Genomic DNA, 64,573 nt, shown 5'->3' on the forward strand with positions numbered 1-64,573 from the left:
GAAATATGAGGGTAGGTCCTTGGGTCTCGGGTCATGATTTTAGACCCGAGTTATATGTATTTTGGCATTCCAATCTAGGGTATCCTATCCTGGGGATGACTTGGCCCATTGTAGGTGCGCCTGGTATTCCAGCCTGAGGCTGATTGGGCCAGGCATGAGTGTTTGTGCTTGTGAGTTGGTTTTTGTGTGTGTTGCTTTGGGAGTTAAAGGAAGCGATATGTGGTTGGCACTAGATGGGACATACCCCAGCTTGTCTTTCATTGTTCATTATGTCCTTGGAAAATTTGTCATCAAAATGAGCTTTCTCTCGAAGGAATACCTAATCCCTTGTGTCAAGTGAAGAGTTGTCGGAAGCTGTGTATAATCTATGATTCTGTTTTCTAGGGGGGAGAGTTGTCGGCTGTCACACCCCCAAACCAAGGATGGTGGAAACGTCCGGGGGTGGAGGACTTGATGTATAGTATCACAACAACGAGTATAATAGTGCTCAAAGTACAAACAACTAACATAAATATAATTGAAAAAGTTACACCGTAGTATAAGTTTACATGTTTCTAAATCAATTACATTATGTTGACAAAATTTGAAATGTTTGACGCCTTAGCGTTCCATCCTCAAAAGCCGTTGGTTACCTGTTTTACGGATTCCCTGAGAATACAAGTAGTTTTGAAAAAGTGTCAACAATTAAGTTGGTGAGTTCATCAGCTTTTGAATGGAATGTTGAAATCCTTTCTTTGTAAAAATATGTTTGTTCCAGAAAATCCAATATTTTCCTTTTAAGAATGTATTGTAGCCTTAAATGCTAAGATTAATAACGTTCTAGTATTTTCCATATAAGTTATAATTTATGCAAGTTTAAATCGACTTAACTCGTTTAATTTAAGGAAAACCCCATAAATCTTATGTTTGTTAATGCCCCATGTGAGTTATTATAACCATGCTATGACTCAGTCGGCCTTGTATACGACGTTCTTCAGGCGTCGGAATGTTAATGACATTTGTCACCCCAGACCTGCCGGTCTAGCTGTTGCATGCAACTAAGGTGTGGGTTTGTCAGACCCAATATAGATTTATATACAACTATCATGCTCTCCCTACAAGAGATTTTGGTTACAATTACAGGACTTTTGATTTCGTTACTTTGGAAGTAACGTGAAGCGAATGTCTCAAAAATTTATTCATTAACAGATTTACGTAGTGTGAAACTGAAACCCCTTTCGTGTAGAAAGGTACACTTTCATAATGTGTAGGAAACATAATCTATAGCTATTATAGTTCATCAAAATGTTTGTAATGTATAGTAACCTTTTCCATGTAAGTAGAATATGCTGCAAAACATATTTATGTTTACTATGCATTAACATGCATTAGTTGTAATAATAACGTACTCTTACAATTTAGTGAACACATTTCTGTTATATATTTATATCTCAACAGGAAACAGATGCATAACATGAAGTCATCAATGATTAACACTTTGCTCAACATGTTACAAAGTGTTATGAAAGTTGCAAGCTGTGAGTTAGTTTTTACTATTTTTGCACTGATTTAGAAAATTCATATGACATCTAAAACTAGATCTGAAAACTCTGAGAGTTTAGAAAATGTGTCTAGTTTGTTCATAAATTTTATTATGATTTTAGAGGTCTCTAACTTGTGTAAAAATGTACATATTCACAGACTGGTCCGAATTCGTAGCTACATCGATAGGCAGTTTTGTAAAAATCACCATAAATTGTAGAAAACTCGAGTGAGTATGTGCAAGTAGTTATTTTAAATTTATAAACCTGAACTATTTGCATCTAATACAGTTTTGAAAACTAAAAAGTTTTAGGTGTTCAAAACATTCCGTGAATGAACATTTACTTTTCTGTTGAAAGCTGATGTTTGAGTTTAGTTGTGTTCATGGTGTTTTAACTTGTATTCCCCCCTTAAAACTTAAGAAAAACATGAAAAGATAGGGGTATGAACTCACCTTGTGTGGTTTCAGTGAGTAGATGGTGAAGAAAGGAAGTGTTCAACTCAAGAACACTTTAGATGATGGTTGAAGATTCGAAGATCTAACACAAATATGATAATGCTTGTGTAAGATATCTATGATTGAAGTAGAAAGAAAGGGAAATAATCATATTGGGAGTTATATTACTTACTAGGAGTAGATGAAGAACTTGTGATCAACCTTGAATTTTCGAGATTAGAGAGGGATAGTGAGAGAGAATGAGTTTTTGCTTCTTGGTGGAGGGTGAGTGGAATGGGAGGAGAGATAAGGATTTCCAACTTTTGTTCAAGAGTATGGTTGGAAAAATGGTGGGAAAAAGGACGATGGACATGACCAGGTAAAGTGGAGTGACTAAAGCTGGTCATGGAGTGGGTATGGGAGGTTGCTTGTGTGCTTGCTCAAAGGATAAGTCAACACTCCACCTAAATATCTTACCCACTAGATTTTATTCTTAAATAAAGATTTCCCTAAAATGTGTTCAAATTATGAATATATAGTGTTTTATATGTCAAAATATGAGTTTGGGTGAAAATCCCACGTTAAAATTATGAAAACGGGCTTAAAACGGAGTCGGGGTCGAAAACCGGGAAAAAGATGCGAAATTTCGAGAATTCGGATTCAGGGCCGAAGGTTCGGTCCCTGAGAAGCCTAGAAATGAAGGTAGTCTCGGTGGTAAGGTGAGAACCGAGAGAAGGGTTTGGTCGGACATATTCGCAGGTGAAGCATCAGAAGGAACCAAACGCGAAAGTAAGGAGGCGAAGGTGAGGGTTCAGTCCGAAGGGAGTCTCGGTTCGCTTGGTCCGGTTTTGGCTTTCTACAAGGTTCTGCTCTAGCAAGTTCAGTTCTGACAATTTCGGTTCTGCAGTCTTCGATCCTTGCAAGAGGGTTTCAGTCTAGGAGCTTCTTAGGGGTTTCGCTTCTTAGGGTTTCGGCCCTAAGAAGGTTCGGCCCCATAAGGCTGATTTTCGCATTAACTCCCCGTTTTGCATAGTTTTTGGCTAAGTCAAGGGTCGGGATGCCTCGAATGATTATAAAAGGTTGAGGGAGGTTATGAGGGAGATTTGGGAGAGATTTGAGAGAGATTTAAGATAGAGAGAGATAGAGCGAGAGATATCAAGAGAGACTTAGTTTGTGACCTTTGTGAATGCTTAACTTCGAAATGCAAGATTTGTAAACCCTGTTTAGCCTTGTTATGAGTGTTATATGTCCCCGTAGGGTATGAAATAGTGTTTTATCGAATAGTTTCATCACTTACCCCTATTAGGGTTTAGAATTTCTGAACGTACGAACTTTCTAAGTGATAACTTCTTATTAAAATAGCGAGTTGTACAATAGTAACATAATGTAAACCCTAATATACAAGGGTTGGATGAGTTGACAGATTTGACTTGTTGACTATATTTGACTTTGTCTTGATCAGAAGTTGACGGTTGTCACATCGGCAGCGGTGTATAATCTGTGATTTTGTGATTCGGGTGATCAGAAGTTGGGTAGTCAGTTTGGGGGATAAGTTGAATGGAATTAGCAATGGTTCATTATGGGTAGTCTGTCAGGGTGTCAGACAAAATTTGAGACTCCTGATTTTCAGGTTTCGGTAAGGTAAAAGTGGTTTTGTGCAACAGATTAAAGATTTGTTCATTTTCGGGTTTGGAGAATTTTGCTAAGGTTGGGTTTGATTAATGGAAAGCTGGATAGATTGTTCAATTTGGGTTGTGAAGTTGAATCCTTGTGGGAGCAGTAGTGAATGGTTATGTCTATTTGGGAGTCCGACATTGTTCCGGGTTTTCAATTGCAGGTATAGTAGTTGGATACTTGTGGCCTAAGGAGAAGTTGAGGTTTATTCTTGTTAGGGCTTGTGATATCTTCTATTTTAGGTTCGACATCAATAAGGGTGGGTGGTCATCCGAGCGAAGTGACTTCCCCAGTCATTTCGGGATTCGGGGAATCCTGCCAGGATCCTTAGTTCAGTAAAGGAGATAGCAAGGAATGATTTTGAGGACGAAATCTAAATCAAGTGGGGGAGAGTTGTAACATCTCGATTCCCAGGTATGATATTTAATTCTTTAAGCATGTTTTTCCATTAAAATACGACAAGATGGAAGCCTCAACACAGCATGTTCAAGGTCTTTTGGGCCGCGTATTTTCATGAACCAACACGGCGAGTTGGTGAAGGGGAACTCGACGTGTTGGTGGCTGGATGAGAAACCCTAAATTTTAGGGTTTTGTACCCTGTATAATCCTCTTAGGTCCCTAGGGAGGATCTTTTATCAGCCTCCAAGCCCTCATATCAGCCCTTGTGAACCCTAACCATACTTCCCTCTCATTTGTGAGCTATATTTTGGAGCAAAAGAAGAAGAAAGTTGGAAGAAGGAAGCAAGGATCTAGCAAGAAAAGCTCTCATCTTCAGTTTGACACTCTTTTGGACCTTTATAAGTGTCCAAGATCTGAGTTTTATTCCTCTATGTTGTTAGATCTTGATTTTTGTCCCTTTTTCTCCTTATTCTTGGATGTTACAATGGATGGATCTCATAAAGTTTGCAACTTTATGAATCTCTAGCTCAAGGTGGCCTTGTAGTGGTTTGGATCTGGTCTTTTGCAAAGTTTTGATGACATGCATGGGTTTTAGGTCATATTTTCCCCTTTTTGACCCATTTTGGGTTAAAGACATGCATTAACCTTTGGGTTGATTTTGGTGCTAGAATCTCTTCCGGAAAGGGTAGGTTTCAGATCTCAAGGATTTTGTGTTTAATAGTTAAGCTCTTGAATCTTTAAACCTTTTGGTTGAGTTTTTGAGCACTTGGGGTAGCCCCAAAGGATAAAATTGGAAAATTTATCCGTTTGATAACATTTGAGGTTAGATCTGAGTCTTGGAGTTCCTGAAATCGTAGGATCAGCTGAATGTATTAAGCTTGGGCAAACTCAGTGAGTTTGCAAGCCAACTCGGTGTGTTAGCTGGGATTTTCCTGGTCTTCTGATTACGGTAGAAACTCGATGAGTTTATTAGTGCACTCGACAAGTTGGGTCAATATGGATTATTGACCTTGACCGTTAGCTTTGACTTTGACTATGGTTGACCAAGTTTGGCCTTGAGGGGTCTTTTGGGTATTTGTTATTTTGGGATTTTGATGGTTATTGGTCACTTGGATGGGTAGGTATTGGTTGGAGGTGAAATATGGAGTCCGGACCTCATCAACATTGGATCAAATCAAGAGGTGAGTGCTCCTCACTATACTTGTGGGTCGAAGGCACCAATGACGGCCTATCGGATTGATATTCCGTTATGCATGTTGTTATGTTGTTATGATATGTTAGATCAATATCTTGGTAAATAGGATGTTGATATGTTGTTATGATATATTAGATCGGTATCCTGGTAGATAGGATGTTGCTATGCTTAGTGCTCTGTAAGATCTGCCTATTTGTCTGTTGCCTGGTTATATATTTATGTGTAATGTATATGTCGACGTGTTATGTGTGGTTGGGTTAAGTCGGTCCTGCTCTGTGCTGAAGGCCAAGAGACCCAGGGCGTCCCAGATAGATTGAAGGCCAGTGGGGCGTACCAATTAGGCCGAAGGCCCATAGAACATTCCAGATAGGCTGAAGGCACGGTGAGGTGTACCAGTCATGCTGAAGGTTCTGTGAGCATACTAGATAGAGTGTAGGCCGGTAGGGCGTTCTAGTCAAACTGAAAGCTCTATGGGCGTACCAGATAAGCTGTAGGCCGGTGGGGCGTTCCAGTCATGCTGAAGGCTCTATATGCATGTTGTTTGTCGTATATATTATATGTTGTGTGTTGGCACTCCGGGGGGACTCACTAAGCTTCGTGCTTACAATTTTGGTTTATGGTTACCGGTACTTCAGTGGACCGTCGCAAGGTGAAGGTGTGACCATACACATCCTTGTGTTTTTGGGACTTATGATTCTGGGAAACTCTGATAATGAAATTGTTTTGAAAACTATGTTGTAAATGATTCCAATTTTTAAACAATGTTTTAGAAGCAATAGCTTTTGTAACTACCTCTTTAGTGAATGAGTTGTTTTGAAAAGTTAAAAATTTATTGAAATTTTTGGGAGGTTACAAAAACAGATCATCACATAAACGTAAGCCTCGCGGCTACAAATACTATAACATAATCAGATAAATTATGTATCATGTAAATCTTATAAATCATGTATCAAAGATCGAATAAAATCAAATACTCAGGAACGATCTATCTTTTAGTTATAATCTATCTCTTGGTGATGATCTCTCTCTCTCTCTCTCATTATCTCCATCTTTCTCTCTTAATTAATCAAGATCAATATGTCAATCATAATCTATCTCATCAATAATCACTTTGTCGATTATAACCAATCTATCTATCAATCAATATCTATTTATCAATTAAGTCTCAATCTATAAAGATAATCAGTCTCTCGGTAATAATCTATTTATCAATACTCATCAATCTCTCACTCAATAATCAATCACATAGATCACAATATATATTTCACATAATGGATAACACAAATATACAAACAATATATGTTAGAGTAGTGTTACTCACCTAGTCAAGTTTGCAGACTAATTCCAATTCTTACTTCAACCCTTCGTTGCCAATCAACTCATCATATGGTAGCACCTGATCATCAAATAACAAGTTCCTTAAAACTTGTATTACTTATTACTGGCTACCCTTTATGAAATCTTGTCATGACAATAATCAAATCTCATAATATTATCATAATAGGCTTAACGTGTAAGCCATTAGCTAAATCTCTTATAACAGGTATTTCTCAATATTAGTGTTTATAACCCTCATAGTCTCGACTAAGTCTATAATCGTAAGATTTACTCACAATCTTACCAACGGGTTCGTAACAACAGCATATCACGAACACCTGTAACAGATACTCAGGTCTATCAAGGCTCAATATCTATCATATATCATAATCACAAATTAATGAGGTAAAAGATACATTAAAAAATCTCATACTCGACCTTGTATCTCCTACATAGCATTATATCGTCTCTGTCATATTCTCCTGGGAATGATTTCGAGCAGCATTTCCCATCCTATGTGCTAAAAACTCTCTAAATTACATGAAACACTCGTTTTTATACCTAGGATATGACACGTCGTGGCCATATGTGTGCGACGTCGTGGTGATCAATCTAGACCTGGTTTCGCCATGTGTCACACTTTCCTGCTATGTGTCTCGATGACTCGCCTCATGCCATGTCGTGATAAATCGTCTATCACGTCGTGGGGCCCAAATTGCCACATGTTGCTCTCTAGTTGACACGTGTCTCGATGAATCACTCATTTCCGTGTTGTGCCAAATATACCTCTGGTGGTCAAGAGTTAACCGTTGACTTGACTTTGCATTGACTTTCTCAAAATACCAACATACTTTCTTCTAAACTTCAAACGATCATACATTTCTCATACGAACTCCCTTTTCGATGATCTTTATATGCACGAAATCCTCTCAACAAGATCAACAATTGCCTTCAACTATTTTTTTTTCTAAATAACTTTCTCAATTTAAAGCAACTTAAGGCTTTATCTCGCTTACTCATCTCATAATGATCTATATTTGTTAAGTTAATACCTATTGCGTGTTACGAGTATTACAGACTGGTTTCAACTTAGGCATTCAATATTTAAGAGAAATAAAAAGCCACATTTTCATTATTAATTTAATCAGGGCCGGTCCTAGACAATTTGGGGCCCTCATATTGTTTTTTTTTTTAAAAGAGGGCGACACCTCCAAAAATTTTATTAATTAAAAAAATAATACAATTGAAGGCTGAAGACTCCCCACCTATGGAAAGAAAAAACTTTGGGACAGGCCCAGTAAGCCAAACAACCTAGCAAATATTAATACAAAACAATAAAATAAAAAAGCCAAAACATGCTCTTAACCCTAATACATAAACATATCAAAGAAAAACTAAAGAAATTTACATTTACGAGCATTTTTAGATGCAAAGTCATCAATTATAGAATCAAGTTCAATATTATCCAACAAATCTTTTTCAATGCATAACATAGCCAAACCATTTAATTTTTCTTGTGACATTGATGATCTCAATTAATTTTTTAATAATTTTAGTTTTGAAAAATTTCTTTCTGCTAATGCTACAGTAACAGGTATGGTTAATAAGATTCTATATGCAATACAAACATTTGGATAACAATTTTTACATTTGACAAACTCTAAAATTTCAACCAATGACATAATAACATTTGGCAAAGTTTTTTGTAATGCTTTAAGTTCCGTCAAAAATTCATTTAAATCCATATCACATAAGCTATTATGAGTAAACTTATTTACAAAAATAGCACAACATTTTTTAAATTCAATATCATCAAATGACTTTAACCTTTTTGAATCATATAAAAATCCAAAAATGTTTTCAAAGTTTGTTAATTGCTCAAATCTACTCTCTAATGACGCAATTGTCACATCAACAATATATATATATATATATATATATATATATATATATATATATATATATATATATATATTTAATACTCGATTCTAAATGATTCTTCAGGTGATAGTAATTCATATTCACAATTAATTTCATCAAATTGTTTTTTTCTAGTAATTTGGCGTTTTTTTGGGAATATAGGTTCAACTTCCATATCCGATGTAATGACCTTAGCATTATCGATACTAATGGCATAACCTTCATTTCTATAATTTTTAAAAAATGTCCTCATATTTTTTAATAGATCAATTGTGGCATCAATACACATAGTTTTGGTTTGCATTTTTTTACTAACTTTATTTATAGCAAATAAAATATCATACCAAATCACCATATTAAGTAAAAAATCATAACTTTCAATAGCATGAACTAAACTTTTAGCTTCATTTTTTAGATTTTGCATCATCACATGATGAACTTAATTCTATCAAGGCATCCCTTATATGAGGAGCTTGAAACCTAATGGCTTTGACACTTTTTATTCTACTCTCCCAACGTGTATTAGATAAAGATTTTACCGCTAAGTTAGAAACTTTATCAAGTAATATTGACCATCTTTTGGTTGAACTTGAAAATAATACAAAATGCGTTGCAAAACTCCAAAAAAAGAAATGGCTTTAGCACAAGAATGAGCCATATCACTAACGGAGAGGTTAAGACTATGAAAAGCACATGGCATAAACAATGCTTTTGGATTAATTTTAAGTAATCGTTTTTGAACACCTTGATGTTTTCCTTTAATGTTAGAACCATTATCATAACCTTGTCCTCTTACATCATCAATATTAATACCATAAGATTTAATTGCATTCAATAACTCATTAAAAAGTCCTAAATCCGATGTATTTTCTACCTTTAAAAATTCTTAAAAAAATTCTTCAACTTTTATTTTATTATTAGACATGTTCACACATCGAATAACAAGAGTCATTTGTTCTTGATGACTAACATCGGGGGTCCAATCAATGATAGCAGAAATATATTTTGATTCTTTTATAATATTAATTATAGAATTTCTGACATTACTAGCTAAAATAGAAATGATTTCATTTTGAGTTTTGTGTCCTAAGTAATGAAGATGAGTTTGATGATTTTCTATCTGTCTAACATGCTTTTGCATTATAACATCAAATTCTGCCATCATTTGAATTACTCCCAAAAAATTATCATTAGATTCTTGAAAAAGTTTTTCGTTACAACCTCGAAAAGCCAAATTATATTTTGTCAAATATTTAATGACGACAATTATTCTTTTTAAAACTTGCCTCTAACATTCTTTTTAAGCTAAAACTTTATTTTGTAAATCTTTGTCAATTGTTTTATTCTTATCCAATCTTATTATTAGTTCATCCCAAGAATCCATACAAAAAAAAAAAAAATGTTAGGGAACTATTTTCATGTTCTTTAAGTCTATCAAATAGATGTTTCCAATTATTAAATCCATCATTCACTAAAGAAATTTTATTAACATAATTATTAGGTTTAAACTATTTACAACAAAAACAAAACATTTTATCAACTTTTTTTAAGTAAATTAACCATTTTCGATCACTCGTCTCACCATTACTTAATTTTCTAGTATAAGAAGCATAAGAAAAATGTCTAGATAGATTATCTTTAAGATACACAAAATTTGATTCTCTTATTTGCCATTTTTCAATCAAAATATCTCTTAAGTTATTATAAAAATTATCCCAATTACTAGTATATATATATATATATATATATATATATATATATATATATATATTGAGAGAGAGAGAATAAATTGTTCATTGTTATACATGGCTTTTTCTTTTTTATTTATTAATTATTTAATAAATAAAAGGAAAAAACCATGTATAATCAAACCGGATAAATCCAATGATATTTTAGGAAGGTATTGCGCCAAAGAAAAAAAAAATAGCATTAATGACCTTTATAGTGCTACGGTATCATTTTCCTTTCTTTCTATATCCGATTTCCATTTGTGGAGGAAGGGTTTTTGTCGTTTTTATTCTCCCTTTTTTTCATGAGTTTATGAAATGGCAAGACGCTACCTTGAAGAAACTACATAAATAGTCCCTCAACTATTTTTTATTTGCAAATAATACACTCAACTATTTTTCAATATTCATATGTTGTTATTTACGAAGAAGGGTAAATATAAACTTACATACTCTTACCAATTTATATGATGAGGTAAACCTTTGATCACCCGGTCACACATCTTTTTTAAATTTCTTATCAGAAATTTACTTATTTATGCATGTAAAAATTTAAAAACCCCATTGAGTTATATAAACTGATAACACATAAACATCCATGCACAATTTGGTAAAAGATTGAATCCTGTAAATAAATTGGTGTCGTTTAAAAATCCTACTGAGTTACATAAATTGATAACACATATAAGTCATTGGCCCATGGAAATACTCCTTTCATCCCAAATTAAATGAAAAAAATAATAATCTCAAGTCCTCAACTTGACTGTACTCATAATAGTTTGTGTATCAGTCTTACATATATATAACTATTGGGTATAAGATAAAAACAAACCAAAATCATCTCAATTTCTAATTTTACTTACATAGAAAGACAACTCTGCTGTGATACTTCGTACATCTTAGAATCATTAGTAGAAGATCACTTATACTTTTAGGTGTATATGGATTGATCTTCAGATTTAAATCCAAAGATTTTCAGAGCTTTCAATAAAGAAATACTTTGTGGAAGATGACTTATACTTGTACCTTGTACGTCTAACACTTGTAAACATTTCAAGCTTCCTACTTTCTCAGGCAATTTCTTAAGTTGATCACAGCAGCGAAGATCAAACTCCCTGAGATGTTTCAACTTACATATGCTACTTGGAACATCTCTTATCTTGCAATATGTTACACTAAGTTCCTCCAAAGATTCTAATAGCCCAAGATCCTCGGGTAACTTCTCAAAAACATAACACCTTGAAAGAAGTAGAGTTTTCAGGCGTTTCAACATACAAATGCTATTTGGGAGATGTTTGACAAGTGTCAACCGTAAATTTAGCCATTCTAAACTTTCTAAATAGCCAATATCTTCGGGTAATTCCTCTATCGCACAACTTTCAAGGTCAAGGTCTTTTAGATGTTGTAAACTACATATGCTTTGTGGTAGACTCTTGAGGTTTTTGCACCAATTGAGATCTAGAGAAACAAGCTTTCGAAGATTCCAGTTGCTGAGGGTAGTTCTTTGATATCGTTGCTTGAAAAGTTAAGCTTCAACAAACTATGGTTGGAGTGCGTTGGAAGTATATCTGGAAACTCCATCATATATAAATAACTTAGATCAAGAACTTGAAGTGATTCCAGTTGTTTGATAAATGAAAGAGATTTTAATAGTATGCATTCACTTAAGTCCAAACAGACTAGCCTTGTTAGAGATCCAATGGGCGCATGAAATTCAACCAAATGACAACAGTTTGCAAGATTTAACTTCTCGAGATTAGGAAGTAAGCCACAATCAAGGGTCCTCAAATGTGAATAACTGAAGTCAAGGAATTTGAGATTTTTAAGAACCTATCACAAGCAAGAAAGAAGAAAAAGATTAATATTCCTGTAATAACTAAGATGTATGGCATTAAATGAATCAATCAACTATTCTACCTTTCTTTCTCCATCTTCCCATAGTTGTATAATTATGCTTGAAGAAATTTGAAGTGAAACTAGATTATTTGCTTGAAATGTTTTTGGTAAAGAACAATGAGGGAAACGTCGCCAACTCAGAAATCGTAACGCATTTGGTAAGTTTTGGCCAACTCCAATATTCACCGGCCAATCCCGAGTGTCCGAATCCACATGAAGAAATCTAAGATTCTTCATGTTTCCGAAACCATTTGTAAGAATTTCATAACAGGGACGCTCATTGTCACCGCTTGAATTGATTTGAATTGCTATAGCTCTTGTCGCTTCTGTAACCTGTAATCCAAGGAAACTGATTATTAGAGTTGATTCATAAGTAATTAAAGTGAGTTAGGTGTTGTTTGTTTTTTCGAAACAAAAATTCGTGAAGTCTGCGGACCACCTCTGCAATCCTCTATAGCAGAAGAGGTGGAACAAACGACTACAGTCCATAATAAGAAGCATGTTTGTTTTTTAACGTCTGCAGACTGCTGCAGTAAACTGAAATTTAAATAAACTAATTTTATAAACTGAAAATAGTTTTCAACACCGAAATTTAAATAGTTATAGTCGTAAAACATTGAAAGAGTACTAAAAAGAACATGTAAAAAAACAAAAGTATAAAACTTTGAAAAAAAACTTACAAAAATATAAAAGAAGCTAACAACTTTATTCTAGAAAAAAACTAATTTTATAAAACATAAAAAAGAAAATAATAAAAAAAATTAAGAAAGAATTGCAAATGATGTCTACAAAGTTCGTAAAAAATTACACATGTTAAAAAAAATGAAATTGAAACTGAAAATATTATTAACAAAAACGCTAAAAAAATTTTAAAAAAATTAAAGTTTTTTAAAAAAAAATCAAGTTCAAAAAAAATTGTGGAAACTAAAATAAGAAATTGTATCAAATCCATAAATAAAATTTTAAAAAAATCTAAGTTTTAAAAAAAAAAAAAAAGTTATACCAAAATTCTAAAAAAACAAATAAAAAAATGAAAGCTGAAGAGGTTTGAAGAGGTAAGTCAAGTGTTGTGCCATGCAGCACACACGCAGAGGTTTTGCAGTCTAAAGTCTTCTAAAAAAACAAACTGCTACGAGAGGGTAAGTGTTGTGCGTGTGTTGCGTCGTGCAGCAAAAAGTGGTTTGAAGAGGTTTTTTTTTTTAAAAAAAACAAATAACACCTTAGTTTTCTCCACATTGTAAGTAAAATTGATCCTTACCAGGTCCTTAGCGAATACATCTTCAATCTCCCCTCGAATCCACAATCGGCTATGTCTTATGGGCTCATTTGGGTCCGAACGACGAGCAATATTCCGGCCCATTTCCTCTATATGGTCATGCATGCCTAACTCCATATTCGGTGAGATAGTTATGAGAGATTTTTGCTCAAGAACTCTTAAGCCATTCCTAGCGCGAAATCCACAACTTTCAAGTGCTCTAATTGCTTTGTCTTTCTTCCAACCTTTTAGTAAGCATGCAACATCTAAGAATATTTCCTTGTAATCATCCTCTAGGCCGGTATAGCTTAATTCTAATTTTTCGAGCGTTTCTTTCAATGGAATTGTTTTTAGTCTTTCTATTGCATCTTCCCATTCGAGCTCATTTTGCCCGCAGAGAAACGAACCCAAAACTCTAATCGTTAAAGGAAGACCAGCAGCATAATGTACAACTTTGAGTGATAGCTCTTTGTACGATTGAATCGGAATATCTCTACCAAATGCATACCTACTCAATAGGCACATTGCTTCATCTTGTGATAACATATTGACATCACGAATACATGTCACTCCATGTGCTACAAGAACTTGCTCATCTCTTGTTGTGATGATAATTCTACTTCCTGGTTTAAACCAATCAAGCCCACCAGCTAATGCTTCCAGCTGGTCTAAATGATCCACATCGTCTAGAATAAGAAGAACCTTTTTACTACACAGCATCTTTTGTATTAAGCTTTTCCCCTTATGAACACTCCCTATGGTGTAACTTCTATTATTTAACACATTGAAAAGTACTTGTTCTTGCAACGATCGCAACCCAAACATTGATGATTTTGAAACTTCCCTAACATTCTCAACAAAGCTTTTACCTTCAAATGAAAAGCATATTTTGTCAAAAACTGCTCTCACCAAAGTTGTCTTCCCACCACCTCCAATCCCCTTGATACCTATCAAGCGAACATCTTCAATGCCCATTTCCATTAATGAAACAATATCCTTTACCCGGCTCTCCATGCCTATTAGCTTTCTGTCGACTTCCAAATTATTGAATCGTAACTCGAGTGAAATCTTTTTAACAATTTTATTGATGACTTTAGCTTCATGCCTGCACAATAAAGTAGAGTCAGTTAGCTTGCTAACTATTCACATGAGATGCTCCATGCTCAATATTGCATTCTTCATCATTGAAATAGTCGATTTTGGTTAGAATTTATAAAACATGAGATCCCTTGGATGACCCTTTTGCACATAGATTAAACAGAAACAAAGCAAAAAAAAATTGTTGAGACATGATTAAAGAATTACCCATCAGCAGTGTTCCTCAAATCCCATCCAGCCAGATTGGATGCTTCTCTCAAAGCTTCTCTCCACTTCTCTACCTTCCCCTCGTTGTTATGTATGGAAAAAGCTTCTCCAACTCGTCCCAGTTGTTTGCGGACTTCAGAGGGATCCACATCGTAGAACACAGGGTAAGCAATTTGTTCAATCACCTTCTGGCACTCCATAATCTTCACAAGCTCATCCAAGCACCAAGTGGAAGATGCATAGTTCTTTGAGAACACAACAATGTAAAATTTTGATTCTTCAATGGATTTCAAAAGCTCATCGTTCATCTTTTTCCCTTTCTCAAGTCTCTCATCATCCTTGAAAGTGTGAATACCTTGAATTTCTAGAGCAGCATAAAGATGATCAACAAAATTCTTACGGGTGTCTTCCCCTCTAAAACTCAAGAACACGTCATACTTATAGCTCTTCTGAATAGATACCTTTGAAGAAGAAGCCATTGAAGGTATCCTTGACAGATCCTGTTAATTAATCAAATCAAATCTTTGTTAAAGCAAAGTTTTTAAATAATGAAAAGAAACTAAAAGTTAAAAGTTAACAACCAACAAATCTCAGTTAATACCAAGAATTAATTATTAAAAACTAACAAATCCCAATTGCAAACCTTAGCCAAAACTTACTACCCACAATTAAGAATTAACATCCTAAAAAGGTTTAACTATGAATAGTTTGCAATAAAAGGCCTATTAAAAATTAACATATAATTTCAAACTAGAAGAAATTGAATGTGTACCTAATTAAAGAGAGCCCCGAGAACAGCAGAGAAAGATAGACCAAGAACAGTAAGAAATGGAGAGAGAACAATATACATTTAAGCAATGTAGTAGGCGGCAGCAGCAACCCAAGATTGTGGATCCACATGTAAGGTCAACATGATGCGTTTGCTTGAAAAATAGCTGTGAAACGAATTACAAGAAAATCTATATGTTTATTATGTACTCAAAGTCAAACCATCTTCTATTCATACGTAAAATAAATAAAAGTCCATTATACACCAACCAACGTTTTATTTTTATTATATTATTGGACGAATAAATTACAAGAATTCTATATGTTTATCACGATTTTTAGGTTTAGTCTAATTATGTTATATACTTATATTAATTAAACCACTTTAGCAAATATTTTACATGCCATTTTAGTATATAGCTATCACCTTTTGTACAACGCCACTTCCTAAAACATAAGGTATGTAAATCAACATCACCGATAGAGAAGTAGGGTATTATTTCTTCTACCATTTGGAGCTGGGTGTTCATGTTTGCATGTGATATTACATCATGTGAAGTAAATTTGTAGGTGTTGATGTAAGATAACTGACCTTGTAAATTGTAAGGTTCAAGATTTCAAAATGGCATTCAAATAAGGATGCACTTCTCTCCATTTGTTTTGTTACTTAACCGAGGTTGGTAATGGCTTCATCCTCATGCCAAAAAACCAATGAAGACATTGATCTTACGCATATGTACGAGAACATAAATGACAACATGCTTGATAGATTCTGAATGTATTTCGAAGCAAATGAGTTTAAAACGACTCAATAAATATAAGGAACCTTTGTTGAGCATACAGCTATGTGAAAAGCGCACATTGTGGAATTCATTCCACATGCAATCGAGCAATACGTGTGTATGGGGGATTTAATCGTGCATTCTTGTGAATTCTTAGAGACATTGGAGTTCATTGAAAAGATGCCTTATAACCCAATGCTGCTATATGAGGTTCTTTATTGGGTGCATCTGGAATCCATTTAAATCATGAAATGGTAGAACATGCTGCAAGATCCTTTCTTGAAATGGAACCCCGAGAGTTCAAGAAATTATATATTATTATCAAATATTTATTCAATGTTAGGAAAATGGGAAGATGCATTGAGATGAAAGGGAGGGGTTACAAAGCTCCCAGATGTAGTTGGATTGTAGTTGATAGGAAAGTGTATAGCTTTTATGTTTTTGAAGATAATTCGTATCCTTTTATGGATTTAGTTTTTAGAAGGATTGAGGATGTGTATACAAAACATTTCTAACCGATTGTCAACAAGATATTTGTGCATAAGGTGCACACTCCACACAAACGTGAGATTTATCATCATTAATGTCAAAAACATTCATCTGACACAACTACTGACACAACTACCGGTGTATCTATTATAAAGCTGGCCCAAAACCCTAGTCAGAGAAGTTCTTTTTCCAAAATAATAAACAATGTATCTATGCATTTATGCATTTAAACTTCTATAATATCAAATTCAACAAATATGCAAATATATATCATGCCCAATTGACAGTTGTTTTTCATTGTCAATAACTAGTTAACTACCACAAATCCAACCTACCAAGCAAAAGTAGTGTTTCCGTGTACGAATTCCAAGTGGAGAAACTCCTTATTCCACCAATCTCAAGAGTAGTGAAGCTTTGTGAGTTAGGCTCATATACCACAATTTCACTTTCTCCAAGACAAACATCTTTCACTTCCATTATAGGTGTGCCTGTGCAGTAATGGTGAATAGCTTTGTAAATGATTTTTGAACACCATTCTCCATCATCCATAAAGATACAGAACACATTTCAAATATGACAAGAGATTCCCTTAACTTAGAAATGGACATCCTAGTGGGAAGGAGGAGTGCTAAACTATCTGGGAGGTCTATCACTTCAAAAGTGTCATTAGTCATATCAAATGACAAAATCAGATTAGATGTCAATCTACTCCAACTACTACCATCTTCATCCATCAGGTGAACACCAGACCAATATATAAACCTATCAATAACTTGGACCCAATCCTCGAATGTTATAGTAGGCTTTAATTTTTGTTCTCTTGTAATGTCGTTTATTTGTTCTCGTTTGTACTCTTTCTTCTAGCCCCTGGCTAGTTCCTTTTCAATGCATGCCTGCTGTTCCAAAAAAAATAATAATAATGAAATGTATTAATTGAATATGAAAGAAAGATGTTTAAAGAGATGTTTAGGTCAATAATGAAATGACATTTTAGTAGGCTTTGTTAATACTTCAAAAAAGAAGGACGATGTGGCTTTGCTAAAACTATTTGCAAAGTGGCTATGCAAATGCATGTGGTTCCTCTAGTTGTAAGGTGTTAGAGAAAACATTCGTGATCGTAGTTGCGAAAATGGTTAAGTTTAATCAAAAGGATTTTGAGTGGCTCAACGCTAACGTAGATGTTGAATAAACTTACATGAATTATAAGGAAAATAGTTTACCAACGAATATAAAGCAAAGTAAGTAAAATGCTTGAATCTTAACAGCTTGCATATAGTGTATTTTCTTCTTCCAAAAAAAAAAAGTTTTATTTAAAAATGTTTAGATATGTTTTGAGGTTATTATGATTTTAAAATTTGATAATGAATTTTGGGTTAATAACTAATATATGTAATGGGTTATTGATTTTAGAAACTTATCCTCATAGGTACTCTTTTGCATATTAAAATAAAATAAAGAAATCGACATAACTATGGACCTTGCTAAAGCCAAAGTTGCATTGGTTGTCGGTATTTGGTATAACTTTTTAAAATAGCTCATTAGAGCATCTCCAATGGTTAACCTATACTATGATTTAATATCATTGACACCTCATCATTCCATTACAATTAACCTCTAATTAAATGGCATCTCCAATGGTAAGCTCTCCCAATAATTTTTTTTCTTTAAATTTAACTATTCTATCCTTATTTATGCTTTATTATCAGTATTTGATACAATTAATCTATCATTTGTTTAAAAAGTTTGCCAAATTAGTGTGTAGGAACTATTGAGAGGCATGAACGGAACAAAACTCAAGATTTTGAAGGCTTATATAAAGAGGGAGAGAGAATAATGTGAAGAACAATCACAATTCATAGCCAAGTAAGTTTTGTTTGTTTCTGTACCGATTTCACCCTATCAATTGATGTTTCCTATTCTGAATTTTCTTTTAATAGATTGAGAGTTATTAGCCGAAATTATGAGGTTGCTTGATTTGGGGTCAATTGTTTATGTCAAGGATCCAAGCATGTATGTTTTTTTATTGTTTGAACTATTTATATAAATTAGTTCCTATTGATCATCTGTCTATCATTGTTAATTGCAGTCTGATTGGTTTCTTTTAACTTTTAGATATATAGCCTTTGCAAGTGATTTTGAAACTAGTTTAACAAGATTAAGTACTTTTTTATAAACTTAATGCTAAGCAGTTTCTTTTATCTTTTGAAATGGACCTCTACAACTTTTTGGTCCCAGTTTAACCAAGGCCACGTTGGACCACACATTTGAATTCTCTTAGAAGACATGGAACTTTGATTATGATATTTGGATTCATAATTGCCTGACTGATGTTTTTTGATGTATTGTAATTATGTTAGTTGTTTCTATATTATAAATTATTATCTTTCTCCTTTTACAATGTGTATAGGTTGTATTCTCTGATCAATGCTGCTATAATAAACAAATCAGTTAAAGTAAGTTTCTGTTTTGCATCTAAGAATCTGATTATGGAAGTTTAATTTGGCAGGATGATGGTAATCAGAGTTAAGACATGTTTTTTTTGCACAGTGTAACAATGGAAAGTAAAGCTAGACATGTTTTTGTGTAGAGTGAAGGAAAGTCATTAGTGGTTCATATTGAATATGTGTTCCCTATTTGATTTGTGCATATGCATGTTTTAAACTGAAATAAATGTATACTTCAAATGAAAAATATATATTTTTCTTAATTTCCAGGAATTGTATTAATTAATGGGAAGCCCGATGATAGTATGAAGAAGGAAGAGGTTTTTGCTTTGAACATCTACATTAGCAACTCCATTCAAGGCAAAGTATTTAGCAATTTCCAGTAAGCAGATGTGGTATGGGTTAACAAAGACTAATTGAGTACCTATATCATCAGAGACATAAACTAACTGTGACTTGATTATCACAAAATTATGTTTCTCTAATTTTTTTTCTTTAAATTTACACGTTTATCTTTTATTTGACATCATTTGGTCGAATACACGCAAGAACATGTACGCTAAGCATATAAACAAACTCAATGGAGTACAGAGCAATGTTTGTCTCATTGTCTGGCTCAAGAAATTCTGTTCCATTAAATGTATAATCCCTGAACCAATTCCTTTCTATTTAGCAACATTAATCCGCTATGTAAGTCTCCGTCTGTTTTTGTTGGATGATTCTCTTCACTTGTGACCTCGTCAACTTTAGGATTTCGTATAATTTTAGAAAATCTTATTTTTTTATGATTTTTTGGTTCTTTTTTGTTGGCGTTATAATTTTAGCATTGTTTAAATAGAAATCTAAACATTTTTTTATGTAATACCATCTAGGTTGATCAATATCAAAGTGATCCTTTCTCTTTCTAAATAAATATTAAGACTTTTAAATTGGTAAAGAAAAGAACTAATAAAAATTGGTTTTTTAGTAGTAAGCATATTTTACTTTCACAAAAAATAAGAAATTTATCTTAATTTTTTAAGTGATTGTATTTGTAACAAAAGTTGAAGTTGTTAATTAGACAATTCGCAAATCATGTAGTTAGTTGAAGTTCAGGTTAATCACTTAACTTATGTTGTTGTCAACAATTAAGTACTTTAACATTTTAACTATTTAACTTATGTTGCTTTCCTTAAATATCACACGACAGTTAAAATTTAAATTTATCTATTAAGAAGCATGAAAAGAAAATAACTTATAAAAACAATATTGGTGTTATAATAACAAGAATATTACTTATCAAGACATTTGATTTGTATTATATGGATAATAATATTAGAATGTCATAATTATAAGTTGGTCCAATAAAAATAACTTAACAGTAAGGTTTATAACTCTATTTTATAACACATTTATCCTTATCTTCTTCTCATTTGAATAATACTAAAAAATAGCATTAAGATAAGCCAATTACTAATAATGATTCTGCTTTGTTTTAAATTCTTTGTATAATTTGTAAATTGTTTTCTTTCCTACTGCTGTATTTTGTATTTCGCTAATAAAAACATAATTTGCTTAGGTTTAACCTTATTTGGGCTATTTTGCCTCTGATATCTGTTGGGTTGTTTTCTCATACCCATGTAGCATTATAATGGTTTTCATTGCCCAAAAGTATGATGCTATTTTATTTTAGAATTTTTATAAAATAATTTCATTTTACATATGTCAATGTGACTACCTGTATTCAGTATTCAGGTAACTCATTTACAACAAACTTAATTTTCTGAGTTTGTTTTAGGATCGTTATGAAATAACTTGAGTTTGTTTTAGGACTATTTTGTAGCATTTGGACCATTTTGCCCCTGATATTTGCTCATCAATTTTTACTTCTGTTTTGATATGGGTGATCAGTTATCTACTTGATAGGAAAATGAGTGAAGATCATGCGTAAGTATAGGAGAGTTTGTAGTTGAAATATGGCAGTCAATCTTAGGAAGCCACTTATGGATGATTTCCACTTCTATTAGTAACAAAACATGAAGAATGAGGTTCAATCCATTGTTTTAGTAAATTTAATGAATGCTTATATGTAAATGTTGTACTTTTATACCATCAAAGTAAACAAGGTGGGGGTTCAATTTGACTATTTTTGTTAAAAATTTTAAACAAATACCATTTTTTTGTTTTTTTTACAAGGACCATTTCGTTGATTTTTTTAAAACATTGATCATTTATGTTAAGAGATTTTTTTTTGTTTTTTTGTCACTTGTATGGTGTGTATTGCATGAAAGGTAACATACTTTGATTTTATTGTTTACTATAAATTTACATAATTATTAGTTTATTAAATTTATATGTATAAGTTGGCATCCTACTTCCTAATTATGCCGTATTGTATGTAAGTTTGTTGTAAATCGAAAGTAGGTTACTATAAGTTTACTAATTTTCAAAGTCACTGTGGCATACTATATAATTTTACATAATTACCCTTTTATTAACAATAAACTAGATTATAACAACCTATTTTCATTTAGTGGCAGTCTACTTTACTTTAATTTAACGTATTAACATCATTCCATTTAAGCATTTATTTTGATTATCTTACTATCAAAGTTGCATGTTAGAAGTATGACTAGGAAATGAATAAAGCTAAAAGAGTAATCTTGGTTGAAGTAATTAACTTTTGAATTATAAGTTCATATAACTTTTTATTAGTTTGATTTAGGTTAAGAAGGACTATATGATCATTTTATATTCATTATGCTTTATGTTTTACTATAAATTGAGAATAGATTTATAGCCTAAATAGTATATCTTTTTTTAAAAGAAAAAAACATTATTATTAATAAACAAAATAAGAACAAAGAACCATAATTAAAGTACCGATCCAAGGTAAATGACTTACTAAATATATCCTTATTATATCTAAATTTACATGAATGGTCCCTGCAATTTCAAGTTTAATCTAATCGCTTTTTTTTCATCCTAATAAGACTTAATGATAGCTACTTCTCATTGAATATGGCTTACCCTCTTATATGTGTAAATGGATTAAGTCTTTCAAATACTTACAAATTATAAAGTTCTTAAAGAAATACAATATTACAATTCATAAGTTTTCTAAATTAATGTTATATTATTTTATTACATAATTAAATTTTTAATTCTATTTAAAATTAACACCCGTGGGTTCCACGGGTTTTAACCTAGAATATATATATATATATATATATATATATATATATATATATATATATATATATATATATATATATATATATATATATCATGCCAAATTGGCAGTTGTTTTTCATTGTTAATGACTAGTTAACTACCACAAATCCGACCTACCAAGCAAAAGTAGTGTTTCCTTGTACGAATTCACAATGGAGAAACTCCTTATTCCAGCAATGTTCCTGAGTCCTAGCACTGTAATTGACCCATATTGTTGTGAAATAATGGCGAATAGCTTTGTAAATGATTTTTGAACACCATTCTCCATCATCCATACAGATACAGAACACATTTCTTCCAGGCTTTCAAATATGACAAGAGATTCCCTTAGTTTAGAAATGAACACCCGAGTGGGAAAGCAGAATGCTAAATTGTGTGACAACCCAAGAGTTTCCATTCTATAAAACCATCCACAGCAGGTGAAGTCAAATCCATTCTGCTAACTTTCAAACTTTTGAGATAAGTTTGAGCATTTCAGGATTTACACTTAAGGAGATATCAGGAGAGAGGTTGCACTAGGGTATTGTGCAACTCTGTTTTTCCAAAGATCATTGATATTAGAATTCAATCCTTGAATAAAATATTTTCTGCCAAAAACCCTAGGGGTATATATATGGTTCTTGACCATATTTATTCATTAGTTGCATTTCCAGCTAGAGAAAAGCCGATTTCTCTCAAATGGATCTTCGCCCGATCACCCTGGATTGTAAGTATTTCAATCTAGAGTGTATATAAGTGTGTTATACGCCTTAATAACATGAAAATCAAGCCAAAACACCAAGGAAATGGTGTTCACGGCCCAAGATCTTCTTGGACCTTAAACACTAATTTGAGGGCCAAAGTGTGCCTAATGTCCCTCCAAACCTTGGAACTAAACCTAGAAACTACCATGACATGTTTAGACCACAAAATCATTAAGAAACAAAGGCTAGAAGTGAGTTCACGGCCAAGGATGTTCTTGGGCCGTGAACTCCATTTTAGGGTGCCAAAATGCCCTAAATGCCTTCCATAAGCCAAGAGACAAGCATAGCACTTTACCTTGATGTGTCTAGGACCCAAAACAACCAAAATACCACACCCATAGGTGTTTATGGCCGCAAGCACATGACCAACTGGTCCATGGGCCGTAAACTCAAGATAAGGGTGTTTTGATGCCACAAACACTTCCTAAGGCTTAGGCTTGAATTTAGAATGCTTCCTTATGACCTTTAGGACCCTCATAAGCATAAATCGCCATGATTTTATGGTAATAAACTCATTTGGGTCGTGAACTCCTCAAAAACTCCAACGAAGGTGGTCTTTCTCATCCTAGGTTAGAGCTAATGTCCCTAAATCATTCCCTAGCCTTCAAATTTGCATTCCCACATGAGTAGCCATGAGTTTACGGCCGTAAACTCCCTTAGGCCGTGAACTCATGGTAGTAAAATGATGTGAGTGCCTTTATACCTTCCTATGTTGAATCACATGTGATTCCAACACTTAGTCAAGGTGTTTCCTAGTCCCGGAAGGTGTTATCTTTCATATAGTTGTTTATAATCACTATATTCATGTCAATATGTGTCCTTATATGTAATTTAGGACTTATTGTGTCTCGGGACTTCATTCGTGAAACTTCTCATCCGTACGCGCATACCCGTTTGAATCACCCACATCAGGTGAGTTCATACCCCGTAATGAATCTTTTAAACTATTTTAACTGTTTTAAGGGGGGATACAAGTTAAACACAATGATAATTGTGTAAATGCTTGTTATAAACATCTTTCAAAATGTTACTTATGTCATTTATAAGTCGTCGTTACATTTCAAAACTCTTTTAAAGGTTGTGTTACTTTATAGTTGTACAGAACTCCGTTTTTAAAGTATAAGCATAACTTGGTAGACAAATGAGTCTTGTCATTTTCAGCACAGTTAGAACATTAGTAAACTATTATAGGAATAGTTTAGGAGAATGCTATTCATTACTTCTAGTACAATGAAGCACACAAAGAAACAATACCAGAACAGAACAAATAGCTAAGAGAATCAAACAACACCAGAACAGAACATAACAAACAAGTTAAGTTGCTATAGCACGATAACACGCAGACATGATCTAATTATACCAATGAATCGCTAACGCATTAGTGATAGTTAAATTGGGTATACATGATCATATAACTTTAATGTGAATTACACGGCTTGCATGGATTTGCTGGGGTCGTTTTGGGTTCCCTCAATCTCTTTACATGAGAGCGTTTAGCAGGGGTTCTAGCTTTCACATTATGACCGTAATAAAACAAATATGTTTTTAGGTTAATAGGACCTCCGCATGTCATTATAAACGACATCAGAGTACTCACTTCTCCCATTACTTTCATAAAGTGTCGGTAACACTTGAAGGTTAATGTATTTTCTATTCGAGATAGTTATAAACTAGGGAGAATATACTTTACATTTGACAAAGGAACAGTCGAGTCTTGGTAGAAGACTACTTTCAAAACAGTAGAGTCTTGGTAGAAGACTACTTTCAAAACAGTCGAGTATTGGTAGAAGGCTACTTTTAAAAGTTAGGACCATGATGCTAACTTTATGATTCCTTAATGTATACACTATGGGATACATATATGCTAAGTAGATTCTGACAGCTAATAGGATGTGTGCTCTTCGTTGTACGTCCTGTTCCCGTTGGATGTGGGCTTGCACCGAGGTCACCCAATCTATTATCTACCCGAATCTATATATATTTATGCTTAGTATACATTAAGTCGTCATAAGGGTACCAGGTATGGATCAGGTCATAGGACACAAAGTCAATGCACAGTTTTTCTAGTACAAAACTTATGTTTCAAAGTCAGTACTTTTGGTATACAAAACTAGCGATTTCCCAGTTAAGGGCTTAATCCATTTTATTAAGCCAGTACAATTTTAAAGACTTTAAGTGAGTTAACTATATAACACCTTAGTTTATACACCATGTTTATATATAAAACTAATATCCGATAGATAGCTAAATGTGTGTTTTCCCCCGACGTCCTGTTCCCGTTGGATGTGGGCTTAGGGCAGATTCCCCCAATTAACTATCTACCCGATATCAGATTATATATAGTAGTATAAACAAAGCTATTATAAAAGTAATCACCATAGTCAATATTTTATTATAAGAAAAATAGGTTTCTTACAAGAACTCCCCATTAGATATAAAGGAACCATTACAAATAACTCCATGAGTAACAAGTGAATGCACCGAGGTTATATGTGCCGACGATCTAACAACCAATGGAATGTGTGCTATCCGCCTTACTTGCTGTTCCCGTTGGGTTGTGAGTTTAGGGCAGATGCGCACAATCGATTGTTTATTTACTCCAAGTATATATAACTTGTACCCACTTAGTACGCATAGAAAGGCTTGTAGTGTCATTTTACTTAACTTCCATTAAAGTAGGAAATATAAGATTTTCTAGAGGAACAGGCGATCATTTCAAAACAGAACTTACAGCTTACATCACTTGTGCTTATACATTATCAACCACATTTTTACAGCTTACTCACATCACTAAAATCTTATGAACTCGCGGGCTTAATTGCTGATCAACTCTTTCAAATAACTTGTATTCTCAGGAGACTATTAGACAGGTGCTCGTGTTGGGACTTCATAAGATGGAGCATTATAGCTTCAAGTTTTGTTTTGTTATTTGTTTATGACTTCTATGTTTTGTGAACACATACATTGTAAACACTTTCTTTCTAAATGAAATGGTTGTTCATTACTTGCTTACCATATACATATCTCGTGATACTTGACATGACGTCCTCCACCCTCGAACGTTTTCGCCGTTCTGGTTTTGGGGTGTGACAGATTGGTATCAAAGCATTGTTTATAGTAAACTAAATATATCAACCGATAAAAGATATACGTCTATAAATACAATGCGGCTTAAGTGCTCTGAATAATGATAAATTTTAGAGTATAACTACAAGCTATAAAAATATTCCTACTTGCTCATACATGTACATATTAGAACTTGGATCACGAGGAGAACAGAACTAAAAGTATTTAAAGGTTGGGCACTGTCGTCAACCCGAACAGTTATGTAATCATAGCTAGGATCAATATAGACTGATCAACTATATTCATTTGAGATGTGACTGACATGTGTTTGGGATTGATGTGGTGTTGCAACGGAGTTAAAACTTACCGAAACACCAGCCAAGAGAACGCCAGAACAAGTACAGTTAGAGTTAGAATACTATAGGAGTATTTTGTTCCAGATAAATAACTTATGTGATAACATAAAAGACCCTTGCGAATAGGTCTATAATCTTACAGGGTATATTCATGAAGTTTTATATATAATCAAGATCTTATAGACATAGAATCTGTGACCGACGCTTCGCTATCCATTCCTTTTAAGGAAGTAGTGTTGAGGTGGGATCAATTATTCGAAGGTCTATTTGATCTTCAATTATATACAATACAAACTGGTGTACCTTGTACAATTATAGGAAGATTTCGTAAGGATCACCCCATAAAGTTACCTTAAAGCTCATAGATTCTTTAGTCACTTTCATTCTCGCACGACAAGCCCAGATAAACGTAACCACTTCCTCATAGTAGACAACAGAAGAGTTCAGGAGGAACAAGGAAAAATTCATGAGAAGATTTCAAGGAAAGATAAGCAAAAGTAACCAAAACGTCTTACGCGTCACACTAATAAATATTAACTAGGTTAATTTATCGAGCGAGTGGAAACACTGCTCACATTACATGTGTTAGAATTATTTTCTTACATGCAGCTGGTAACAGCTATTCAGGAAACAGATATTCATTCGAGGATAGTTATTTCAAATTCATAGAGTTTATTAGGTATAGACTCATTTATGAATTGTTCCTAGAACCCTGTGGAAGTCAGGACCCGATACATCCAAAACTAGGATAACCTTGTCTTCAGTTTTCGGCTTGTGTCCGTTGCTATAGACTTATTCTGTCTCATCTTTGTTTTATTTTAGCAAATATGCCTCCTCGCAGATCACCCAGACACGCTATTCTGATAACTCCAATACCTTCTCCACAAATCGATGCAACAACTCTGAACGCTGCAGTGGTCGTGGCTGTGGCAACAACCATGGCACAATATCACCCCATCAGTACAGGTGGACGTGAAACGCCTACTGATTCTACTCAAGGTGAGGTCCCGGTGCGCCAGGGAGAGTTCTCCTACAAGGACTTCACCATATGCCAACCATTGTCCTTTAAAGGGGCTGAAGGAGTCATTGCCCTCCTGCAATGGTTCGAGAAAACAGAGTCGGTCTTCGAAATCTGTTTATGCCCAGAGGGAAGCAAAGTGAAGTTTGCTGCCTGCACCTTCGATGGCAAGGCCCTAACATGGTGGAACAACCATGTTAAGTCACTTACCCTATCAGTAGAAAACTCAATAGGTTGGGAAAGCCTAAAAGAGTTAATGCCGGAAGAATATTGCCTGTTAGGCGAGATTCAAAAGCTGGAACAAGAGCTGTGGGATCTCACTATGGTCGGCTCAGACATAGTGACCTACACCGACCGGTTCAGCGAACTAGCAGCTCTATGCCCCGAGATGATTACCTCGGAGAGCAAGAAGATAGAAAGATACATTTGGGGTCTGACTGCTCCGACCCAAGGAAATGTGCTGTCTTCTAACCCAGCCACGTTCGCTAGTGCTAAACGTCTGGCTCAGCGACTCATCAATCATGGAGTCCGCCACAGCGTAAAAGTCCATATTCCCGAGTCATCAAGGGAAGAGGACTATAATCAGGAGTCGGAGAACAAGAGAAAGAAGAAACGAACAACACAAGACACCCCACAAGAGCAACAAGCGAGTACTACGTACGCCGCAACAACGCCTACTGCTTCAGCATCTGCCAGTCGTTATGCTGGAAACCTTCCAAAGTGTGGAAAATGCAATTTTCACCACACTGGAGTGTGCCAAGAAATGCAGTGTCTAAACTGCCACAGAAAGGGACACATAGTCCGTTACTGCAGGGCACCGACTCAGCCGATCTCCCAAGTCCTCGGAGCTGAAGTAGACCAAGCCTGCTACGGCTGTGGTGAGACTGGATACAATCAGAGGGACTGCCTGATAATCAAGAACTCAGGCGCAGATGGACGTATTCTGATGATCACCGCGGGAGAATCTACCCCCGGAGTCGTTGACGAGTAGTGGTACGTTTTCAAAATAGTATTTACTTTTAAAATTAATTTATATTCATATAAAATTAAAATTTGGGGAAGACACTTAAAAGTAACTATAACAACTCACATGATGAAATAGGTCGTAATATTCAAAAGAACTAAAAGATCCCTTAGAGAAGCTATTATGACTCACCATATACATCAGGGTTGTGCGCAACTGAGATGTTGCGGACTAAGAGTGAGTGACTCCGCTTAGACCCCTTTCCTTAATTGGTTGAGGATTTAAGGCAGAGATACTCAGTCGACTGCCTGGCTCATCTTAAGTATTCACAACTTGTATATGACGGGCAATGGTAGTGGTACCATGAGGGATCATGGTATAAAAGTATCCCTTCAGTAAGTAAAGCACTTTTATTTGTATGTATGCGCACGTAGCGGTACGATACATAGGAGTTTTAATTTCAAAATAGAAAACAGGAAACTCGAGAATAGTTACAAGGGGTACATTGTTGAACATACTAGGAGTACAGTACCAAGCATAACAGGGATGCATCGTCGTTTATCAGACATTTCTTTCATTTGACCAAAACTTCGTTCGGTATAGAGTCCGTTGTTTTCTTTCGTCATGAGTTGGCGTGGTCCTCACCATACTGAGTTCGTATGTTTCTATCGCCTCGATCGACAAGTTCTCGAAACTTTCATCATTCGTATCAAAAGTCCGACCTGAATCAAAAATTTTATCTTTCGCATTCTAAACCCCCGAAGTACTCGTGCGAAGAGTACTTTGTCCTCCGAAGCCTTATCATCGGATGTCCGCAGACCGTCACAAAATACCACTCGTCCAACAGACCAAGTTCGAGCACAGAGGCTATAGACGAATACAGCCCGCCTATTATTATTTAGTGTATACGCGAGGGTGGTATATGAGTATGATTACGCAGATCTAGTATGTGTGTTTCCGCCCTATCTCCTGTTCTCTGTTGAGTTATGGACCTGGGGCAGAGTCGCACATCCGACAGTCCTACTAATCCTAACTATACACGACTTGTATACACGAATTAATGATAGATGGACCAAGTATGAATCCTATCAAGAACACCAGGGCAAAGTTGCCAGGTCTACGAGTGGGTATTCTGCCAAAGCAGAAGAGCTCAACCCCAGTAGTAACGTTAAGAGAGCTAATTTTGGGACGAAATTCATTCTAACGGGGGGGATGATGTGACAACCCAAGAGTTTCCATTCTATAAAACCATCTACAGCAGGTGAAGTCAAATCCATTCTGCTAACTTTCAAACTTTTGAGATAAGTTTGAGCATTTCAGGATTTACACTTAAGGAGATATCAGGAGAGAGGTTGCACTAGCGTATTGTGCAACTCTGTTTTTCCAAAGCTCATTGATATTAGAATTCAATCATTGAATAAAATATTTTCTGCCAAAAACCCTAGGGGTATATATATGGTTCTTGACCATATTTATTCATTAGTTACATTTCCAGCTAGAGAAAAGCCGATTTCTCTCTCAAGGATCTTCTCCCGATCACCCCAGATTGTACGTATTTCAATCTAGAGTGTATATAAGTGTGTTATATGCCTTAATAACATGAAAATCAAGCCAAAACACCAAGGAAATGGTGTTCACGGCCCAAGATCTTCTTGGACCGTGAACACTAATTTTGAGGGCCAAAGTGTGCCCAATGTCCCTCCAAGCCTTGGAACTAAACCTAGAAACTACCATGACATGTTTAGACCACAAAATCATTAAGAAATAAAGGCTAGAAGTGAGTTCACGGCCAAGGATGTTCTTGGGCCGTGAACTCCATTTTAGGGTGCCAAAATGCGCTAAATGCCTTCCATAAGCCAAGAGACTAGCATAGCACTTTACCTTGATGTGTCTAGCACCCAAAGCAACCAAAATATTATCACCCATAGGTGTTTACGGCCGCAAGCACATGACCAAATGGTCCATGGGCCGTAAACTCAAGATAAGGGTTTTTTGATGCCACAAACACTTCCTAAGGCTTAGGCTTGAATTTAGAATGCTTCCTTATGACCTTTAGGACCCTCATAAGCATAAGTGGCCATAAGTTTATGCTAGTAAACTCATTTGGGTCGTGAACTCCTCAAAAACTCCAACGAAGGTGGTCTTTCTCATCCTAGGTTAGAGCTAATGTCCCTAAATCATTCCCTAGCCTTCAAATTTGCATTCCCACATGAGTAGCCATGAGTTTACGGCCGTAAACTCCCTTAGGCCGTGAACTCATGGTAGTAAACTGATGTGAGTGCCTTTATACCTTCCTATGTTGAATCACATGTGATTCCAACACTTGGTCAAGGTGTTTCCTAGTCCCGGAAGGTGTTATCTTTCATATATTTGTTTATAAACACTATATTCATGTCAATATGTGTCCTTAAATGTCATTTAGGACTTATTGTGTCTCGGGACTTCATTCGTGAAACTTCTCATCCATACGCGCATACCCGTTTGAATCACCCACATCAGGTGAGTTCATACCCCGTAATGAATCTTTTAAACTATTTTAACTGTTTTAAGGGGGGGATACAAGTTAAACACAATGATAATTGTGTAAATGCTTGTTATAAACATCTTTCAAAATGTTACTTATGTCATTTATAAGTCGTCGTTACATTTCAAAACTCTTTTAAAGGTTGTGTTACTTTATAGTTGTACAGAACTCCGTTTTTAAAGTATAAGCATAACTTGGTAGACAAATGAGTCTTGTCATTTTCAGTACAGTTAGAACATTAGTAAACTATTATAGGTATAGTTTAGGAGAATGTTATTCATTACTTCTAGTACAATGAAGCACACAAAGAAACAATACCAGAACAGAACAAACAGCTAAGAGAATCAAACAAAACCAGAACAGAACATAACAAACAAGTTAAGTTGCTATAGCACGATAACACGCAGACAAGATCTAATTATACCAATGAATCGCTAACGCATTAGTGATAGTTATATTGGGTATACATGATCATATAACTTTAATGTGAATTACACGGCTTGCATGGATTTGCTGGGGTCGCGTTGGGTTCCCTCAATCTCTTTACATGAGAGCGTTTAGTAGGGGTTCTAGCTTTCACATTATGACCGTAATAAAACAAATATGTTTTTAGGTTAATAGGACCTCCGCATGTCATTATAAACGACATCAGAGTACTCACTTCTCCCATTACTTTCATAAAGTGTCGGTAACACTTGAAGGTTAATCTATTTTCTATTCAAGATAGTTATATACTAGGGAGAATATACTTTACATTTGACAAAGGAACAGTCGAGTCTTGGTAGAAGACTACTTTCAAAACAGTAGAGTCTTGGTAGCAGACTACTTTCAAAACAGTCGAGTCTTGGTAGAAGGCTACTTTTAAAAGTTAGGACCATGATGCTAACTTTATGATTCCTTAATGTATACACTATGGGATACATATATGCTAAGTAGATTCCGACAGCTAATAGGATGTGTGCTCTTCGCTGTACGTCCTGTTCCCGTTGGATGTGGGCTTGCACCGAGGTCACCCAATCTATTATCTACCCGAATCTATATATATTTATGCTTAGTATACATTAAGTCGTCATAAGGGTACCAGGTATGGATCAGGTCATAGGACACAAAGTCAATGCACAGTTTTTCTAGTACAAAACTTACGTTTCAAAGTCAGTACTTTTGGTATACAAAACTAGTGATTTCCCAGTTAAGGGCTTAATCCATTTTATTAAGCCAGTACAATTTTAAAGACTTTAAGTGAGTTAACTCTATAACACCTTAGTTTATACACCATGTTTATATATAAAACTAATATCCGATAGATAGCTAAATGTGTGTTTTCCCCCGACATCCTGTTCCCGTTGGATGTGAGCTTAGGGAAGATTCCCCCAATTAACTATCTACCCGATATCAGTTTATATATAGCAGTATAAACAAAGCTATTATAAAAGTAATCACCATAGTCAATATTTTATTATAAGAAAAATAGGTTTCTTACAAGAACTCCCCATTAGATATAAAGGAACCATTACAAATAACTCCATGAGTAACAAGTGAATGCACCGAGGTTATATGTGCCGACGATCTAACAACCAATGGAATGTGTGCTATCCGCCTTACTTGCTGTTCCCGTTGGGTTGTGAGTTTAGGGCAGATGCGCACAATCGATTGTTTATTTACTCCAAGTATATATAACTTGTACCCACTTAGTACGCATAGAAAGGCTTGTAGTGTCATTTTACTTAACTTCCATTAAAGTAGGAAATATAGGATTTTTTAGAGGAACAGGCGATCATTTCAAAACAGAACTTACAGCTTACATCACTTGTGCTTATACATTTTCAACCACATTTTTACAGCTTACTCACATCACTAAAATCTTGTGAACTCACCCGCTTAATTGCTGATCAACTCTTTCAAATAACTTGTATTCTCAGGAGACTATTAGACAGGTGCTCATGCTGGGACTTCAGAAGATGGAGCATTATAGCTTCAAGTTTTGTTTTGTTATTTGTTTATGACTTCTATGTTTTGTGAACACATACATTTTAAACACTTTCTTTCTAAATGAAATGGTTGTTCATTACTCGCTTACCATATACATATCTCGTGATACTTGACATGACATCCTCCACCCCCGAACGTTTCCGTCGTTCCGGTTTTGGGGTGTGACAAATTGTCTAAGAGGTCTATCACTTCAAAAGTATCGTTAGTCATATCAAATGACAAAATCTGATTAGAAGTCAATCTAATCCAACTACAACCATCTTCAGCCACCATGTGTCCTCCAGACCAATATATAAACCTATCAATAACTTGAACATCCTGTCTGACTTGGACTGATTTACTCGGCACATTGCTAGAAGTAGACAGTCTTTTCCATTTCCCTGAACTCAATGTATAAACCATAATCTTGCGAGGGTCGTTGTTAATGTTGTTGATCTTTTCATCTAACTGACAAAGTTCTGGAATCATCATGATCTTAGGATCATTAGTAACATGACAAACACCAAAACCAAAAGTTGATTCATCCATCCAATCGTACATATCAAACGGATTCACAGGCACAACAATAGCAATGGATTTTCTGATTGAAGGATTCCAAAGTACAACCATCGGCTCTCCAGAATGAGATTCATAATACCAATACAAGCACACCAACCCATTACAACTACCGACCATTCTTGACCTTGTAAGCAGTTTAATGGAGGGGGGAAAAGTTGGAACAAACCTCTGTCTAGGGAAAGTGTCATCATCGACGATACAAACAAAGTGTGGCTTCCTTCCTACCAGATACCTTACAAACAGATGTTGCCGCTGATCTTGGCTAACGGTATGAGCAACAATAAAACGAGTGCTGTCGATTAAACACCTCCATGCTTTGCACACACATCTAAACTGAACCAATGATTTTACAGGATGCCTTCTCATGATTTCCTCTTGTACATGAAAACAAATTTCGCCAGACATTTTGATTTTGGGTGCTGATGGGTTTTGACTTGCTAGGGTTTGGTTTGGTTTGGTTTGGTTTGGTTTTTATAAACGGAGAATTGGATTTGGATACGTATGAAATTTGACATTCGTCTATCAATATTGTTAGTTAGAGGGTTTTATTGAATTTTCGTTTAATTCGTTTTTAACATCTTTAAATCGTAAACCAAAGTAAATAAATTCAGTTTAATTGGTTATTTGTTTTATCGTTTACATCAAATGAAATTTCACATGAAAAAACAATAATATTTTGGATTTCACTACAAGAAATATACTCTTTAGCGGCGACACTATTAGCGGCGACAAGAGGCTTTACCGGCGACTCTAGCTAGAGTCGCCGGTAAAGCCCCTTGTCGCCACTAAAGGGTTGTCACCCGAATCCGCACTTTCCCCCTCTATTGCATCTCAACCGTTCGATGAGATATCCAATCCAACGGGTGGGGTGCCTTATCCGGTCTAACCTAATACCGGCGACACAGATGTCGCCGCTAAAACTCCAAAAAAGTCGCCGCTAATAGTCTGCTAAAAATGACGTGGTACCCTTCCCTCCAGTTTGTCGCCGCCATTACTCATTGTCGCCGGTAATGCCCTTAGCGTCGCCGCTAAAGGTGTCGCCGCTATTGCCTGTCGCAGATAAAAAAAAAAAACGCACGCAGATAACCTCCCTTCTTCATATTCCTTTCTGTTTGCTTCCAATTTCCTTCACCATATCGCCGATTTCTTCTTCAATCTGCTTCTTTCAACAAAATTTCTCCCCTCATTGTTCCAAGCAAGTGTCTCTAGGTGTGGTTAAAGCTTTGGGATCAATTTCTACCTCCATTTCTTGAAGAAAGGTAAGTTTTTTTTGATGATTTCATTTTTATGTTGTATGAATTTCGATTTGTAGCTTTATGTAGTGATTGAATGATAATAAATTGCTCATATTCTTTATTTTTGGTGGTGTTGTTTTGGATTAGAAGCATTGTTCCAAGCAAGTGGTTAAAGCTTTGGGATCAATTTCTAGGTACCTCCATTTCTTGAAGAAAGGTAAGTTTTTTTTGATGATTTCATTTTTATTTTGTATGAATTTCGATTTGTAGCTTTATGTAGTGATTGAATGATAATAAATTGTTCATATTCTTGTTTTTGGTGGTATTGTTTTGGATTAGAAGCAAGTTATTCAATTTTTTGTTTGTGGTTATTTAATTGCAATTAGTTGTATAGCTTCAAGTTGTATTTATATGTGAAATTATGTGATAATTGTCATATGTGAAAATTGGATTGTATATTTTGTATTTGTTTGAATATATGTGAATTTGGTATATATATTCCAATGTATGTGTGTTTGATGTATATGTGGTATATTAGTAGAAATTATATGTATTTGTTATAAGTAGAATGTTATTGTGTGTATGTGAATGTATGTATATTTGTTGTAAATGTGATATATGATTGTGAAACTTTTGTATTTGGTATAAATAGGATGTTATTATGTATATATGTGAAATTATGTGTATTTGGTTTAAGTAGGATGTTATTTTGTGTGTATTTGTATTTGGTGTATATGTGGTATATGTATGTAAAAGTATGTGAATTTCACCTTCTTATATATTATGTAAAACTATGTGGTTTTGGTATAAGTAGGATGCTATAATTGAAAAAAAAAATACATTATTTTTATAATTTGAAAAAAGAACACAAAAAAAACTATAAAATTGTTTAAAAACTTATATACAAAAACTAGAAAGCTTCTAGTTTTTACCCAAGCTAACTCCAAATTAATTAACCAATAAGTTATATAGTTAACTTATAATTGGAAAAAAACAAAAAAAATTATAAAATTGTTTAAAAACTTATATATATTTTAATCTCGACGGTAAAAAGAACAACACAACAACATAATATGTATATAAAAGTATGTGGTTTTCTTATAAGTAGGATGCTATAATTGAAAAAAAAATAAAAACACATTATTTTTATAAATTGAAAAAAAAAACACAAAAAAAAACTATAAAATTGTTTAAAAACTTATATACAAAAACTAGAAAGCTTCTAGTTTTTACCCAAGCTAACTCCAAATTAATTAACCAATAAGTTATATAGTTAACTTATAATTGGAAAAAAAACAAAAAAAAATTATAAAATTGTTTAAAAACTTATATATATTTTAATCTCGACGGTAAAAAGAACAACACAACAACATAATATGTATGTAAAAGTATGTGGTTTTCTTATAAGTAGGATGCTATAATTGAAAAAAAAAATAAAAATACATTATTTTTATAAATTGAAAAAAAAAACACAAAAAAAAACTATAAAATTGTTTAAAAACTTATATACAAAAACTAGAAAGCTTCTAGTTTTTACCCAAGCTAACTCCAAATTAATTAACCAATAAGTTATATAGTTAACTTATAATTGGAAAAAAAAACACAAAAAAAATTATAAAATTCTTTAAAAACTTATATACATTTTAATCTCGACGGTAAAAAAAACAACACAACAACATAATACGTATGTAAAAGTATGTGGTTTTCTTATAAGTAGGATGCTATAATTGAAAAAAAAAATAAAAATACATTATTTTTATAAATTGAAAAAAAAAACACAAAAAAAAACTATAAAATTGTTTAAAAACTTATATACAAAAACTAGAAAGCTTCTAGTTTTTAGCCAAGCTAACTCCAAATTAATTAACCAATAAGTTATATAGTTAACTTATAATTGGAAAAAAAACAAAAAAAAAATTATAAAATTGTTTAAAAACTTATATATATTTTAATCTCGACAGTAAAAAAAAACAACACAACAACATAATACGTATGTAAAAGTATGTGGTTTTCTTATAAGTAGGATGCTATAATTGAAAAAAATAATAAAAATACATTATTTTTATAAATTGAAAAAAAAAAAACACAAAAAAAAAACTATAAAATTGTTTAAAAACTTATATACAAAAACTAGAAAGCTTCTAGTTTTTACCCGACTGTAAAATTGTTTAAAATACATCCCGAGTTCCAAGCAGGACTCAAAGCTTTTATTGAGAAGTCCAAGTTGCACCTTGATAGTAATGGTAAAATCAGATGTGCGTGTGAAAAATGTGATAACCGTTACTTCAAGTACCCGACTGTAGTTGAACGCCATATATTTATAAATGGTTTCAGTAAGGCGTACAAAATTTGGATCTATCATGGTGAATCTTTTATTCCTCCCGTCGTCTTGCCAAGTAACGAAATGGCCGATTTAATCGACGATGTGATGTGGGAGTCGAGAGAAAATGATACCAACCTCGATGAAGGAACCTCGAATACAAGGGGTAGCGGTGTGGATGATGATTTTACACAGTTGTTGGAAGATATGGAAACTCAATTGTATACTGGTTGCATCTTTTCTTCTCTTGAGTTTCTAGCAAAGTTAATGCATATCAAGGTGAACAACAAATGGACTGATAGTTCATTTGATCAACTCCTTGAGCTCTTGCAATTAGCATTTCCCAAAGGCAACAAGGTTCCCCTTTCACATTATCTAGCCAAAAAGAAACTAAAGTCTATTGGGATCTACCATCGAACGATGACCTTGTTCAAAATGTTGACAATGTCTCACACAAAAATGTAGACGATGTCGATGTACTTCAAAATATCTCTTCATCCGATGCTCCACTTTTTATCGATTTCAGCATGTACTTTCAAAACATTCCTAGAGTCATTGTTGATGTAGAAAGTGCATCTGAAGTTCCTCCGACAACTGGTAGAGTCAATGATGTTTCTGATTGCGATACTGATTACGATGACACCGATTCTGACTATGATACCGAAGAAGACACTGAAGGATATGAGGAAGATTCTGATTAGAATAGTTCTTATGTAATATGTATTTGTAATATGTGTTTGTAATATGAACTGTATTTGGATTTCTAGTTTAAATGGAAATGTTTATTCCTATCTAAATGTTTATTCCTATCTAAATGTTTATTTCTATGTAATGTGTATCTATAATAAAAATTGTATTTATATATCTTATAATTTTTCAGGAAATGATGAGAGTGTGGCTGTTGTTTATGTTTACCATGGCTGCTGTCATGGGTCGTGGACATGGGGGAGACGGAGCTGAGGACCCACCTTTCCCAGGTGGTAGAGGTCCTGGCCACTCAAGAAAGAGCTACGTTCGAGAAAGTATTAGGAGAGCGACGTGGCCACATTAGAGGCATTGGCCGCAAACCTTCTGGTCTCCCGACGATTCCACAGCCTTCGCAACCATCACAACCACCATCACAACCATCACAGGTAAAATAGCAATCTACTTTAGCATCGTAAAATGCATGTTGATTTGGTAGTTTTGGTTTTGTGGTGGTTATTTGCTAAAAAGTTTGGTAATTTGGTTTTTGTCCCAAGTGCAAAATATAGCAATGTACTTTGGTTTTCTATCTTACTTTAAAAATAACAATGTATTTTGATAGTTTTTGTTTATGTTTGACGATCTAACTTATAAGTTTATATATATTGTTATTAATTATGTAGTTGGAAAATCTTCGTGCAATGCTCGCCGACCCGGCATGTATGGATGAGCTTTATTCGTTTTTTCAATCCCAAAATAATCAAGGAAACGATGGGAACGACGATGAGGGTATGTAAGAATGGGTTTTATTTGCATATGTTGTCTCGTTTTGCTACTTGGTAGATTGTAAAAATTTTGTTGTTTTGCTACTCGGATAGTATGACTTTTGATATTTAATTGTATTTTGGATATTTGTTTGTAATAGGATGTTTGTTTGACACTATTATGTTTGATATTTAATAGGATGTTTGTTTTGTAATTAGCGTCGAAACTATTGGTTTTGATATTTAATCGAATATTGTTATTACCGGCGACACTTTTACCTGCGATATTATCACCGGCAATGAAAATCATTATTTAAAAAAAAAAATTGAAAACAAATTACCGGCGACAGAGCTCATTACCGGCGACACTTTTACCGGCGACACATGTCATTCCCGGCGACAACATTATTAGCGGCGACAATACTCATTAGCGGCGACATACTAATAGCGGCGACTATTATCATTAGCGGCGACAAACTGATCAATAGTGACGAGGCAGTAGCGGCGACTCATTACCGGCGACGCGTCGCCGCTATTATCAGTACCGGCGACTTTTGGGACTTTTACCGACGACTTTTGTCGCCGGTAATGGCCTTTTTCCTTGTAGTGTTTCTAAACGATTCTAAGTTTCTAACTAGTATTAACTTTTCAAAAAACTTTAACTCACAAAAATAAAACTACATCCGCTTTAAACTGGATTGAACCATTTGGAGCCCGTTTTTTTTTTTTTTCTAAGATCCTCCATACGTAATGTAATTGCTCTTTTCAAATTTTCTTTCAATATAATATCAATCCTTAAAAATTGATTATCCAACAATTAATTTATATTTATATTTATCTTAACTTATATATTAATTATATAGAAAAATTGATTATCCATTAAAATATAAATGTGAATAGATTTACTTATAATTAAATCCTAAATAATAATTATAAATAATAATAATAATAATTTTGATTGTATATTTTAACACATTTATTTGTAAATGATAAAACTTCCATGTATGGAGAATCTCTACAGAATTGGTGTAAGCTCTTCTAACTTGTGCAGAATGTGTAATGAAGCCCCAGAGTCGGAAGACCATATCTTTGTGGGATGCCCGGTATCTAGAGAAGTCTAGCTGCAGTTGAGCAATTGGTGGCGGCTGCTGGAACACTCCCCCAACTCCTGCAGAGAGCTACTAAACTGTAAAAATCGGCTTGGCGGGCATCAAAGTCTGAAGGTGTTTCACGAAGCTATAATGCTATGCTTCTTGTGGGTTATTTGGAGATTCAGAAACCGGAAGGCTCATGCTGATTTTTCGAGATCCAAATCGGGGTTGTCATCTGAGGTTCAAGTCCTCTCTCACTTGTGGCTCAATGCTCGGAAGCGGTCAGGGCAAAATTTAAGGTGGACAAATTGGTGCAGTGACCCAATCCTCGAATGTTATAGTAGGCTTTAATTTTTGTTCTCTTGTAATGTCGTTTATTTGTTCTCTTTTGTACTCTTTCTTCTAGCCCCTGGCTAGTTCCTTTTCAATGCATGCCTGCTGTTCCAAAAAAAATAATAATAATGAAATGTATTAATTGAATATGAAAGAAAGATGTTTAAAGAGATGTTTAGGTCAATAATGAAATGACATTTTAGTAGGCTTTGTTAATACTTCAAAAAAGAAGGATGATGTGGGTTTGCTAAAACTATTTGCAAAGTGGCTATGCAAATGCATGTGGTTGCTCTAAGTTGTAAGGCGTTAGAGAAAACATTCGTGATCGTAGTTGCAAAAATGGTTAAGTTTAATCAAAAGGATTTTGAGTGGCTCAACGCTAACGTAGATGTTGAATAAACTTACATGAATTATAAGGAAAATAGTTTACCAACGAATATAAAGCAAAGTAAGTAAAATGCTTGAATCTTAACAGCTTGCATATAGTGTATTTTCTTCTTCCAAAAAAAAAAGTTTTATTTGAAAGTGTTTAGATATGTTTTGAGGTTACTATGATTTTATAATTTGATAATGAATTTTGGGTTAATAACTAATATATGTAATGGGTTATTGATTTTAGAAATTTATAAAATAATATAAGCTTATTAGACTACCCTCAATCCTCATAGGTACTCTTCTGCAACCGTCAGCTAAAGGCCAAAATGACAGTATTAAAGTAAAATAAAGAAATTGACATAACTATGGACATTGCTAAAGCCAAAGTTGCATTGGTTGTGGGTGTTTGCTATAATTTTTTAAAATAGTTCATCAGAGCATCTTCGATGGTTAAACTATATTATGACTTAATATTATTGACACCTCATCATTCCATTACAATTAACCTCTAATTAAATGGCATCTCCAATGTTAAGCTCTCCTAATAATTTTTTCTTTAAATTTAACTACTATATCCTTATCTATCTAAAATGTTCTACATAATCCCCTCCATTTAGTTAGTCATTTTTAAACACACATTATATTTTAATACAAACTATTTTAGTAAAGATTATCTTTATAATTTTATATTTCATAAATAAAATATAATTAAATATTTGATAGAATTAATTAACTAGTAATAGATAAATAAATTAAAAACTAAAATATACTTAAGGGGTAAAATAAAATATAAGTAGAAAATGAGGGGTTGAATGTATAAAAGATTAAACTATATTGATCATTCAATATATATTGAGTGGTTAATAAAAATAAGCAAAAAAGTTAGGTGCTCCAATGATAATAAATGCTCAATATAAATAAGTAAATAATAATAAGTTTTAAAAAAAGCTCCCAATGGATATGCTCTTAGCTTTTTAGCTTTTTAAAATGTTAATAAGTTAAAAAAAATTATGTATTTAAAAAACGTTTTTTAAAACAGTTTTTTTAAATAGGAAAGAGTAAAAATTTCAAAAAGCTGAAAAATCCTAACTTTTTAGTTTTTTAGTCATTTTACTCATGAAAAACAGTTTTTCTTATCCAAACATTTTTTAAAATCAGTTTTTCCTAAAAGCCATAAGATAAGAAACATTTTTCTTAAAAATCACTTTCGTAAAAAAAAATGCCTCTCACTTGGCCACTTTTTGAATTTAGATGAAAAATAAATTATTTTTAATCGGAGGGTTCTGCTTGACATATGCATGAACAATTCAAAAAACACTATTTTGTCGATCTTAATAGATTATTTTTTTTTTAAAAGTTATATTTAAAAAAAATTAAACTAGCAAGATATTAGATAAAAAATAATTATAACAAAAAAATACCAAAGATCGAGGTTTTGTAACCAACCCAATTCATTAGTTTTAAACATATGCTTGAACAATTCAAAAAAACTATTTTGTGGATATTAATAGATTATCTTTTTTTTTTCAAGTTATTTTATATCGATATCAATATTGATTATTTATGTCAACTTATTTGAATGTAATAAAAATTGATAAAATAGAAAAAGATGATAAAATAAAAAATAAAATAAATAAAGAACGTAAGAAATAAGTTAATTCATATTCTAATAAAAAAATAATTTTAATCTCATTGATAGAAACCAAAATCACATAACACATAAATGAAACTAAACATATAGCTCTAGGAAGCTATCTGATTACTAGATGGAAATAAGAACAAATCACAAAGGAAATCCAAATGATTGTCCTCCTGCCCTAATCAGAAAAGTTCTCTTAAGAGAAACCTTCTACCCAAGCTAAAACCGATAATCAAAGTTACAAAATATTGAATGTCTCACTACTCCTATCACTACACTATTTATGCTATTCATTCTTGAGATAATTCTAGATAGGATGCAAAATAGATAATAACAGATATTACAATTAAGTCCCCCATGTTTACTCATATATTTATATAAGACCCATAACACATTCTCTATCATTTTGTCATGTGTCACTTCGATACAACTTTTCATTAATATTATGATACATGTTATGGAGATATATTAGGGTTAAATTTGAAGTTATAATACTTTTAAAATTTTAATATATCTCTTAGTTAATAATTTATTTAAAATAATCTATTCTAATAAATGAAAGATCATTTTGTCAAATGTCATCTTCTCATTAAATGTATTACATGTAATTTTGTAAATTTTTTGATTAAATTTAAATCAACATATCATTTTATGGTTTTTTTGAATTAAATCAATTAATATGCCACATAATACTAAATGTATATATGTAAAGTATTAAATATATTTAATGTGATAATAAATGCAAAGAATCTTAAAAAATATATAAAATATATTAAAATACATTGAATATGATAATAAATTTAATGAATATGACAAAACAATCAATGATATTATGGAAGATCTTCTCAATATTGATTCTATTTATTCTATAGTTAAATATGTCTATTTATTTTGAAATTTTATTTTAAAAAATTCTTAATATTTAAACTTTGATATATTTTTTTTAATCAAAGCCGTGTAATACATGATTTCACAACTAGTTGATTAATAATTATGAATCTTACTATGAAAGTTTAATTTATTTTGTAACACGGGTTATAAATTAATATGAATATAACACAAAACACAGGTTATAAATTAATATGAATATAAAAAAGACACCAAAATATTGGTTGTCCATGAATCCAATCAGCTTTGCGTCATCTACACTTACCGGATTGAATGGCCATTTATTCAGCTCCATTAGCCCTTCATTACAACACTCTGTGCCTTCAAAACCCTGTAACAGTTCGCTTAAATCTTCTATCTTCTTCCCACCACCATCATCAATTTTCTACCATAACCAAGTCAAAATCCAAAATTACCGATCAAACCGTATCCAATCATGTCCCACAAAACGAGTTAATGCTGACGAATGTTGCCACTTCCCTCCACTCGATGGATTTAACAAACCCGGATCAGTGTGTTCATTACTACTCTGTAATTCTTCGAAACTCCATAATCTGCAATTAGTTTTACAAGTCCATGGGCATATGATTGTTTTCGGAGTCGAATTATGTGAGTTTGTGGGGAGCCAGTTACTGGAATTTTACAGCTAAGGCAGGTTGCATCGATAAGACACACAAGATGTTTGATAAAATGCATGAGAGAAAAATTGGTTCGGCCTGATCACTTTGTGTTTCCAAAAGTGTTGAAAGCCTGTGCTCAGCTCAAAGATTATAGGGCAGGGAAGGACGTATATGATTACATGATGACAATGGGCTTTGAAGGGAATAATTCTGTCAAAAGAGCATTCTTGGACATGTTCATCAAATGTGGAAGGATGGATATTTTGCAAGGCGACTGTTTGAGCAGATGAGTTCAAATGATGTTATAATGTGGAACATGATGGTTTCTGGATACGCGTCAAAGAAAGATTTCAAAAGGGCATTGAGGTATGTTGATCAGATGAGTCTTAAAGGTGTGATGCCAGATCGAGTTACATGGAACACAATCCTTAGTGGTTATGCTTAAGATGGACAGTTTAAAGAGGCTGCAAAATATTTCTCAGAAATGGGCGGATTTGGAGAATTAGAACCAAATATCATGTCATGGACTGCATTAATCACAGGTAATTTACAAAACGGATACCCGTATCAAGCATTAAATTTATTCAAGAAAATGGTGATCCGAGGAGTAAAACCAAATTCCACCACCATCTCAAGTGTTATTTCGGCTTGTGCCTACTTATCTTTGGAAAGAAATGGCAAGGAGATTCATGGGTACTGTATAAAAAGTGAAGAGATTGATTCAAATTTGTTTGTGGGCAACTCCTTGATTAGCTTCTATTCCAAATCCCAGAGGCTAAGTGATGTGGCAATAAAGTATTTCGATAGAACTAAAAAAGGGAGATTATAATGAGAGATAATGACAGGTTTCATCACCTTGTTGATGGGGTATGTTCATGTGGAGATTATTGGTGATCATAATTCATATATAGAAGTAGAGGTAATTCGAGATGTTCTTAAAAATAATTGGAAGTCGGCAACAAAATGTCAAAACGGTTACTTGAGTACATATGACAAAAGTCAAAATGGTTGCCCAAACATTCTAAACTTACAATACAAAATTTAAGTGTGGGTTGCAAACTAAAACTTGATCCAATTTCAAAAAAGCCCTTCAAACATGATTTGTAATTATGACGATAAAACTTAATAACTAAAAAAGGGAATAAACAGATTGTCCTAATCCCAATTAACGACTCGAACCATAACTTAGTTTACCTGTTTCTTTAAGATTGTTAAATATTTATAATTTAGAAAAATATAAATTCATTTTTCCTTCTAACTACTAAAAGACATAAAGTAAACTACTAATTTTACTTTCTTTAGTTTCAAACTAAATGATCGGAAACAATACACTTAGGGCGTGATTGGCACGGAGCTTTTGAGAACTTCTAGTTTTTAGCTTTTGACAAAATGTTTTAGTTTAAACAAAAAGCTTCGTTTGACAATACGAGCGTTTAGCTTTTAGTTTAAACAAAACGCTCCAAATCTAAAAGCTACTTCATAATTACCCTTAAAAATATATTTATATATTTATTTATTTTTAATCAGTTGTCCTTTTATGTTATTTTATATATTTTAAAAGCTTCCAGTTACTTTTGCCAAACACTCATATAACAAATAAAAGTTACAATTTCCTGCCAATAGCTACTCGCTACCAGCTACCCGCTAACAGCTAGTTTTGTCAAACACACCCTTAGACTTAGTTAGCTTTTTTATTGTTATTATTATCGTGAGTTCATTACGTTGCTTTTAGGAAATAGCTAAAAGATTAAGATGAGCCATTGTGATGATAGAGATCAGAGGACATTTCTCCAATTATGCAATTTATTAAATTTTTTGGCTTTAGATAGGTTACATATAAATTACTATCTCTATGATGTACATTTAATGTCTCACAGCTTCTCCTGTCCTACCCCCTCCTTACGACCATCTTCCTCCACCTTTTTTGCCCTACAAAACCTTCTGGCTTTCGAAAGATGAAGATTAGATTTTGGTGTTGAACATATTCATTTGATAAAAAAGAATCAAAGACTTCCAGTTGAAATTGTTTGCTAAAGCACGATAAAAAAACCGGGTTATGTTTTGATTTCTTTTATCTCCATCAAGTGAACTCTCACATCTCTAACAAACTAGCATGTACTCCTTTCTTTATAGACGTCCTTAATGTTTCTAAACCTTAGCTCAGGTTATGCTGAATTGAATTTTGCTGCTCGTATATGAAAATTTTCATTTTATACTCAAGTGATTAGATTATTTGTTGTTTATCCATCCTAAGATTTCTCTGTTTTTTATAAGGATACATGCTCCTCAAAACCATCCTCCAGGAAAATTGAGGCCTATACATGCAAATCTTCCATATTGTCTCTCATTTATTATTGGCTTTCAAAATATATCCTCCTTGATAAATGAAGATTTTTTTTTTGCCACATGTCAATCGCTCATGAGTTTTGACACTTGTTATTTTGTGGTATTTTTGAAATAAATATCATACACTTGTTAATTTTTGGTTTGTTTCAATTTTTAAAATTAAAGTCATATACTTATATATGTAAAGTATTAAAATCCTCCTTAATAAATGAAGATATTTTTTGCCACATATCAATCTCTAATGAGCTTTGACACTTATCATTTTGTGGTATTTTTGAAATAAATATTATCCACATGTTAATTTTTGGTTTGTTTCAATTTTTAAAATTAAAGTCATATACTTATATATGTAAAGTATTAAATATATATATATATATATATATATATATATATATATATATATATATATTATATTATATTACAATAAATACGTTTCTTTCTTTTTTATTTTAAAGTTGTACATTAAAAATATTTTATGTTTACACTTAGGTACCGTTTGGTAGATGAATTGGGTGGAACAGAACTAGATTGGACAGAACTGAACTGAACAGAACTGGACTGGACAGGACATGACAAATAATTTGTATAGCGTTTGGTAAGACTAAAACAGGACAGAACAAGTTGTCTGAAACTGATTGGTAACAATAGAACTGGACAGAACAAGATGTAAAAATGACCATATTACCCTTTTACAAAAATGTTAATAATAACTCTATTTGACATACATAACTTCAAAATTAACATTTTTATTAAAAAAAATTTAAAATTCTCATATTAACACAAGTTCCAATAACAAATAATCAAAATTGCTTCAAAATAATAAAGTTCTAAACCCAACTGGTTTCCGAAATCCGTAATTTTAAACGTAAAATAACAATCTTCAATTGTCTTCTTCCAATATAATCTTCTCAACAAAATGGTTTGGTAGTTACATCCAAGCTATTCCACCTCGGTAACAAATACATGTTTTTTTGTAAAATTTAAACAAACCCGCATGACTTTTGAAGAACACAACTTAATGGTCTTCAACTCTCCATATCTACAAAGTTAAAAAAAAATAACTAAAAAAGAGCATTCCATTGATTTTAAAGAAAGACGTTTGAGGGACGAATATGGAAGATTTTGTTTTTACCGGTATGGAAAAATATTATTAAAATAAATGAAATGCTTGCAAGAGGTTGGAGAGATATCAAATCTAATAAAAACAAAAGAAAACTACTCAAAACAAACAATGTACTTAACCTCAATAACAATATGTATTCACCGCCACCATCCAAGAGCAATTGAACAGTTGAATGAAGTCTTCCAACTAACACGTAAAAAAAACTCAAGGGCAGGTACAAAAGTTCAGGGGCAATTTCGTCCGAAATTGAGTATCTACAACTTGAACCGGGCAAAATAACATAAACTTGACAGGTACTAAACTAGACAACAAAAGTTTGCTTATTTTAGCCTCCCAAGAGCCAACAAGGATGTTTATCATAAACCGGATAGGAACAAAAGCTTAGGGACAATTTGGTCAAAAAATGGAACACATTACAAAAATTAACAAAGAATGTTTAGCCTCCTAAAGTTGATACTACCTTTAACTGATCTGAAGCATAACCAATAACATCTTAAATCATATTCTAACATGTTCCTTTTAATTTAAAACCAGCAAAAGGAAATAAATACACAAGGTAATTGACTTTCTTTGGGCAAGATCGATCAAGAGGGCTAAAGACATAGCACAATCGACCTTTATCTTCCCTCTTTATCGTTAAAAACTTTTGAAAATTGCTGGCAAGAGTTTAATAAACTTACATTACAAGCTACATGATTAATTCTGCAAAAATATTGCAAATCGGTAGTGATTACTGATAACTTCAAGCCATTCAAAATTGTAAACATATGAATTTACAAAACAACAGATGCAGTTTAAGGCATCAAATCGAAATTAAAACATATAAATTAAGATATCGTTCAGCTAATTGAAGAAATGCATATTCTGAAGTTTAATCATACCTGGTGATGATAAGAATCAGACGGCATTTATAAGAATTCAATGGCTGGAGAAGTCATATGGCATCAAATCAAGGATGAAGAATTGATAATCAAATTGTATTTGCAATGGATTGAGATGATTATACGAAGAAGTTGATAATTATTTGATGAATGCGAGAACAACTTGAGAATGTAGATAACTAAAAATCTGGAGTCGCAAGCCGTTCCATGTAGGGTTATTTTCGTCACATTAAGAAAAGAGAGGAACGTGTTCAACCGTGTTCCACCTATTTGGGTAGGACTAATTTTTTAGTAAATTGTCCCATTGAACTGGATCAAATTTCATTTAGTCCTTGTTCGAGACACGCCAAACACCATGGGAAGTTTTTTAGTTTTGTTCTGTTCCACTTAGTTCTCGTGACCAAACGGGGACTTAATGTTTAATCTTTTTTTAAATCAACATGTAATACACAGATCTCACACCTAGTATCAAATACACAAACAGAAAATCATATCCTAGTCTGATTGATTTACTCGGCTTCATCAAAACTTGTTGCCATCAGCAATCCAGTTGTCTATAAATCTATCAACATAACTAACTAGCTTACGGTTAACTCAATCATATCATACGAAGTACAAACGCCCAAATCCAAAAACCAAAAAATTAATAATGATAGTAACCCTAGGTTAACATACAAACAAAATTTATGATGTGAATTTTTCTTTCTTCAAGCGACAACTACTGGTTGTTGCTTCGTGGGTTCGATATTCGTTTTCGGTTTCTGATTGGTGAAATCTAAATCTTCAATGTTGTATATGACTGTGATGTAAAGAGAGCAACTAGGACACCGGGCGATTTCTTCACCAATTTTCAAGTCCTCTTTTGTTATCTGAAACAAGTCTCCACAAGGACAAGGATACGTGAATGCCTTAAGCTCCTCGTTCCATTCCATGTCTTCAATCTCCACATCGTCGTAGGACATCGTATTTAATCAACTCAACACAAAATCTTTGATTTCACTGCATAACGAAATCGTTTGTGGTTAGGGGTCTGAATTTTTAAGAGGTTTGAATTTCTAAGAGTATCTAAATTTGTAACATGTTTTGTTGAAACAGTGTTGAATTATAAAAATGACTATTTTACCCTTGTTGAATTTAGTATTTCTGTTTTATACAATAACCAACTGTTTTTTTTAAATAACCAAACCAACTTCTTGAATAACTATAGAAAAAATATATAAACACCATACATCCAAAGTAAACATAAATAAAAAAAGAACAAATCAAGAATATAGTTAAGCAAATAAACACAAACTTAGCAACATATTTCAGCTATACACACTCATACATTTAAAAAATCAACAAAAATCGCAACGTCAACTTATATTTCAGAAATCAACCCACTGAACAAATTGAACAGAAAATCAGCAATAAATCAGCAAAAACATGTATCCATTATAAATGAAGAAAAACTAAACTCAAAGTGAGGTTATAACAAATACAAAACTTTGTGTTCTTCCCCATCATGGAAATCCCTCTTTATCCTTTTCTTTGATTGAAACCAGAAAACATGAATAAAGAAAGATCAAACGTAGAGGCAAATAAAAATATAGAAAGAGATAAAAACGCAGGGAAAATTCAGATAATACATATCGATGGAAAATTTAGAGAACCAAAAAATTCAAATCAGCTATTAAACCTATATCCAATTAAAATAAGATAATACAAATCGATGGAAAATTCAGAAAATTAAGAGAACCAAAGGATTAAACAGATACCAGAAAACAGGGAATAGAAGGAAGATCGAAAGCAGCACAAAAAAAATCGACTGCAAGGAACAAAAGAAGACGAAGGAAATCAACTGCAGGAACAAACACGAACCTTAGCTGTGGGGTCGAAGGTCTCCGTTGTTGCTTCGATCTCCGGCCGGTGGGGAGGAGATGCCTAACGGCGACGAGCAGGGGAGGGCTCGCTTGAGGAGGCAACGACAGGAGCAGCAATCGATGGAGGCGTACGTGAAGTCTGTTGTGTATAAGGTTAGTAGGTTAAAGGGAGTATATTGGTCAATTACTTCTTATTTTTTTTACTTTGTTCTTATACATCTATTCAGTTAAATGAATTGATAATACCAATTATTTATTTATTACTATTTTTTTTTTATGTTTTTTTTTCTATATTTCGAATTTGTTTTTTTTTTTTTTATTTATTTATATTTGAAAAGTAAAGAATAAAATTTTAATAAATCTTAATTAAAAACAACATTAAAAAAATTACAACCAAGCACAAAAACATTTAAAAACCTAAAAAACAAAAAAAAAAAAACAAAAAAAAAGATGATAAAACCTACATTTTTTGCCCTAAAACTATTCATCTTCATCTTTGTGACCAACATAGATGTAATCCGCCAAGTCTTCACGGAGTTGCTTGTGTTTTCGTTGATCTTGAATATCAACCACTGAATGTAAATATTATGATGTCCCTGGTTGAAATTGCACATGTCTTGGTTCCGTAGGAGAATACGTTGCAATATTGCGTCCTTTATCTTCAACAATCATGTTATGCATTATGATACATGCATACATGATATATTGTAAAGTATCTAACTCATAAGGTCTCGTCGCATGTTCAACAATGTGTCATTTTGATTTCAAAACCCCAAAAGCACGTTCAACGTCCTTACGTGCTCTTTCTTGTCGTCTCTTGAAATATTTGTCCCTTGGATCTATTGGGTGTCGAAACGCCTTCACAAACGTAGAATATTATGGATATATTTCGTCTGTAAGGTAATACTCAAACTTATATTCATTTCCATTCATTGTGAAAGGAGCATCCGGGGCTTTTCCTGACAAAAGATCGTCAAATATTGGTGATTGGTCGAGAACGTTGACGTCGTTGTTAGAACCCGCAACCCCGAAAAAAGCATGTCAAATCCATAAATCTTGTGAAGCAACAGCCTCTAATACCAACGAAGGCGCTCCATGATGACCGCTCGAATACTGGCCTTTCCACGCCACGGGGCAATTTCTCCATTTCCAGTGTGTGCAGTCAATGCTCCCAAGCATACCCGGAAAACCATGTCTTTCTTCATGCGCCGCATATAATTGTTGCATATCATGCAACGAAGGTTTGTGCAAGTATTGGTCACCGAATGTTTCGACAACACCTCTTGCCAATAAATACTAACTTTCTCGTGCGGTCCTCTCAGACATTCTCATATAATCGTCAATAGAATCGACTCCCCCATTGCCATATGTTTAATTGCAGCAACATATTTTTGCAACCCTGTGAAGCCTCGTTTGCCTCTAGCATCATATCTCATTTGGAAAAATTCATATCTAAATAAATATTAAACACGTAAAAATTATATTTATTTTTATCTAAAAGTAACATTTTATAAATTATAAAAGTTGAAACAAACGATACCTAAATATATAGTAAACAAACGATACCTAATTAAATATTAAACATGTAAATTTGTATTTATTTTATCTAAAAGTGACATTTTGTAAATTATAAAAGTTGAATCAAACGATATCTTGCTTCCATAGCGTTGACTATCCTTTCGAAGACATTTTTTCGCAAACGAAATCTTCTTTTGAAATCGCTTGGCTGGTAGACACAATTTTCCGCAAAGTAATCGTTAACTAGCCGCCGATGCCCTTCCTCACGATCTCTATTTAACGTCGCACGTCGCGTGAGTAGTGGAGCTGAATTTGGCTGTAGTAGGTTGTCTGTGTAATACTGGTACATCATCCTCACGAACAAACCGTCTTCATTGTTATCATCATTGTACGGATGGGCCGGATCAAATTCATTCATAGTTTGTTGATTTTTGTGTTTGTGTTTTGAGTGATATAGAAATAGAGATAGATATAGAGAAATATGTATAGTAAAAAGAATGAGGTATATATATAAAATGAAAATGTAATTGGTAATTTTTTTTTATTAAAGTTACCGTTTTTAAACGGTTGAATTTGCAAACGGTCCGATTTTTAACGCGTTACGAGATGTTACCACCATCACACGCCATAACATAACCTCTAATAACGGGAGGGGGGGTGTTCCCCCGTTATGGCGTTGTCACATCAGATAACGCCATTCCGGCGTTGCCCACACCCACCCCTCTTAAAATATCATTAAGTTGATATTAAATATTACACATGTCATTATTTAATTGGATAATAGGATTTGTTTGGAAAAAAAAGAATTTCTCAAACTTTAAATATGAAGTTTTTAGTAAGGATATGCGCCTTATCAAAATTGGGTTATCAGGCGGGTGTGTTGCAATTTTTTACCCATGGTAAAAGGTTGTTCTCTTACTTTAAATATCAATGGAAGTTGGAAAAAAAAGGCATTAATTCGAGGGGTGGAGATAGAAAGAGAAAGCGGTAAAAATCCACCGTTGAAATATACCGGCGGCAATAATTGTTTTCGAGGGCCGGTGTGTACCGTCGGTAATACCCTCCACATAAACATATCGTCGATGAAAAAGCCATGACACCGTACAGTCTTAGAGCATATATAGGTTGTTTTAAAAAATGCTTCTAGTGTTCTTTTTAAATTATACCGCTATGGAACCGGTAATAAGTTAAAAACTTAATTTTTTAAGCTTAGCCAAACATCCTCTTAATTCTAAGAAATTAGCTTACATTTTCATCAAATGTGGAGGAGAATTCATCGATTTCAACCACGAACCATTGATATCAACAAAAACATCATTGATTTCTTCGCTGAAAAACAAAATGCATACCTTAAGAGGCATCGAGCTTTGATGTGTGACGGTGGCAACTGACGCAGATGGTGTGCAACTTCAGCTCTGGTGGTGCGAGGGTGTTGCTGATGCTCTTTGGCGTGGAAAATGGAGAGGTGGAAGAGATGAGGCTTGGTGTTCTATGGACGGGAAAGGAGAGACGAGGGTAAATTCGGGGCAAAAAAAGCGAGTTCTTTTTTGTTTTCTTTTCCGATGCAACTATATATCTTACCGAATAAGATAATATTTTCATATTTAGATGGAAAAATAACATCTAACCAAACGCTCTAAATAAAAAAGATTTAGACCTACCTCTTGTTAAGAGGCGTTAAGATGCTATCACAAATGGATAAGTATTTTGTTTTAGCAAAAATGACATTTTAACCCTATAAACGTTAGGTTTTGTTTTAAAAATTGTTTTTTATTCTAAGAGCTTAAAGTCCAATTTTAACGATAAAATTGGTAACTTTACTTAGGATAATTAGATCCATTGCATGTAGGCCTGTTTCATCCAACAAAGATAAATGTCAAACCTCAAAATCAAAATAGAGAAAAGTTCACCTTTACAAACCTTCATAACTAAGCAAATATATTGCTTAATGCTTCATTAGTTCTTCTTCACAATAACTCTTCTTCTTCTTCTGATAGTTGTTTCTTTTTATTTTTTTAATCTTTGAGACAAATCATCGTACACCGGGAAGAACCCAATGTTTCAAAATGTGGGGTCATCTTCTGTGAATTCAACACCTAACCAAATCTTTACAATTGTAACATCCCAAAAATTTCAACAAATTTAAACTCTTCAAAACAATCCATTTACTAATAAAAGTGTTTACAAAATCATTATTTTCAAACCATAATTTAAAATAAGAGTCTCTAAAGATCCATCCAGTCGTAAAACCAAGGATATGTACGGTCACGCCTTCGCCTTGGCACTGAGTTACCTGAAACCAACCATAAACCAAAATTGTAAGGACGAAACTCAGTGAGTTTCCCCCAAAATACCATCACACAAAACGATAACAAACCAACAACATGCCTTCAGACTAACTGGAACGCCGCATCGGCCTACAGACTATCTGGTATGCTCACAAAGCCTTCAGCATGACTGGAACACCTTACCGACCTATAGATTATTTGGTATGCTCGTTGAACCTTCAGCATGACTGAATACCTCATCGGGCCTTTAGTCTATCTAGAACGTTCTTCGGACGTTCGGCTTAACCGGTACGTAGGCATGTAGTATATCTGGGACGCCCTGGGTCTTTTAACCTTCAGTCGACATTGGTTCGCCTCAACTCAACCACACACAACAATTCGACATATACATATCCAACACACATATAGGCAGTAAACCATAACAACATATCAATATAAACATTATCGGGATTGTTGACTGACAGAACAAAGTAGTACAGTCTCAACCCACCCACACCACAACTACATATGCAACCGGTAAACATATAGCCAGTAAATATATAACAAGCAAATCAAACAAATCACTAAGAATAACATCATCATATATACCAGGATACAGGTTTAAAAGACCACTACACCATACCAACATGCGATAAACCAGGATAACAATTCAATTGGTCGGCCTTGGGGACTTCGACCCAAAAGTACAATGAGGAAAACTCACCTCAATTCGCTAATACTCAAATGCCTGCCCAAGTTGCTGAACCGGATAACCTCGCGCCAACTAACAAATACAATCTTAATCAATAATTATCCCAATAATCCAAAATACAAGGCCCAATCCATAATCCAACTTCATAAAGGGTAAAAGAACATTCCACCCTTTTCTTACTTGGCCCGAATCCAAGGCCTAGTTCCACATCTCAAACATCATCTAGAATACCCAAAATACCCTTGGTCACACTTGGTAAAAGAGTCAATGGTCAATGAAAGTCAACGATCAGTAGGCCCTCACGACATGGCCATCTATGGTCTAGGTCGTGTGTCACACCCCAAAACCAAGAACGGCGTAAACGTTCTGGGGTGGAGGACGTCATGTATAATATCACAACAATGTAAAGTAGTAAACAAGCAACAACATCATCCATTGCATTAATAATATAATTATTATACAAATGTGTTCTGTCAAATTTTGATAAACACTAAAGCATAAATCAAAATGAAAGATGAGTCTTGAACAAGCTCCATCTTCCTTTCTCCTTGCATCGGTACCTATCTATGATGACCTGAGGATACAAGTAATTTTGAAAGCGAGTATCAGCTTGAAGCTGGTGAGATCATAAGTATTTTAGTGTCTTAATTTGTATGTAAGAATTTGTAAGTATTTAAAATGTATGTAAATCGTAAGTATTGAAAATGTATGTAAAACAACTGTAAACGTTTGAAAAACTCTAGAAATCCCTATGATTCCTACTATTACAACAGGGAGTCTTCTACCAAGACTTAACTGATCTTTATGTAGCCTTCTACCAAGGCATCTAGTGTCTGTGTTTGTGTCTCTAGTAAGAATGTGTATTTTCCCAAGTCTGACTATCATTAACCAAAAATATAGTTTCTACATTTTCGTGCGTCGTGTGAATGTTCACGAAGTGAATGTAATGGGAAAAGAAATAGTACTATGGTGTAGTGTCGAACTACAACCGTACTTATTACCTTAAATCTAGGGTAATACTTCCAAGTACTGTAGTATTTGATATAAATAACTACATCGGTACTCAACTGCCTTATTTGAGGGATAAGGTATAATGTGATGTCTAGATCCCAGACTATACGCTCCCCTATCAAAGGGATTTTGGGACCTACCCACGACCACTGCATGTATGCAAGCCGTGAGCATCCACATTACTATGATTATGTATACTTGATATAACTATCACAATTGCGTTGTGATTCATCAGTATAGTTAGATCCTGAACTGGTTCTGTGCTATAGCACCTAGTGACGTCTGTTCTATGTATATGTAAGCGTACTCATGTAAGTGTGATCATGTAATTGTACTTATGTAAGTGTGATCATGTAATAGTATAGTAGTGTACTTTAATGTTCTACGTGTGCTAGCTGTTATGTGTGTTCTCTCTCTATCTAGCATGTATAGTAATATACTGTAATGTTCTAGCTGTAATGTATGATCTCTCTGTCTAGCAAGTATAGTAATGTACAATAATGATCTAGAAAGTATTGACTCATGAATGAACTGACTCATTGTATGATATCGTGTTCTAGTAATAGTTCTAGTATCTTCCTAAACTACCCATATGGTAGTTTACTAGTAATCTAACTGGTATGTATGGACATGGATGTATACCCTTGCTACCCAAGGGTATGGGATGAACTGGAAGGGCCTTTATGACTATATATGTACATATGCTATATAACTAATGTTTAAACGACCTTCGGATGAGTACCCGATATCCCACCAGACCACATCTCAAGCGCGAAAAGGAAATAGGGTGGATAGCCTTCCTATGCCTTTTAAACATTTCTTATATAACTATACATATAGAGGCATGCAATTTATAATATAAAAGCATAAATAAGTTTTGTAAAACATTTGAACATAATTATTATCTTAAGAAAAGATCGACTTGATGTCAATCTATAAAACAGTTTAAAGGCATAGGTTTAATAAAACAGTTTAGTATAAAGAAACATTTGTTTGAAACACAATTTTAAATAAGTTTGAAATATGATATACAGAGTAAAATGTACAGTGTAATAAAGAGTTTAAAACATATAAAAGGTTTATAAAAATCATTTGAAGGAAACTGTTTGGTAAAACGGCTAATGTGTAGTAAATCATTTGAATGCTTCATATTAATCACATGTGATTGATATAATAACTAGCATAATTCTACTCATTAATCACATGTGATTGATATAATAACTAGCATGATTCTACTTGTATCCCCCCATAAAACATTTAAAAATAGTTTAAAACATTATTTAAGGGGTATGAACTCACCTGCAGTAAGTGACTGGAATTGAACGGACTGTTATCGTAAGGAAGGATCGGACAAGTGCTTGGTGTCAAGTGAAGACTTTAGAAACACACAATGATCCTAATTACATATGAAGACATATGTATATAAATAATTAGTGATTAAAACACTAATTATACAAGTATAAACATTTAAACGCGAGGAAAACACTTTTGGTCAAGTGTTAGGAGGCTAATGGGTTGCAACAAAGGAGTGCAATGCCCCTAATGGGAGTTTATGGTCTAATGGCCATATGTTTTGGAGTTTACGGCCCAGGGGAGTAAACTCCTGGCCGTAAACTCTCCTTAGGGTCACTAAATGAAGCTTAGAATTACTACAACTCTAGTGGTGAATTGTTTCAAGGCTAAATCAAGTGTTTGGGCTTCCTATTAACTCCTTTAAGGAGTTTACGGCCTTGGGACCATATTCCCTTGGAGTTTACAGCCGTAAACTCCCTTGGGAGGGTGTTTATGGTGTTTTCAAGTCTCAAACATTTCAAGGTTATGATCTATGGTGGGTTCTAGGCATAAGGAAGGAGTTAGGGTGTCATTTGACCCCTTTATAGGGGTTTACGGCCCAAGAACTTGTCTTGGCCGTAAACTCCTTAATACTTGTGATTCCTTATGTTTTATAGGCTTTAAACACTTTAGGGTACATGTCTAAAATCAAGTCTAAGCCTTAGGTGCCTTAAAAGCACCATTTTGTGCATGCTTTTTGGAGTTTACGGCCTAAGAGACTCTTGGACCGTGACCTCCCAAACTTGGGTGATTCTTGCTTGATTTCATGTCCCTAATACACTCCTATACAAGTCCAAGGCAGTAGTATATCATGGGGGACAATCTAGGCTTGGTTTCGGGAGTTTACCGCCCAAGAACACCTTGGGGAGTAAACTCCTAAATCGAATGATTTAGCTATGTAATCTATGTTATGAACACATTTAAAGCTTTCTAACACTACTAGAAAGAGTTACTCACAATTTGGGATAAAAACCCGAAGATCCGTGAGAGAGAATTTTGACTTTTTTCTCTAAATGGAATTCAACTAATGAACCAATTTGGTTCAGAATTCTATTTATGGTCCTGAGATATTTTTGGTAGAAAATATTTTTATTCCTGGAACGAATTCTAATGTCCTAGAGTATTGGGATAACAGTGTTGCACAAAACCCTAATGCATCCACTCTCCTAATATATCCTTAAGTGTAAAATCCTGAAAACTGCCAAACTTATACTCAAAATCTGAGTTTTCACTGTAACTGTTCTACTTCTATTGGCTTCAAATGGTTTGTTCAGAATGGAAATTTCGGGTTGTCACATCGTGAGCCGTTACAAGACAAAATAATCAAGGCTTCAACCCATAAGACATGACATGCATCTTCCACACGTTGTGAGATCCGTCTATACGTCATTTTGGTCCAAAAACCTCTTAATCCATTAAGCTACCAATCCATCTTTTCCAAGAGGCTTCCAAACACTCCGACGGTCATAAAAATTGATGCTTTAAGGCCTTGAATGTCCAACATCATCCAAACTTTAGATCCATGACATATAAGCATCTAGGAACCCTAAGGACCCATAAAGTTCCCAACTTTATGGATTCCCAACACCCCAACTCTTAAGATCTTGGAAAAATTGTCATAAACCTTAGATCTAGCAACAAGGAAACATAAAGCTTGGATTGTGATTACTCGCATTGGTCTAGAAGCTTAGCTAAAGGTTGCAAATGAGGCTTCCAAACTGCAACTATGATTCTATGGTGATCTCCTCCTCTTCAAACCATCAAAACTCCACCAAAAGCTCAAGAAACACAAAAAAAAGGGCTAGGGTTAGGGCTTTACTGGGTAAGAGGAAGGTGGAGGCTGGCAAATGAACCCTAAAACTGAGTTAATGGGGCTTAAATACGTGGGAAATCCTAATGTCGCACCCCAAAAATCATGACCAAAAATTTCATTTTTAAATCATTACTAAAACCATATTATCTGATCGTTTCATCAAAACATAATTTATAGTATCTCAAACATTATTATCATAGTATCAAAACATCAAAGTAAAACATCCCATGCTAAAACATCTTGGTGTGTGCAATGCAGTCATCCTGAGCTCTTCCCTTCGCTATAGGAAGTACCTGAAACCAAAACTGAAAACCGTAAGCACGAAGCTTAGTGAGTTCCCTAACTTACCACATACCATAAAACTAGAAACATATACTAGGCCCCGCCCCCTACATCGGGACTTGCCTGACATCGAGCCCTTCCCTACATCAGATCCCGCCTGGCATCGTGTTACACACCCAAACCGAAATGGCGGAAATGTTCGGGGGTGAATGACATGATATGTTGTATCACAACAATTGCATCATAGTAATCAAAGTAAACACAACCATTACATTGAATATATATATAAAAAAAGGTATTTACATTTGTTTGATTCATATTTATATACATCAAAAGCAACAAAATAAAGACGTGTCTCTATATGCTCCGTCTTCTCAAAAGTTTGCTGAGGTACCTGTCTATTAATTTCTTGAGACTACAAGCGGTTTTGAAAAGAGTATCAACATTAAACTGGTGAATTCCTAAGCATGTTTTTGTAATGAAAACCAGTCATTGAATCTGTAAATTGTTTGTATGCTTCCCAATAAAATCCAATATTTTTCAACATATAGGTTTGTTACGGTTTTCTATAGTAGTGAATAATGGATTAGTTTGTATGCTTGGTTACCAAGGCTGAATTGTATATCATCGTTTTGAATGAAAACCCTGTCTCTCACCAGTAATGTATAGAATGTTCTGTTTGACCTCTTATTACACTTGTAGTGAGCTCGGTCCCGGATAAAATCTTCATGCGGCCCTCCTCACGCCGTGAGCCTCCATGTCTCACATTATGAGGGACCTTTTTTCACAAAAATCCAATGTTTTGACCCACCGAAACCCTAATTCGATTCATCCAAGGAAACGGATGTTACAACTCTCCCATACTTAAGTTAGATTTTGTCCTCGAAATCACTCCTTACTACCTCCCAGCCACACTGGATAACTAGAGAACTTCTTCCACTACCCCCGAATAATAACCAATACTATTCTGCCTGAAATCCGAGATTCTAGACCTTGTCTAACCCCTGACAGACAGCATATGGCAAAACATTGATATTACAATTCCACTTCGTATTCCAACTGACCATAACACTTCCATTCCGTGATTATCTTGTTGTTCCCACTGAAAACAGAATCACTGACCAGTCCTTGTTGCTGAAACTTTTCACTTGGTAGAAAGCTTAGATAATCCTTCGAGTAAAAGACTCACCCTGAAGTTAATGAATCCATGAACACAATGAGCAACAAGATACAATCTGGGAGTTAAACATTCTAATGCCGAACAAGACACTGATTCCTTAACTATGGAACCGATACGCTGTTGCTATAATTTTGTAGTCCCATAAATTGCCAGACCTACACATATGTAGAACCATTCCAAAGCACAGTCACAAGGGCATTTTCTACCATCCACACTACATACATCCATTTTTGGTCCTAAACCTTCCAACTGATGATCCATTACACAAATTCCTAAATCCATAAGCTTATGTGGTAAGATCTTGCATATATATATATATATATATATATATATATATATATATATATATATATATATATATATATATATGCACCCTCAACTTCCAAAGGTATCCTCTTCCAAAAACCAACTCGGTGTATAATTCAAATCCTGAGATCCAAGGATTTCCACTTGCATTTCACCAGAAATCTTCTGATTCACGACATGCATTCACTATAGGGTCACACATTTATCAAGTTGGCACATTTTGTGAAAAACAAACATATCTTTTTTATCAAAACCCATCAGAATCTCCGTTGAATGATGAACGAAACGACCAATGATCAAGAACACATTGACATTAGATCTAATGAACCAAAACTTGCGAGCTGAATGTACCCAACTTGGGAACTAATTGCATGATCGACCTCTACCGAAGCTAGACTATAATTAGAAATCCATACAATGAGCTGACAAATTTCTCAACAACCGATACTCAACTTGAGTGATCCCAGCAGCTCCTCACCTATTCATTGACACCCCCAAAAAACAATAGCTACAATGAGCCCTTGACCAACCACGTTCTACTGAGGGACAACTCATGTGTCTCCTGAACACATAACCGATCGCCACCTACTATATACTCCTTCCTTGCCCAAATCCTGAACCAAGATCCCACATACTAGTACCGCAAATCCCTATGAACCATCCTCTTAATACCATTAACTCGAAAAGATAGATGATCCTTCAACCAGAATACCCAGTTCTCCCTCACTTAGGGTTCAAACTACCACCCACTGGTGTTGAAACCAAACCACAACTCAAACCTGCTCAGCCAGGTGCGACCATCCCTGACCTTGGAATGAATAATACATATAAGATCATCTTCTAGATAAGGACTAATCAAATCCTAATAGAATTCACTATTCAATTATAAACACTTTAACATTAAGGATTTCATGAAAATGCATACGCAAACACCGACTTAACATCCAAAACATACACTCCTTTCCTGCAATCCCAATCGACGATCCGATACTCATCCTACTATAAACCAAGAGCACGGACCCTTAATTACATCAGAAAGCATCTGTAACACATCAACCCACCTGCACACTCCTGCACTGACATACTGTCACCAAACCTTGCGACCAACAGACCCCAAGTTGGGCTTAGATCCCAACCCTGAAGGTTACAAGCCTGCTCACTCCTTATCCGAGATCGGAAAACTGAAAGGGTATCTAAAGATAGTGACATTCCAATTCATCAATCAACCACTCACTTCCAACTACAATCCCCAAGTCGTTCATAACAATTGTTTCCTTCTTGAGTCCCGTGACTCGAATGCACAGTCTTGAGCATTACCCTCGAGACCTCAAAACCAACAACTCATCTAGGTCTGCACCGCTTAACCCCAAACGATATCGCCACTGGAGTCCAAAATAACTACCAGACCCATCCTCATGACCAAGTAACCATAACCACAAGATCGACAGATACGGAACTACGACCTTGAATCATGGTATAAAACCATGCTATCTCCCCCGACCAGGCCATATACAATTTTGACATCCCTTGGATAAGGATAATACAAGTTTTCATAAGGATATAGATTATCCTTAGAAAATGAATCAACTTAAGCATTCTAGTTGTTGCCTATAAATAGGATGTTAGAGATAAACCCCTGGAATATTTTTTCCTGTAACTTTGATCCCCCCCCCCCCCCTCTCTCTCTCTCCCCCTTTCTCCTTCTTCTTCATAAATATAAATTTATAACCCCTATCTTGGGATATTGTAATTTTGATTTAACCCTCAATAGGTTTTTCCTTGTTTACTTATTGGAATCTTGGGTCAGACTACATTAGAGGAATTTTACTTTGGGTCCCTCATCCTTTGCAAAGGTTGTGAATCATAATGTCTCAGTCAAGAGATCAAGAGGTATGTAATCTATCTTTCTTTTAGTTCAATAATAAAGTATGTTTCTAAAACTAGTGAAATCTAGATCTTAGGGTGCATGTACACTTAGGTAAATATTTAATTGTTTTTGATGCATAGTTAATGTGTATTTGAAGGAGATAAAACCCAACAGAAGATTCACCAGTACTTTGCGTCCATGTATTATGTGTCCATTGTTCATTTATACTTTCTAATGGGGTCAACCAGATCGGTATTGTCATCATACATTGATATTAAGAGAAGTGAGTACTAACGAGAAACTAATACTCTCGACTGCTTTTTAGTAGGGATTTGTATAATCAAAAGATCCGGACAAGTGTTGTGCGTTTGGGTTCTGTTTTTTTATGTAGCAAATGTTGATTTCCATGTGACTGGTTGTATTAGAGGCTAGGTATAAGGTTGTGTTTTCTATGTACCTGGGTAGTTAGTTTTTGATTCTAGAAAAGGAGTTATGGTTTGATTAGAATGTATGAATGTATATTGCTTTGGCGTTGCAAACCATATGTTGGTCTTATCATTTGATCAATTAAGATAGATGCATTAATATTTTTACATGTTGTTTCTAATGGTGTTTTTCATCCACGTGTCCTTGGTGAGTTTCTATTTGTTCATCTAGAACATGTTTTTGTACTTTTTGAGGTTCCAGTTATTATAGACAATTATCTAGGGCGCAGACTCCTGCGTTGTTCTACTTGAATGTTTTATATGCTTTGTGTTGGCATTGTTTATTCGATAACTTACATTTCTTTTTTTCCTCGTAATTTTTTTCTACCGGGCATTGTAGTGTTTCGGTTTGAGGTGACTGTTGTTTAAAGGAAAACATGCATCATGTGTATCGGTTTGAAAGGTACCGATCGTAGGGGTGTGCTTCTATTGATACTGTTGGCCATGGTTGAGTTCTTTTAGTTCTTAATAGTACACTTTGACGCCTAAGTTAGGATAATAGGTTATGTATGACAAGAGTAAGTTTAGAGTGTGAGGTGATGCATATTTATTATGCTAGATAGACTCCCTTTATTTTCCCTCGATCCATCATTATTCTTGAGTTTGTATAGGAAGTTCATGGAAGATGTTATGATGCTCATGGTACCTTGGATAGTATTTGTTTATATCCAATATACTAGGAGTGTTATGGGATTACTATTAAGTTACTGTGACTTTTTCCTTTCTCCTAATTTTGAGGGATTGTCTATGTCCTTCTTGTATCGTTGATATCATTCATTGTAATCATGAGAGGTCGTCAGGACATTCTTTATGGATTCCAAAAGGTGAGCTCCACCATCAATATGCTAGGTTAAAGAAAATGGTTGAAGAAAACAGAAGGTTTGATTAAAAAATGAAAAAGATTTAACACATTAAAACTTTTTATGGAACTAGAATCTTTAATTGATTTCAAAGATTAAAGTTACAAGTAATTCCTAAGGCGAAATTGGAATTACATAAAAAGAACAAACCACTTCTAAAACTACAAAAACTGAAAACTTTTAAGGAATTCATGCATATGAATTTCAACTACAAAGCTTCATAAAGCTATACATACATTTTGACACTGAGCTAGATACTCTCTCTCTCTCTCTCTCTATATATATATATATATATATATATATATATATATATATATATATATATATATATATATATGTTGGATTAGTGTCTAAGTCCATAACTATTTTGGTATGTACTTGACCCGATGGTGCTGGTCCTTTTGGGTTGCCTTCACCAAAACAACTTGATTGGAGAAATAAATAGAGAGAGAGGTTATTATGATTTATTAATATGTTATAAGAATAATATATTAAAGGAGAAATCATATTTGTCAATAATTAATTAAGAATTAATTTTGTGATCAAGTGTAATTAATTAAACTAGAGGGGCTGAATTGTAATTATGTGATAGTTACAAAATAAGGTAAGGATTATCTTAAATATAGGGTGAACGAATTTAAGGAGATAATGCCTTAGAATTCGACTAGGATAAGGGTTTCTAAGACTTATCTTATGGTTGCTTGGTGGGCAAGCAACTAGATAAGGATAAGGACTAAAACCCTAATCTTTACACCTATATAAACCCCCTAAGGCTCATGAATTCGTCTAAGCCTTCCCAAGAAGTCCTAAGGACGAATTCCTACCTCTCTCCTCTCTCTTTATACCTTCTCCATTTGCTCTTGGTGTTTGTAAGCCATTAGAGGAGTGACATTTGTGACTCTAAGCCTTCCAAAGTCAATTCAAGGAGGAATTAGGATTGTTATTACTACATAACAATCAAGGTAGTATCTTAAACCTAATTATATGTTAATATCGATTTCCATATGCTAGAATTAGGGTTTATAGTCTTGGATTCAAAACATGTACAATAGAGAAACCTAGATCCAAGCATTAGGGTTTGTATGAGTACATAGGATGTCTTATGACCAAAACCCATCAATATATATATATATATATATATATATATATATATATATATATATATAGGGAGATGATCAATTGAGAACACCAAAAAGATTGAGAACGCGAGAAGAATTCTG

At 34.1% G+C, this 64,573-nt stretch overlaps 3 protein-coding genes and 1 pseudogene across 3 annotated transcripts; 1 reads left to right on the top strand and 3 right to left on the bottom strand.

The window, feature by feature from the left end:
• Positions 1-10,749: 10,749 nt before the first annotated feature.
• On the bottom strand, positions 10,750-15,141 carry LOC111888676 (disease resistance protein RPV1-like; annotated as a pseudogene).
• Positions 15,142-15,495: 354 nt separating this feature from the next.
• LOC111888677 (F-box/kelch-repeat protein At3g23880-like) lies at positions 15,496-33,964 on the bottom strand. The gene is made up of 2 exons (XM_023884806.1): positions 33,300-33,964; positions 15,496-15,580 (listed from the first exon to the last, which is right to left on the bottom strand). Exons 1-2 carry the CDS (start codon positions 33,962-33,964, stop codon positions 15,496-15,498), a joined length of 750 nt encoding a protein of 249 aa, XP_023740574.1.
• Positions 33,965-43,752: 9,788 nt separating this feature from the next.
• Positions 43,753-44,337, top strand: LOC128132330 (pentatricopeptide repeat-containing protein At2g21090-like). The gene is made up of 2 exons (XM_052768853.1): positions 43,753-43,900; positions 43,991-44,337. Exons 1-2 carry the CDS (start codon positions 43,753-43,755, stop codon positions 44,335-44,337), a joined length of 495 nt encoding a protein of 164 aa, XP_052624813.1.
• Positions 44,338-48,331: 3,994 nt separating this feature from the next.
• Positions 48,332-50,012, bottom strand: LOC111888692 (diphthamide biosynthesis protein 3). Its single transcript, XM_023884819.3, has 2 exons — positions 49,719-50,012; positions 48,332-48,857 (listed from the first exon to the last, which is right to left on the bottom strand). The coding sequence occupies exon 2, from the start codon at positions 48,818-48,820 to the stop codon at positions 48,566-48,568; it is 255 nt and encodes an 84-aa protein (XP_023740587.1). The 5' UTR covers positions 48,821-48,857; positions 49,719-50,012; the 3' UTR covers positions 48,332-48,565.
• Positions 50,013-64,573: the final 14,561 nt, after the last annotated feature.

The sequence above is a fragment of the Lactuca sativa genome, chromosome 2 (genome assembly GCF_002870075.4).
Source record: "Lactuca sativa cultivar Salinas chromosome 2, Lsat_Salinas_v11, whole genome shotgun sequence".
NCBI lineage: Eukaryota > Viridiplantae > Streptophyta > Magnoliopsida > Asterales > Asteraceae > Lactuca > Lactuca sativa.

Excerpts from the sequence above, each read along its gene's own strand:
- LOC128132330 (XM_052768853.1), top strand. The coding sequence starts at position 43,753 with ATGTGGAAGGATGGATATTTTGCAAGGCGACTGTTTGAGCAGATGAGT. Across the intron at positions 43,901-43,990 it reads TGATCAGATGAGTCTTAAAG|AAATGGGCGGATTTGGAGAA; the intron begins GTGTGATGCCAG and ends AATATTTCTCAG.
- LOC111888692 (XM_023884819.3), bottom strand. The coding sequence starts at position 48,820 with ATGTCCTACGACGATGTGGAGATTGAAGACATGGAATGGAACGAGGAG.
- LOC111888677 (XM_023884806.1), bottom strand. The coding sequence starts at position 33,964 with ATGTCTGGCGAAATTTGTTTTCATGTACAAGAGGAAATCATGAGAAGG. Across the intron at positions 15,581-33,299 it reads GATGTTCAAGTTATTGATAG|CTATTTTTCAAGCAAACGCA; the intron begins GTTTATATATTG and ends TTCGTTTCACAG.